Here is a 72089-nt window from a genome sequence, read left to right on the forward strand (position 1 = left end):
TCAGGTAGGGATAAAGTAGGTGACGGGCGGTGAGGTTCTGGCCAGAGTAACAGCTGATCTCAGGTAGACGATGGCTGAGATATACACCATGGGGTGGACGACCTTGTAGTGTAGTGGATACTCTGTGGGTGTGTTCCTGGTACTTTCCTGGTGTTGTGGGCGCGTCCCTGGTGCTGTGGGTGTGTCCCCGGTGCTGTGGGCGTATCCCTGGTGTTGTGGGTGTGTTCCTGGTGTTGTGGGTGTGTTTCTGGTGCTATTTGTAGTGGATACTTTCCCCTACAACCTCACCACATGCCAAGAGAGTAATGTTCTTCCCAACCTGATAATGCCGACCTTGTCTTCTCAGCAGCAGTTCGCGAAATACTGTTGAGAATACTGTGAATATTATCACTGAAATCGTCCCTATATCCAAATAGAGTGTATAGGTTATGACATCATCACTTCACCGCCATGATCATGTAGTGGATTCCTCCCCTACAAACGCTGTTTGTCGCTGAGTAGCCGACCCCGCGAATTCCCCAGTGTATGCCTCGTGGTCTAGGTCAACCAGCGCCGCCTTACATGACGGAGGTCAACTATTATTAAGCCACGCCTACCTCCGCTATATAAGACCTGACATCGTGGTGACCCTCTGACCCTCTCTCACCATGAACGGTTACGAGTTTGATAACGTGGTGTACTGCGCACATCATTGTCATTCCTAAAAACCCCATTTAATTCATATTACGCTATATAACATTCAAATCCACCGCGCTTGTAGAATCTCAGAAAACGGGAAACATTGTTAAAGGATAACTCACCTACTCAGTGTTACTAGACCATGTGTTGTATTGTACCCAGGTACAGTTATATAATATTAATTGTATGTATTCATAGCATTAAGGAGAACTCAAGGTATCCATAAGATGAATGTTAAAGTCCAGTTGAGCCGGACTAGTGTACTGTAGGACTAAGTGTGGATCATGGTTTGAAGGTCATACTATTTACGTCTGTGAACGTGTAGCGAACAAAACTTCCACAGATATATGAAAATACATGAGAACAATGATCTGGAAAAAGGATAAATGTATCAGAACTATGTGAGGTGTTGGACGTGACCCAGAAACTATACTTGAAAGGAAATATCTTGTATGCGTCGGTATGAACTTAATACACCTCGTATCCTCACATGACATATACCCACGACAGGTACAGTGATCAGAGAATCTTAAGTCTGTGTTCAAATAGTGCAATGTGTAAGAGGAGGATCCCTAATTACAGTTTTAAGTGAAGTGGATACACCCCCGCCATGAACATTCGGCCTTTGTTTTAAGACGCATCCTGTACCCGCCTCGAGTGTGCCGTGTTGATATTATAACCCAATGAATTTACCCACGAATTAGCAAACCAGAACCTTACCTTAGTTTGTACTTTAGGGCTAAAATATGTGTTTATAAGGCATGAGTGACAATATGCCGAAAAGTGTTCAGGTGAGAACGTAAGAAATAAAAGTAAAAATTAAAGATTGGAAACTGTAGGCCTACGCGGTGCCGAGCGGCGGGGCACTACACTCAGTACCCTCGGCGGGGCACTACACTCAGTACCCTCCGTTCTCCCGTCACCTCAGTTCAGTGTCCTATCAGGCTATATCCCGCCCTATAATTAAGGCTTATATAGAAGTTATTACAGTTTAAAGCTTTGCCTGATGTATAAGTGTAATACAGGTTGACAATCATTTATCCGAAATCCTTGGGGCCAAAGGCATTTCGGTTTTCAGAATTTTTCGGTTTTCAGAATTTTTTTTTTTTTTTTAATATGTGCATTAGCCCACCCGGGCATAGATCACTGACCCACAATGGGGCCTGGGGGTCGAAAATATAATAAAAATTATAATAATAATAATTCATAGGTCTAGGTCGTGTTTCTCACTTTTGATCTTTTTTTCATTCTTGTATTTCTTTACTGTAGGCTATTATTATTTTATTATTACAGTATTATTGTTATTATTATTATTATTAATTTTATTATTATTATTATTATTATTATTGTAATCATTATTATTTTATTTTGGTGTATTTTTATTAAAATTTTTATTTACTATGAATAATTATTATTATTATAATTATTATTACTATTGCATTTTCGCCCCCCAGGCCCCGATGTGGGTCAGCGATCTATGCCTGGGTGGGCTAATAATCCCTGTTAAAAAAAAAAGAAAAAAAAAGCCCCACAAAAAACTTTCGGTTTTTAGAGCTTTTCGGTTTTCGGAATTTCGGATAAAGGGTTGTCAACCTGTAGTAATGTGTTAGAGGGTGTGATAACCGCCCGTCAGGCATTATTTCTGAGTACCCTCCGTTCTCCCGTCACCTCAAGTCCCATGCGGTCGGTCGGAGTGCCTTGATGCGCGGCAGCCATTATCCCTGTGAGCGTCCCACCAGGTGGTGACTACCAGCTATACTATTCCACTGTGAACCTGTGGATCCCCAGCAGGCCACCCCAAATGAGTAGGAATAAATAAGGAAACTGTGAGAAACTCTGCGGTCGTCACTGGGAGCGACCTATAATACCAGGCGTAGAAATAGTACTGGTATGTCTCTGGGTGAAGCCCTCGTCTTTACCACCGAGGGCGGTGTGCAAACGAGGTGCCTGTTGTGTATACCTAAAAGTTACAAGGAGTCCCATACCTGCAGGGGTGGAGTGTAACATGTGTGTTGAGGTGGTGCTACTATGTATGGTAACCGACGAGCCTATATTCCATACAGGTGGAGCAGTCTGATGTGTTAAGGGCTAGTGTAAGAAGGAATAACCGAGGTAAGGTGGTCACAGATTGTTCTGCAATAACTATGTGGATGACACGCCATTAATGTAAGACGTCTGGTGCCCATCTGGGTAACCAACATTTTCGTTGTTCTTCTGAGGAAGACCAACTCATTTGTATGTTTTTTACCAGTATGCTTTATAAGGAATAAATTAATTAAGACATGTTATGGTTTCAACCTTCTTTCCCCTTATCGATCTGGTCAATGGAAAACCTAATCCAATGCCCAGTCCACTCTGCATGCTACCTAACGAGTTACATACTGTCCAGAGGGGGTCTGGTGGCAGCGACCCTTAGAAATTAAGATTAGAGTTAAGTATTCCCCCTTAGAATTAGTGACCCCAGTCTGGCAGTATAGTGGGGCGGATGTCATGGTCACGTTGACTGCTGATCGATTTAACTAATGATTCTTATTAAACTCCACGACCGCAAAACATGAGTGAGTTAGCGACCCCTGAGAAGACGTGTTTTTCCCCATAGACGCAACACTTGTGTTCCCTCCCAGAGTCCCGCCTTTGTGAAGACAGTTATCAATGCGTTGTTATTCCACTTTCTCCGGGGAAGCTCAATCTTGAATTAGTCTGTGTATATCCACTCAAGTAATTCGCCAGACCTTTGTCAACTGAGGGTCATCTTTGAATGAGTAACAGTTAGTTTGTTTGTGATTATTGTCATTGCATGAGTAGCGATCACTGGCAACTCAGGGATATATACACCCCCGCATCGCAGGACGAGCGTCCCCTGCCGCTGCCCCAACGTTTGTTCCAGGTATGTTTATGTGTAGCCATTCAGTTAATTCAGTCAATTGTAGTGAATATCAGTGTTCATGCTTTAACAGTTGAATTGTCATTCATCCAGTGTAAGAAGTAATATAACGTAAATGCGTCTGTCGTCTAGACAAGAGAGTTGTTTGTGTTGTCATGCTTCCCATTCCGTCCCCTGACACCTCTCCAATGTTTCTCCAGATCCCATTGTGATTCTTGCATCGTTCAACAACTGCCCCGGATGTAGTAGCTACTCAGCAGGGACCATATATGAGACGTTGGCACCGATGCGGCCTGATTAATATGCTCCACTGCCTCGTTGGGCCAGACCCCACTCTCCACGTGTCTGGCTACCACACGCAATAACAACGGTCGTGAGCCCCAGTGCTCTACCCTGGGTTACTCCTTGGAAGTATATGTCAACAGAGAGTGTTGTAAGATGTATGTTAGGGATAATTAGTTGGAAATAATTATCCCATGTTGGGTAGTGGACCCCAGGTATCTGCTGATTTAATTATTAACGAGTATGTTGAGTAAAGTCTTGTAACTGTACTGTAATACCACGTACCACCAGTAGGTGTGAGAAGTAAAGTAATCTACAATGATTGCCATGTACTGTACTATGTATTGTGAGTAGGGCCAAGGAACTGGTCCTGCTATGCCATGTAATGTAACACCAGTAAGGTTGTGTGCATTAAGAGTGTAAGATCTGAATAATTACTGTTGAGTAAAGAAATAAGAAAATAAGTAAATAAGAAAATAAGTAAAGAAGAAAGTACTGAGTCTACAATAAGCCCAGGAGTTGAACCTGGTAGTTATATGATTAATAATATATCTTTTCCCCTTTGATTTCATATTAATAAATTTGTTTTTAGAGTACTTTAGGTGTATTCATTTCTCCCACAGTATTTTACTTTTATTTCCGTCTAAGTGACTTGATACCAGAATTACCATACCAAAAGAATGATCATGCTACCAAAAAAATGACCATGCTACCAAAAGAATGACCATGCTCCCAAATGAATGACCATGCTACCAAAGAATGACCATGCTACCAAAAGAATGTCCATGCAACCAAAAGAATAGGTGACAGAACCAAGTAAGAGTAAGAACTAAGATAAGAGAAGTAAGTAAGATAAGGATGGTGTAGGTAATGGAAAAACACGCGCCCTCACACGGATACGTCCGGATACGCCGACCTGCCCCAAGAAATTAAACCTCCTAGTTTTCAAGAAGTTCTTTGAAACCAATGGGATCATGGGGGTCACCAAGGTGGAACGACTGAAGCTCCATGGTGACATCAAGATCACCTTCGCCGAGAAGGGTATGCCCGTACAGCTCGCGGAGATCCCAGACATCAACGGCATTCCTATAAAAATGATTGCCTACAAGTGGGACAACCTGAAACTGGGAGTAATCTCCCACGCCGAAATTGCCCACGTGGACCAAGCAGAGCTGAGTGAGTTCCTCAAGGGACAACTCCAAGTTGTCAAGAAGCTGTCCGACACCACTGCCCTCATCAGACACTATGCCACCTTACCCAAGGAGGCTCAACTGGCGTGGGTAACTGTGCCAGTCAAGCCCTACTGCAGACCGAAACGCTGTTACAAATGCCAGCACTACGGACATACTGTCAACAAGTGTGAGGTGCAGGAGGACACCTGCTCCCTGTGCGGCAGCCCTGGACACCACTACACTGTCTGCCCCAACACAGTGAAAAAATGAGCTGCCTGTGGCGGCCCACATTCCTACGCCGATCGGACCTGCCCCAAATGGAAGGAGGAATGCAGGATAGCCAAGGCTCGACTCGACAAGAAACTGAGCTACAAAGAGGCCTCCTTGCTGTACGCTCCCAAGACAAGAAAAAACCAGAAGAAAAGAAAAATCAAGAAAAGAAAACTCAAGAAAAGACACACTCCACAAAAAATCAAGAACACCACGAGGCCCGTGGAGCTGAAGCCCACGTGGTCAACCTCACCGTCTCCGACTTCTCCCACACCTATGAAGACCTAAGACATGAGGAAGACGAAGAACAAGCCCCAAACACGAATGAATGGACACTTCAAGAGAGCAAGAGGAGGAGGAGAGTAAGAAGAAAATCAACTTCAAGCTAACAAGAATACCAAGACAGAAGACAGAAGACCAAGACATTTTCTCCAAACAAGAAAACAACACACACAATCAAGCCGACCAAGCACTGAGAAACCATGGCCCAACCCAACACGCACCTGGCGCTTGACCTGATGCTCACCTAACTCTGTCCTGCCGCCTCCTCGCCGCGTCCGGGCGAGTTGCTGCTGCCTCCAACTTAAATTCCCTCACGCAAGCGGTGTTTAGCCACTGCACCTATTCTCTCCTTCTAAAATTCACTTCAATCCTCCCTTTATCCTTTTCCTGAACCTCCTTCCCCCGTCACTAGCATTTTATGTATGTATGTATGTGACCTACCTCTTTCTACCTACAGCCAGTCTTCAAGTAACACCACCTCCTCCGCTCCTGCCAGGCGGCCCTCGCTCCAGCCGGTGAGCATGGCGACCCACAAGCTGGTCCTCCTCTGAGCACCCTCACCAACCAGCTCTCTCAACTCAAAGCTTGTAACCATGCTGCCTTCCCAGCACCAAGCTGCATTGTACATCCAATACAACATGTATACAGAGAGCACATTGTGAGTTTCCTTTCTCCATCCCATCCTGAGTGTGAACCAAACAACCCGTACCCCACAATCACAAGTCGAGGCCTATTGTTATCACATTACTGGCTGGTAGAAATAACTGTAAGTCTCCTAAACAGATATTTGTTATTATAATTCAATGATTAAAATATTATATTGAAGGATATATCTTGTGTACAATGTTATAATATCTATATCCTTCACATTATGTCAATAAAGAAGCTGTATGACTTCTGTGGTTTAAAGTGCCAAATAAAATAATACAAATTAATTATATTTTTAGATGAACCAAGAACTTATTATGCTGTCATCTATACTGTACCTGCATGGTGTACTTGCAGCTGTACTTTTACATAAATTTAAAGAAAAGGCTGAAAATTGGTTCAGGTAGACGAGTGGGTATGAGGGAAGAGTTTCAGGAGAGGGTCGCCCCGGGGCGGTCAAGGTGTTTACTACCTCAGGAGATAGGGTGGGTCGTCATGGTATGGTAACGTTAAGTTGATTACTGGACTTTTTTTACTTTTATCCTCTTCGCCACTGATCAGCTTGTTAGCCGCCCGGGCGATCGGTCACGTCTCTCATTACTTTTCCTTTTCATTTATCTTCTTCACCAAAAGATCGGCTCGCTAGCCGCCCGGGTGATCGGTCATCTCTGTCAAGCACTGTTGGCAAATACTGGGCATGCACCGGCTCCTCAATGTACCTGAACCCGCTCCAGTGTTGGTCAAGTCTTGTCTTGAAAGAGCTCACACTCGGTGCCATCACAACACTCTCTGGTATATTGTTCCAAGAGTTTACAGCCCTCACTCCGAAAAAGTTTGCCCTCACAGTTTTCTGGACTTGCAGCTTCTTCAATCTTGAGCTGTGACCCCTTGTGGGACGAGCGTCCGCCAGCTCCAAGTAAGGACACTCAACTGAGTAGTGCCCTCTGAGATGCTTATACACCTCAACTAGGTCCCCCCTTGCCCGTCTGTAGTATGAGCTAGGCAAGTTCAGACGCTCCAATCTCTCAGGGTAGCTGAGGTGCCGAAGTGCAGGCACCAGTCTGGTGGCCCTCCTTTGAACATTTTCAACCAACTGACAGTCCCTAGCATATCTCGGGGTCCAGATGGGGAAGCACTCCACTCCTGAAGATCGTTACGAGGGACGGACCGTCTAGATATCTGAACGACCTTCTTGTAAGACCCAATAATTTATTTGCCTGATTTACCTTCTTCTCGCAATGGCCCGAGAACTTCGGCTCATTGTCAACATACACACCTAGGTCCTTCTCACATACAGTCTCAACTAGTGCAGTTTCATCATCCCGTTGGGACATATGATACGCCTCCTTACCGTTGGTATGCCCCAGGTGCATCCTCTTACACTTCGTGACATTGAATCTCAGCAGCCATTTCTTTGACCATTCCTGGAGCCCACAGAGGTCCTTCTGCAGCTCTTCACAGTCCGCATGGTTCTTAATTTCCCAAAATAACTTGGCGTCATCGGCAAACATTTGTATGGAGGAGTGTACAACGTCAGGCATGTCATTTATGAAACAAGTATACAACAGCGGGCCCAATACACTGCCCTGTGGTACCCCACTTGTGACAGGTACAGATGACGATTTCGTGCCATTAATCACCACACACTGCTTGTGGTCATGTAGAAAGTCTTCTATCCACGCTAGGACATTTCCCCGAATTCCGTACCCTTCCAGTTTGATTTTCAGCCTTTCGTGGGGTACACTGTCGAAAGCCTTGGCAAAATCTAGGTAAATAATGTCGATATTAACACCCAGTTCTAGAATATGGGTCCAAATATCCAATACCTTGAGCAATTATGTTAAGCAGGAGCGCCCCGGCATAAAATCGTGTTGGCAATCCTTGGCTGTGTTCTTGTGTTAATTTGATCACTGTGATACAATATATTGAATCAGAGGAAGATTGTAAACTATAACGTCCAGGATAATTACAGATTTGAGCCAAATTGAGCATTGGAATGAAATGAAATTCCTAAAAAAAGTTCCACAGCAAAGGAACTTCATTGATGCATTGCAGGAGTGTATGGCATAGCTCCTACCCATATGCCAGTGTAACCAGTGACGTGGTTAGAGGTGGGGGGTGAGAGAAGGCATCTAAGCCTTAGAATGAAGTTTGTCGTAAAAACTGATGTATGATTAAGATCTACTGCCTGTAATGATCCAGCTTACCAACCCTGTGAAGCAGAATGGTATCAAAATCGTCATATGGACAATGAACAGTAATTTTCTAATACAGTACATTATAAGTTATTAGTAATGATATGCTTAATCATCAGCATTGGACAACTCGTACATTTAAGTTCTTTTTGTTTAGTTTATTGCTCCTTATTTTCCTAAATTTGAATAAAGCTCATTTTGTCTTTTCGGATCACCTTTAGATTCCCCCCTCCCTCTAGCTTATTTCACCTAAAGATTAACCAATCTAACCTAGGTAGTGTTAGGGGGGTTAATTTTTAGGCGAGATGAGCTGAGAGAATCTACAGGTGATCCGATTTTTCTTTCTCATTTTCATTTGCACTGAGAGGTATATTTTCAATTATTTCTTATGTTTTCAATATATGGTTGTTGTAGCCATGTTATTTTCATTTGTTTTTATTCCAATATTTTTGGCAGTATAATAGATAATGTTCCTAATTGTTAAGTTCATTTTTTACACTTCATGCATTGTGGGTTTTCCCCAGTGAATCGTTTTTTTTCTTCATTTATTGGCATTATAATTGTTCTGTTTTTTCGATAACACTATTGATGCAGGTGCACTATTATCAAGTATGTGTTCTCAGTTGATTCTTTCTCCTGACTGTAAATTGTTATGCTTCGTGAGATAGATAACTGGTAAACGTGTATATCTGCCATGCCCATTTGTCGGAAAATTTAGATACGGGTATCCCTCCCCACTAAACCGAAAACTGCTCACTAGGCTACCGACTCTAACAAGGTGAGCCCGTTCAGAACGATGGCACAAGTGGTGACCCCAATCAACTTTTAGATGCAACAGCAGTGCAACCGATTAGGCAACTGTATCCCGAGTCAAGAACTGGATTATGATGGACTGGTACATCAATGGCGACTTCATAACCTTAAATTACGGTTAGCATGCACAGTACGTGACCATCATCAATGAACATCTAAGGAAGTTTAAGGTTTCTACAAAATGAGTTCTCCAGAACTTCAGCCCTCAGGATCGACACCAAAGGGTAGCCTCAAATCACGAGCTCCTTGAACTGTACGAACCTGATCTAACCAAATGGTTTTTTTCCTGCCTGGTGACGGCAGATTCAGGACTGTGGTTTCGCGAACCTCAACCTTACAGCCCATGTATGACTCCAAGGGACTATCCTCTGTTCGAAACCTTAAGTCCCGTCTCCAAGGATGAAGAGTTGAAAGAGGTTGCCGAGCCATGTTTGAGTAAAAGACTATGATACGATTTTGAAGGACAAGTGGGGTAGATGGGGGTTAAATTCAGGATAAACTATATTTAAAAAAAAAATTAAAAATGTGTTTCTGCCTTTTTACTACTGCATATACTGTACCCAATTATCAAAACTTTTTGACTGTCCCTTTTTGGAAACTGTTATAAAACAAATTATATAGTGTAGTTACAAAAAATTGTATCCATAGAACACAAAAGTAGTTTAACAAAAAATATACATACTACAATACAGTACAATCCTGTACATGTTAAAAGAAAACACATTTTTCTCCTCTAGGATTGTTGCAAAATTAAGTACTGTACTTGGCAATGGAGTTAATAGATAGATAGAAGGATAGATAGAGACAGACAGACAGATAGATAGATAGAGAGTACTGTACTAGCTTACTTGTGATGAGAGAGCAGTACTAGCTTACTTTTGGAGAGAGAGAGAGCATCAGCTTACTTGTGAAGTCCAAAGTCAAGTAATCTGCTCTTACGACCAAATTCATTGATGACCTCATCGCAATTCAGTTCCATATCTTTGTGGACAAACAATTCGGAAAGAAGTTGCAAAGGAGTAGTAGTGGTGAGAAAAGGGGGGGGGACTATGGCCCAGTGCCCCCCCCCCCCTCCCCATATATGCCACTGCTCTGCCAGTTTTCTTTACTGATCATAGCATCTTATACTTGAGGCTGTGACCTCTTAGTGTGGCGGTCATCTGCAAACGCCAAATACAGTATATAGTCTTCTGAGTTGCTTCTTACCCTTCTTTAGTATAAACTAGGCAATTGAAGGTGTTCTAGCCTTCCTTGGTACGACCTATTATCCATGGTCAAGCGAAAAACAAGTTATTCTTTACAGCTGTAGCAGACTGAGTTATCTGATCACATAGAACTCCTAATGGTATCAAATAACACAAGAGTGGGTTTCTATATTATTAACCATTAAATTTTGAATGGTTGAAGTAACCCGCCAGCCTCAGATAGTCTAAGTGCAATGTAATGCTTGTTGAAATTATAAAAAAATTATTGTTACTTCTGTATAATATATTATTAGTCTGATTAGAGACCAAGCTAAAGCAAAGCAACAGTGTTTTTAGTCCTTGAAGCAAAGGACTCTCCTAGAAATAAGCATCTGTTGTTTACCTGCACTGTCCAGGTACACAGAAAACTGTATACAGTAGTGTATTCCCAAAGCCTACATGCTTTATATACCGTACTTTTTTTTTTACAGGGAATAGCCCACCTGGGTACAGGTCATCGACTCACAACGGGGCCTAGGGGGTGAAAAGAAAAGAGTAAAAAGAAATTAAAAATAGAAAAGAAAAAGATTATATTAATCTACACCACGAAGATGCCAGAAAACCAGCTTTTTAAAGTGAGACAGATTGTATGCATATGGAAATACAGAAGGCAGAGCATCCCATAGTTTGGCTGTGTGAGGAAAGAAGGATGTACTATAACAGGTTATTCTAGTGTGACCGACATCCACACAGAAATGGTGGGCACAGCAAGCAAAATGAGTGTTACAAGCCCATGGCCTTGCCGGCGGTACACAGGATGCCAAATCCACAGCACAATGACCGTTAAAGTACCTGTAAAAGATAGAGAGTGAAGCAACATTGCAGTGAAGAGAAAGGGAAGAAAGATTATCAACTAAAGGAGGAGAGTCAACAAGAGGAAATGCCTTTGATTCCATCCTATCTAACAGTTGGACAGAAGAAATCACCCCAAATATGAGAGCAGTACTCTAAGTTAGGACGAATGAATCCCTTATAAATTTGAAGCAACTGGTCAGGAGTGAAGTAGCTACGGCATCTGTATAGCATTCCCATCTTTCGGGAGGCAGCTTTAGCAATGTTGTGGATGTGTGACTTCCATGACATATTAGAGGAAATGGTGAGACCTAGCATATCTATTTTAGAACTTGGCAGAATGATTGTATCCTGAAATGTGATTGGTGGGAGATCATCTAATTTGGAAAGTGTAATTGGTAAATACTAAGTTTTATGACTATTGAATTTAATAAGTTTTCTACCTCCCCATTCCGAAATGCTGCACAGATCCACATTGATAGATGAAATGATATCAGCTCTAGAAACAGATCTAGTTTGAGAATTAAGGAGAAAGGAAAAATGTGAAGAAGAGAGAAGAGTAGAATCATCAGCATAAGAATGGATAGAATTTGTCGTAGTGTGAAGTAAATCATTGATAAACAGAAGGAAGAGAGTAGGTGAAAGAACAGAACTCTGTGGGAAACCACTATTGGTAGAGAAAGAGCAAGAGGTCAATCCCTCGACAACAAATGCCATGGATTGGTTTTCAAGGAAGCTAGAAATTAGAGAACAAAGTGGGGGAGAGAAACCATAAGAGGGTAGTTTAGAAAGCAAAAACTTGTGCCATACCCTGTCAAATGCTTTGGAGATGTCGAGGGCCACGGTGAAAGTTTCCCCAAAATACCCAAGAGAGGATGAACAAAGATGGGTGTAGTAGGAGAGCAGATCACCAGTAGATCTCGCCTGGCGAAAGCCATACTGGTGATCTGACAAAAGAGAAAAGCTTTCAAGGTGACGGAGAAAATTGGAGTTTTAGATAGATAGTTTCCAAAATCTTAGAGGGATGAAGTTAGGGCAATGGGGCGATAGTTAGAGAGATTGGAATGGTCACTCTTCTCCGGGATGGGCAGAACCGAGGCACGCTTCCAAGAAAAAGGAAAAGTTTGGGTTTTGAGGCAAAGGCAAAAGAGGCAAGCAAGCACAGGGGCTAGAATTTCAGCAAACTCCCTCAAAACACGAGGGGGTATTCCGTCCGGTCCATGCGCCTTACTCACATCTAACCTGGACAACACACCAGCAACCCTGCGAGTGGAGTTTATAGGAAAGTGCATAGGTTCAGTCGGAGGAGCAGGAGTAGGAGGGATAGAGTTGGAATCATCTAAGGTGGAGTTAGAGGAGACTAAGGTGCTAAAGAGATTGGCTTTATCATGAGGAGATTTGGCTACAGATTAGGTTAGATTAGATTACCATTAGCATGGTACCAGCATGTCACAGAATTGACCAAACTCTCTCTATCTACGGCTCTGGACCAGTAAATTTATCGCCAGAGAAAGTAAAAGTGAACCAAACAAAACCTATCTAATGTTACAAGTAATACCATGAACATCACCAACCTTCCCGTTATTATTATTGCGAGTCAAAAATTTATAATAAAAAATAATTTAAATTTCCCATCATGGTTCGGTGTATCAGTGAAGTAGGTAGAGTGAAAACTATATTTGGGTGTTGGTGACTAATCGACCTAAGAAAATATGATGCCTTCTTTCATTTTAATAAACCTTATTTAGCGTTATTACTTGTTGATTTCATCTTATTTGTCAACAATAATGAATTTAAAATGGGTTACAATTTTTTTTTTTTTTTACGGGAATTAGCCCACCCGGGCACAGGTCAAACGACCCACAACGGAACCGGGGGGCCGAAAAAAAAAACGGAAAGAAATTGTAAATACAGAAAAAAAGGTTATACTGTATTAATCTGCAACACGAAGATGCCGGAAAACCAGCTTTTTAAAGTGAGACAGATTGTAAGAGCAGCATTCTGTCATAAGTGAATGTTTTGACGATAAAGGAGATGAAGAGATGCTTATTTTATGTCATCTAATTGTATAATAAAACTCATTTATTGTTTCATTATTTTTTTTAATAACTTACTTGATGTTGTATTTGTTCATCTTCATTTTCATTATCATTATTTGCATTACTATTACAGTAAAATAATAAGATGTTGGTAAATACTCCAAAACAGTATCACATGTTACTCGATTTCCTCCTCCTCTTCCGGGCAACACTGTGAATGACAGAGATACGAACTGTTATTATACAGTATCTATCTATCTATCTCTCTCTCTATATATCTACCTCTCTCTCTTTATCTATCTATCTATCTATCTACTCATTTATCATTATTAAATCAATCAGGCTCACTGCTGCAACAAATGTGTTCGACTATGGTATTAATCTTGGTTTAGCACCAATATTTCAACAGTTTTAGCGCATTATGTAAACAAAAGAACGACATACATACTTAACATTTAAGAAAATTTATCTATGGTGAGCGCTAAACAATAAACACTCACTACTCAGGAACCAACACTATTTCTCTAAGCTTAACAAAAAATGCTGAAACCCAAAAACTTACAAAAAACTCCACAAAGCAGATGTGATTATCCTCCATCTTAACCATAAACTGAAGACAGAGAATACCCCGTTCGTCTGTACGTAGCAAGACCTTCTGGGCTATAGTCAGAGGCTTAATTGATGGCCGTAATAGTGCCAGCTTATATCGTTGTCTCATGGTTTTTGTGCAGGAAAACGTCTCGATCATGTCGCTGTCTTTGGGTATGTCTGTCTGGGTAAGACAAAATGGAACTTGATATCTGCTGTAAATTATTTTTAAAAAGTTGTAAAACACATAAGTAATATCTCCGTTAGCTCGGAATTTTTCAGAAAAAAATCTCAATTCTGGGTTTGGGAACAAATTCTGAAGTTGAAAATCAGGTGCATTTTCTTACTAATTAATAAATAAAGAATAAACAATATTTTGTCAAGTTACAATAAGAATGAGAGGCAGGAGGGGGTGAATGGTCAGTTTCTAGCACTAAAGGTCTCCATCCCTCCTCCACCACCAGTCTATGTACAGAACTAAACAAAGAATTTATTTTAAATACACTGTAACATTCAATGCCATCATATCCTGACCGCTGGAACTAGTTATGCAGACTTTTCCCTGTGAAAAAACCATAATTTTAAGCAACATATTACTGTATGTACTCACTTTGTACTCAAATGTACGAAGCTAAAGGACTAAACTTTTCATTTCTTGTGCAAACTATGAGATATTTATACTCAAAGTAATCGCTATCTTGCAAGGATTCCAGCAATGCAAGTTATATTCTGCTAAGTCAAGTCTGTGACATTTTATAAGAGAAAAACTTTAAGCCTAAAATCACCTTCATCCTATTAATCATTATCACCCACCACCATCTGCCTCCCCTGCTGGCTGGGGGGAGGGGGAAGTGGGAGGTGGGGTGTTGACAGCCAGGAACCGAGTGTAGTTATCAGTGGAGGGGTCAGGAAGGACTCGGGATTATAAAAGAAAAGGAGTTTAAGTTTTTCCCTTATAAAATGTCACCGACGTGACTTAGCAGAATATAACTTGTATTGCTGGAATTTTTTAAGATGGCAATTAATTTGAGTATAAACATCCCATAGTTTGCACTAGGCATAAATATTTCTAGTAATTAACTTAGTACATTTGAGTACAGGTTGTGGTTGCAGGTGAGAAGCTTCGTGACATCACTAATAATGAGTCTCCATATGCTCTGGTTTATTCACTTATCAGTTGTATTAAGTACAAAAGTAACCAAATCAAGCCATCATGTTTAAATTAATTTTAAAATAGAAATTATAAAATCAAATGTTATAAGACAATCGTTTAGTAGTGCTGTTAATGTGTGTGCTGTGTAAGTGTCTTGCCATGTCACCTCAGTCTCCCACCCACACACCAACCATGTGCAATCTTTCATAACGCTGGGAACCTTTGTCCCCAGTGTATGCCCAGTATTTGCCAACAGTGCATAACAGAGATGTAACCGATCACCCAAGCGGCTAAAGAGACGATCAGTGGTGAAAAGGATAAAGTCCACCCGGCATATAAAAAATCTGGGGACAAAGGTCTCTTCAAGAATTACCGTCCCATATCAGTCCTCCCAGCCTTGAGTAAGATACTGGAAAAGCTAGCATGTAATAGACTAAATTCCTTCTGCAATGCCAATAACATCTTTACAGACTCCTAGTTTGGTTTTAGAGCTAGAAGGTCGACCGAGAGTGGTCTGCTATCCTTTACTAATGACATCTTAAATTCCTTTGATGACAGTCAGTTCACAGTCGGTATATTCTTGGACCTCTCTAAAGCCTTCGATACTGTCGACCATACCATCCTCCTTTCAAAGCTTGAACATTACAGCATTAGGGCCTGTCCCACAATTGGTTTACCTCATATCTGTCCAACAGGATGCAGTATGTCTGCTATAATAACCACCAAACTGACTCCTCGCCAATCTAGTATGGAGTCCCCCAAGGTTCCATTCTCGGTCCAGTACTGTTTTTGTTGTACATGAACGACTTAGTCCACGCCAGCTCACTCATAAAATACAACTTATTTGCAGATGATAGTAATCTCTATGCCAGCAACTCAGACCTCCATTCCTTGATGAGAACTATGAACACCGAATTAACTAAAGTCGGGCCCTGGGTAATACGTAATAAACTGACCTTAAACCTTGAGAAAACCCACTACACGATCTTTCACAGAAGGAAAAACTTACCCCCAAACTTGGACCCCCTGTACCTTGGTAATACAGTCCTCAAACGCGAACAAATTACTAAATTCCTCGACTTTATTGTAGATGAGAAACTTAACTGGAGGATCACATCCAAGCCATTCACAGTAAAATCAATAAACAGTGCAGTATCATGTATCACACTCGACAGTCACTCACTCTCACAGCAATGAAAGAAATCTATCATGATCTTGTTTATCAACACCTGATACACTGTCACACACTATGGGGGACCTCTGGCTCTTCAAAAACACAATCTCTGGTTACTGCACAAAAGAGAGTTGTACGGAAAATGACCTACTTGAAAAAAAAACAGATCACACAATCGAAAAATTTGCTATATTGAAATTTTTAAAATTCGAGGATATTAACACTTACTGCTGTCCCCTCTTTGTTTACAAATCTATCAATAACTTGCTTGACAATAATTATTTCCAGTTCCGGAATAATCAGAGATACAACTTAAGGCACCCAGAGCTACTAAGACCACCCCCCATGAGCTCCTCTCAGTCCCAGATCTCCATAAAATATCATGGTGCGAAGGTGTGGAACAACTTACCCCCACACATCCGAGCAAAGACTACACTCCCTTCCTTTAAATCATCTCTTAAAAAATATCTATTGTCGAAGTATTAATATTTCTTGTAACACTTACTATATTTACAGTACCTGTTTTTATTGTACCATCAAAACCGTTTTATCGGAAATTATCATGTAAATAAATGAGAAATTACCATTGCAATAAACATAATTGCCAACTAGACATAATCCTGACAGCTCTGTCCTCTTGTTCAACCTTATTACTGTGCAACCCAGGTTGTACTGCTCCCCCATTATACTTAAGTTTTTCAATTCCACTGTAATTTATGTGTACAGTCGGCCCTTAACATACGCGGGGGTTAGGTAACAGAGATACCCGTGAATGTTAAAAATCCGTGTATTTTTGCTGCCCCCCCCCTAAAAAACCCCTGGCCCCCCCATGTCCTTATTTACTGTATATACCTGTGTGTAGTTCGAGTTTTTAAGACCAAATTATTTGGCAAAAAATTGGGGGTCAACAACTAAACGGGTAATAGTTTCGTTAGGTTGAAAAATATTTACCAGTAACTACCAGTAAACAATGGAAACGACGCACCAACACACCACCAGCTGTGAGTGTCGGTACAGTTGCCAGGGCAGATCTCTTGCGTCATCATAGCAAGCCCAAAGTAGCCAAATGCATGGTATGGTATGCACAGGACGATGTAAAACAAAGTATTCATTTTTTAAAGTATAGTTATAGATACTGTACATAAATTTTTGTTCATTACATTTGAAACATCAATCTTTGTTAATTAAATTTGAAACAAAAGAAAACTACGATACCGTATTTTCATTAAAATATTTCATCACAAGTATATTTTACCTTAACTGTGACTGAATGAATATATTCTCAGAAATAAATATGGAAATGTAATATTTTGGCTGAATTGACGTACACATTTCAGTGGAAAGTGGGATAAAATCATGACGAAAACAATGACTTTCGCTTTCTTTCGTTGTTCAAAGGATTTTACCGTAATCGCTTTTCGAATGGTTTTCAGTTAAAAAACTGCTGTACCGTACTGTATTACAATAATATTCTATCCTATCATTAGACTCATAATCCCACAACTGAAAACCATTCGAAAAGCGATTACGGTAACATCTTTTGAACGAAATAAAGCAAAAGTCATTGCTTTCGTCACAATTTTATCCCACTTTCCACTGTAATACGCACGTCATTTCAGCAAAAATATTACATTTCCATATTCTCAGAAATAAATAGTAGTTTTGTTGAAACGTAATGTACAGTATTTAATATTAAAATGCAAAAAGAGCTATAAAAACAATTAATACTGTACACCCGTAATGTACTGGCTGGCATCTCCACTCGTCCCTTCTCTCGCCAGTCACCACTCCTTCCCACTCTATCCCTCCGCCTCCTCCACATCGTCACTACTGTTGTATTACAATAATATTCTATCCTAATTCACTTGAATAAATACTACGATACCATATTTCTGAATATTTTCATTAAAATCCATCAAAATCATTTTCCTTGTTATCGTCTTCAGCACCAAACAGCTCCTCCCAGTCTTCTCCTTGAACAGGGCTAGAGGGTACGTGTTTTTTTAATCGTTTTCAGTTAAAAAAATGTTTCATCACATGTATATTTTACCTAAACTGCACCTGAATGAATATATTCTCAGAAATAAATAGTAGTTTTGCTGAAACGCGGTGCATTTCAATGTAAAATAGGATAAAATTCATGACGAAAACAAAAGACTTTACCTAACTTTCCGATGTTCAAGAGATGTTACTCGTTTTTTTAACAGTTTTCGGTTAAAAAAATGTTATATTACAATGATATTCTATTCATACTGTGCTTGATATACTACATTCACGGAAATGTAATATTTTTGCTGAAATGACGTACGTATTACAGTGGAAAGTGAGATAAAATCGGTACGAAAACAATGACTTTCGCTCTCTTTCGTTCAAAAGATGCTACCGTAATCGCTTTTCGAATGGTTTTCAGTTAAAAAAAACTGTTGCATCACAAGTGAATTAGGATAGAATATTATTGTAATACAACAGTTTTTTACCTGAAAACCATTCGAAAAGCGATTACGGTAACATCTTTTGAACGAAAGAAAGCGAAAGTCATATCTTTCGTCACTTTCCGCTGTAATATGTATGTCATTTCAGCAAAAATATTTCATTTCCATATTCTCGTAAATAAATACTAGTTTTGCTGAAACGTAATGTATTTCAATGTAAATTAGGATAAACTACATAAAAACAAAAGACTTTACCTAACCTTCCGATGTTCAAGATATGTTACTCGTTTTTTTAATAGTTTTCAGTTAAAATACTGTTATATTAGTGATATTCTATTCATACTGTGCTTGATATAATACATTCACGGAAATGTAATATTTTTGCAACTACAATGCTGATGTCAACACAAGCGTGGTTACAGCGAGTCTGACTGAGTGAGCTATGCGTGTGTGTGTGTGTGAGGTAGCGGGAGCGGGCGGTGTTTCCAAGCAAATTATTGGTCATTTTGAAATATATTTTACATATTGACGATATATAGCGCAGTGCAGTGTTATTTTAAAGAAAATATTCTTTATTTACAACAAGTTTAACTTTGAAAAGCACGTGTTGACATTGTTTGAATCCAGCATGGGGCCTAAGAGATCAAGAAAAGCAATTTCAATCCAAACCAAGCAGGAAATCATAAAAAAAACATGAACAAGGCATTAGAACAAATGCGCTATGCAAAAGAATATGGCATGTCAACATCAAATGTGTCGACAATTCTTGCACAGAAAGAAATTTAAAAAAGTGAAAGTGAGAGACAAATCTACAAGAGTGTTTAAAAGTAGATCCCTAATTGCAGAAACTGAGAGGTTACTTCTCATCTGGATTAGGGAAAAACAGATGAAAGGTGATTCAGTTTCTACTGAATTCATTTGTGAAAGAGCCAGGGAGATTTACGAACATTTAAAGACAGATCAACCTGGTTCTTCAGGCACAGAATTTGAAGATTTTCGGGCCGGCAAAGGCTCGTTCAAAAATTTAAAAAAGAAGTGACATTTTCAGTGTTGTTAGGCATGGTGAAGCTTCTAGTGCTGATAAGGAAGGGGCAGCAAAGTTTCTAGTTGAATTTAAAGAACTGGTGGAAGAAGAAAATTATCTTCCACAGCAAGTGTTCAATGTGGACGAAACTGGGATGTTCTGGAAAAAGATGCCCAAAAGAACATTCATCACCAAAGAAGAAGCCTCTTTACCTGGGCATAAACCCATGAAAGACTGTCTCACTCTTTTGCTTGGTGCCAATGCTTCGGGGGATTTCCGACTGAAGCCTATGCTTGTCTACCACTCTGAAAACCCCAGGGTATTCAAGCAACAAAAAGTGGTAAGAACAAAGCTTGGAGTTTATTGAATATCCAACCGTAAGGCATGGGTGACAAGACAGCTCTTTAATGTATGGGCTGTTGATGTGTTTTGCCCTTATGTCAAGAGCTACCTAACCACCAATAAACTCCCTTTAAAGGTTCTTCCTTTCATGGATAATGCTCCTGGTCATGACCCTGGCCTTGCCAGAAATTTGGAGTATCAATTTGACTGTGAAAGTGATCAATCATACAGCCAATGGACCAGAATGTGATCAGCAACTTCAAGAAGTTGTACATGAAGAAAATGTTTAGGTGTCATCAGGCAACTTCCAATGATCCTGAACTAACACTGAAACATTTCTGGAAGACACAATTCAACATCCTGGAGGCTTTAAAATTGATTGTGTCATCATAGCAAGAAGTCTCCGCTAGATCCCTCAATTCTTCATGGAAAGCACTGTGGCCATCAGTAGTCCATGATTTTGAGGGATTTGAGGAAGAAATAGAGTTGGACCAGGAGATTGTGTCCATTGGTCAGTCATTGGGCCTTGAAGTGGAGGAGGAGGATGTGGAAGAGCTTGTGATGTCTCATGAGGAGGAACTTACCCCTGATGACTTGAAGCAACTGGATGAGATGTTACAGGTAGAGGCTGACAGTGGTGAGGAGGAAATTGAAAGTGATGACCATATGTCAGCTAAACAGTTGAAAGATGTGATTTACTACTGGGAGAAGTTCAGGGAACTGGCTTCAAAGCACCCAGAAGTGGAAAAAACTGAACTAGCTTTGTGTCATGTTGAGGACTCAGTGGTCTCCTTCTTTAAACATAAGTTAATGGTGAGGAGGACAGATGCCCCACAGACCACAATTGACACTTTCTTCAGTAAAAGGCAGAGGGAACAAGATGCTATCCCTCAGCCTTCCACTTCAAGAAGGAGAGAGGATGTTCATGGTGGAGAATCTGACAGTCCAGAGGTTCCTGACATTTTCATGGAAGGTGACTCAACTTCCAAGAAGCAGTAAAATGCTTCTCCTCCACCTCCACTTCCTTCTCTTCTCCCTTCTCCTCCTCCACCTCCCACTTCAAATTCACATCATCATCATCATCCAGGAGCCTTCTACATACACACCTCAAAGTAAGTGAACTTTTCTACCTTTTTCATTGAATTTAGGCAATTTTCGGTGAGCTGGAACCAATTACCCAAAAACCCATTGAAACAATGGTTTCGGTTAACGAGCAACATGCTGGAACAGATTGTGCTCGTTAACCGAGGGACCACTGTGTGTTAAGTGAAAGTTCAGCTCTGGCGAGGCACCGCGTATATGATAAAACACGTTAAGTGAAACCGCGTTAGGCGGGGTAAAATATATATATATATATATATATATATATATCCTGCGTGTTTTATCTTATACAGTGCCTGCGCCAAGCTTGAACTTTCACCTTGCAGATTTTCCCACACTTACTGCAGTGAGTGTCCCGTGTCGGCTTTCGAGCACTATTTTAAATTGCCCCACCGCCACCCTGCCTGACTGCCTGTTTTAGCTCATAAAATTCATACAAGTACCCGGCCAGAATATAATTTACATTGCTGGAATTCTTATAATTTGATGATCATTTTGAATATAAGCATCATAGATTTTGCATTAGACATACAAATTTTAGATCTAATGCAAGTATTTTGTTTACTCAGAGCAAATATGTTATCTTTTGTGTAAAATATATGAAGCGTATATTCAAAACATTCCAGGTCTTGCAAGGAATCCAACAATGTCAATTATATTATCCTAACTTTAGTCTGAGGTATTATTTATTACTAAAAAGGTAAATATTCTGGTTTCTCCCACACATTTCTCTGGTAGGGAGGGTTGGTGGGGTGGGGGGGGGAGGGAGGGACCGACCATCTGTTACCCTGTGAAGAATATTTTTATTTTTTTATTAACTGTAGATTTTTATTTTAGCTCATAAAATTCATACAAATTACCCAGCTAGAATATAATTTGCATTGCTGGAATTCTTACAATTTGGTGATCATTTTGAATATAAACATCATATATTTTGCATTAGACATAAAATTTTTAGATAAAATGTTTAATCTGAGTAAGTATATTATCTTTTTTGCAAAATATATGACGTTTATATTCAAAATATTCCTGGTCTTACAAGGAATCCAGCAATGTCAATTATATTATCCTAACTTTAATCTGAGGTATTATTTAATACAAAATGTTAAAATCTAAATGTTTCACCCAACATCTCTTGAAGGGATGATTGGTGGGGGGTGGGGGGGAGGGTTGGGACTGACCGCGTGGTTGGAAGAGGGGGGGAGGCAAGGTGGGGTACTTTGATTGACAGATAGTGTCGTGAAGAATATTTTTTTTTTTTTATTAACTGAAGATATTTGTTTTAGCTCATAAAATTCATACAAATTACCCCGGTCAGAATATATAATTTACATTGCTGGAATTCTTATAATTTGGTGATCATTTGAATATAAACATCTATATTTTGCATTAAACATAAAATTTTGAATAAAAATTTTTCTCTAGTGGCCTAATATTTACTCTTTTGTGCAAAATATATGACATTTGTATTCAAAATATTCCTGGTCTTACAAGGAATCCAGCAATGTCAATTATATTATCCTAACCTTAGTTTGAGGTATTATTTATTACTATACCTGGTTTTCCCCCCAAAATTTCTCAGAGAGGGAAGAGCCAGCGAGTGTAGTGTGAGAAGTGGGGGAGGGAGTTGAGTCCATTATTTGAATGGACATTAACTTGGCGACTGTATTTCTCTATTTCTCTTAAGTATTAATTGTGTGCATGTGCCATCATAAAATTAAGATGTTATTTTTACTAGAACAGGTATGTGCCTTCAAAAAGTGGAGTTTGGGGGTCGGGCCGGTTTCTATTGGAATTAATCCCATATGTTCTGTTGTACAACTGTATATATATATATATATATATATATATATATATATATATATATATATATATATATATATATATATATATATATATATATATATATATATATATATATATATATATATATATATATATACTGTATATACCATATCCAACAATTTTAGAAGCAAATTGTCTTGTTTTTGTTTACTGTACTGGTGTACTTTGAAGTCTGGGGGTAATTTCATTTTACTCAAAAAATTTTTGGGTAATACCCAAAAACGTTCCCCAACCCTTGCTCTACAGTGTTTAAATTATGTTTGGTTATGGTAAAGTTTGGTTTGGTAAGGTTAGAAAAGATTTAGTTAAAGTTAGGATAGGTTAGGTTAGATTAGATTATGGTAAAGTTGGAAAAGGTTTAATTAAGGTTAGGATAGGTAAAGTTAAGGTCAGGTCAGGTAAGGAAAGGTTAAGTTTGTATAAGTAGGTAAAGTTAGGATAGGATAAGTTAGGATAGATATGATTAGGGTAGGGTAGGTTACCACTTCAGGGGATCCATAAATGCTAAAAACAAATAACATCATTCATGGTTTCAACTACATCTAATTAACCCCGAAACAACTTTTCTCTCCAGGAACTGCAAAAAAACACAAAAAACACACTTACATCACTCGTGCTCATGTTACTGATGGTAGAGAGGCGGAAATAGGGAGGGTCCGGTGATGTGAGAATCTCTAATACAGGTACTCCACAACAGTTGTAATCAAACTCGGAAAAGATGTCCCTCAAACACTCCGACCGCATTACTATTTTGTTCACAACACCTGCAAGTCAAGATTTAAGTGTACTGTATTATGTAATGTAGCTAAACTTAACTTAGCCTAATCTGATTTATACTTACTTGACACTAAGCTAACGTTACTTAACAATAACCTAACATAACCTAACCTGACTTAACACTAACCTAACCTAAGCTAACTCGACCACATCACTACTCTGTTCAACACACTGCAAGTAAATATTCCGGTGTACAGTATTATGTAATGTAACTTAATTTAACTTAACCTAATTTGATTTAACCTGACTTAACACTAACCTAACCTAATGCACATGATACTGTATTTATCAAAGATAGTAAAGAGACATTATAAAAACTCATAAACAGATTAGTGAAAAAGGTGACAAATATTATTCAAGAATTAACGGTGTAAAGACTAAAGTAATGTTTTTCCTGGAGTTATAATGAAAATATAATAAATTTATCCTGTCTTTTACTACCAATACAGTATATACTAACTTAACCTAATCTAATCTAACCTAACTATCTCACCACAGGTCTAGGGGGCACAGCTGAACCATCAGCAGCACAGCTGGACCATCAGAGGCACAGCTGGACCATCAGCAGCACAGCTGGACCACCAGCAGCACAGTTGGACCATCAGCGGCACACCTGGACCATCAGCGGCACAGCTGGACCATCAGTGTAGGAATTTTTTTTGTCGATAATACATGTGTGTTTGGAGACTGGCTGGGAACATTTCCCATCGTACTCCATGTTATAATGCTCCTTATCTATGTTATTTCACTTAGCGATGGGTGTTTCAGGAAACTATCCCCTCTTGTTTATCAACGATTACCTGTACACACAAGTACAGACACACATATATATATACACACAAATAGAGACACACACATACACACAAGTAGACACACACACACATACACACAAGTAGACCCAAACACATAGACACAAGTACAGACAAAACACACCTAATACAGACACACACACACGTACAGACAAAACACAGAGACACAACACAGACTAAGACAAAATAAAGCCTTTACTTGTATTGCAAAAGTTGAACTCGAGAGTATCGTCGGCTTCCTGCGTGCGGATGTTGCAGTCCGTCAACACACTCGCTTCCTCCAGCCTGTAAAAACACTCATTATCAGATATCTTCACTTAAAACTACTGTACATCATTATGGTGTTTGATACATGATTGAATTATGGAGAATGAAACCTCCATCTAATGAACTATATAGAGGAAAGTCCGTTTTATAGAGGGTCCATTGTATGTGAAACCTCCATCTAACAAACTATATCGGCATGAAAGTCCATTACATCGAGGGTCTGTTAGGTGTGAAACCTCCATCTAACAAACTATATCGGCATGAAAGTTCATTACATCGAGGGTCTGTTAGGTGTGAAACCTCCATCTAACGAACTATATCGGCATGAAAGTTCATTACATCGAGGGTCTGTTAGGTGTGAAACCTCCATCTAACGAACTATACGGAGAGAGAAGTCCATTATATGGAGGTTTTACTGTAGTTGGTAGATTTTATGAATCACATTGAAGATTAACCAACTTAATGTTAACCTAACATTAACAACTATTCCTTACCTTGCCAGCTTAACCTAGCATTAACAACTTAACCTAACATTAATAACTTAACCTAATATTAATAACTTAACCTAATATTAACAACTTAACCTAACATTTCCTACTTAACCTAACATTACCAACTTAAACTAACTTTAACATCTTAACCAAACATTAACATCTTTACCTAACATAATGTAACTACATTTTTACTTTACTTTTATCCACAGGTACTAAATAGCCCGGAGCCTTAGAGTGCACCTAGTATAGAACAATTAGCTTAATAAGTCATACTTGCAAAGTTTTATTAAACTAATTTTATGTGTTTGGGAAGTTAGCATTGACTGTGATGTTAGATGTGTGAAAGAAATCAAAATTAAAACAGGTCAAGCAAAAACAATATTTAATAACCTAAAAGACCTAATGAAAAGGGACAACTTCAATTTGAGAAAAAGGCCGTTGAAAGGCTATATATGGCAAAGACTGATGAATGGGTGAGAAACATGGACACTTTCAGTAGACACCAGAAAAAGGTTGGAGGCTTTTGAAATGCTAAGAATATTTATAATAGACAGTGAGTTCAGTGAGTTATCTGAAGAGCAAAATGGATTTAGAAAGAGAAAGGGAACTAGAGAAGTTATACAGTGGTCCCTCGGTTAACGAGCACAATCCGTTCTAGAAGGTTGCTCGTTAACAGAAAAACTCGTTAAACGAAACCATTGTTTCAATGGGTTTTGGGTAATTGGTTCTAGCTCACCGAAAATTGCCTAAATTCAACAAAAAAGATAGAAGAGTACACTTACTTTGAGGTGTGTATGTAGAAGGCTCCTGGATGATGATGATGATGATGATGGGAATTACAATGGGGGTGGAGGAGAAGGGAATAGAGAAGGAATTGGGGTGGAAGAGAAGTCACCCCATGGCGCCATTTCATCCATAAAATTTTAGTTCTCTTGGTGTAATTCAAGATTATTTTCTTTAAATCAACACTGCACTGCATTATATAGTGTCAATATGTAAAATAAATTTCAAAATGACCAATAATTTGCTTGCAAACACAAAAAAAGCGTTTAGTTGAAGAGAGTCTCAAGCAAGATGTTACCTCCACTGAAAAGACAGAGACACTGGCACCTGTTTGGTGTGTTGAGAGGCTGGATGACACGCATAAAACTAGTATCCTTACCTTCAATTATGTTTAATAATTGTTAAAATGACTAAAAAATTTAAAATTAAACTTTTAAAATTATTGAATAGTATAAACTTCTTGATATTTACTAAAATGGTAAGGAATTTAAGCCCTAGAACCGATTACTGTATTGGCGGACAAATATTACAGCTGGTGGACCGCCAAATGCAAGCAAAAACATGTTGAGGTCAGCTCGTAAGAAACTTGTTAATCGAGGGATTGCTCGTTAACCAAAGTTAAGAATCTTATGGAAGGTAACTCGTTAACCGAAATCTCGTTAACTGAGGGACCACTGTATTTGCTTTGAGAAGTTTGAATGAAAGAAATGAAGAGGACCAAAGAATTTTGCATATCTGCTTTGTTGATTTTTAAAAAGCTTTTGATAAGGTAAAACACAACAGACTTACAGAAATCTTGAAAAAAAATAGGCATTAATGAAGATCATGTACAATGATTTTACTGAAAAATATCTCTCTCTATCTCTTTATATCTATCTATCTATGTATCTCTATCTCTTTATATCTATCTATCTATGTATCTCTATCTCTTTATATCTATCTATCTCTCTATCTCTATCTCTTTATATCTATCTATCTCTCTATCTCTTTATATCTATCTATCTCTATCTCTTTATATCTATCTATCTATCTCTCTATCTCTTTATATCTATCTATCTATCTATCTCTATCTTTTTATATCTATCTATCTCTCTATCTCTATCTCTTTATATCTATCTATCTCTCTATCTCTTTATATCTATCTATCTATCTATCTCTATCTTTTTATATCTATCTATCTCTCTATCTCTATCTCTTTATATCTATCTATCTCTCTATCTCTTTATCCATCCATCGCAGTTACAAAACATCAATAATATGTTCCCCCACACTACAGATACAAAAACACCACTACACATACACCAGACTGAGAGGTGAGCCATAACCCCCATAACACATCTTGAGAGATGGAGCAACCCCGGGCAAAGAACTCCCACCGAAGATATTGAGACACTCGACCAGCACGTTGAGGTTGATCTTAAATGTGACCACATCATCCTGACTGTGATACTCCTGAAAATGGACATAATTATTAGTCAAATTGAATATCAATAATTATCACATTAAATAAAATAGGATTACCTATATATACTTTTACTAATGATATACTGTAGGTCGAATAATATATAAATAAAACAAATACGAGTTAACAGGAATCCTCCAAGTTACGGAATTTCTGGTCACGGAATTTCACTCTTACAGAATTTAAATTTTAGAACAAAATTTTGGGTTACGGAAAACAAAAATGCTCCCTTACGGATTTAAAAAAAATATTCAAAAAAAAAATACCCCGTATATATCATTTTTTTTACAAAAATAGTAAAAAATATTGTGTGAATGCATCTGTGGTGGCTACAAAGCAGTTGCAAGGCTGCTCACCTCCCCAGTTGCCAGCATTCACCAGTCTGCCAAACTCCTGGGTGTAACTATAGACCACAAACTGGACTGGAAGGCCCATGTAAACAACACAATTAAGGCTGCCTCGTACTGACTCTACATGCTACGACGACTCAGGTCACTTGGGGTACCCACGTCAGAGCTGAGGACTATCTACAATGCATTTATTCTCCCCAAATTAATGTATGCGTCACCAGCCTGGTCGTCTTCTCTCAACTCTACCCAATGTCACCTTGAGAAGGTACAGAAGAAGGCCTGCAGAATCATGCTCGGCGCAGATTACTCGGGCTACAACAACGCTCTCTCCATCCTGGAAATGCCATCCCTCAGTGACCTCCACCACCACGCACTCGCAGGGTTTGGCAGTGGACTACTGCACCATCCTCGTTATCGCCACCTACTGCCAACGGCAGTCCCCCGCCCACCTCACGCAGTCCGCCACTACAACAAAATTCAGCCCATAAGAGCCCGCATTGATAGATATAAAAACAGTACCATCCCATCTATTGTTAAAATAATAAACAGCTCCTCATTTATGTACTGTACAGCCCTGTAATTGTATTGGATGTATATTATTATGTCTAAATCACATGTAAGTTTGTATATTTTCAGGCACCGGCTGCAACTCTATTAATAAACCGTTTATTATTATTATTATTATTATTATTATCACACACACACACACACACACACACACACACGCACACACACACACACCCACCCACCCCAACATCACACCCCAACATCTCACACACACACACACACACCCCAACATCTCTCTCACACACACACACACACATACACGCACGCACGCACGCACGCACGCACGCCCACACACACCTGGCGCTGCTCAGCAGCAGCCACGTCAACTGTTATGTTGGCCCATACCAGCTCCCTCCCCTGAACCCTCCTCCCCACCGGAATACCAACAAGTTCTCGCCAGAAGTTACTATTTCATTTGGGAAAAGAATGGAACCAGTGCTGAATAGTGGTGAACAGTGCTTAAGTCAGTGAAAAACAACTCGGCAGTTGAGTCTGAGCCTAGCTAACCTTCACACAGTGAGGTCCCAGGTACCCAGTGATAATTCCCCTGAGACTTCCCGATAGAGAGGCCTGGGACCACACCTCACCCATTTGAGTGAGTGAATTCCTGGGACAACGGGCCATGTGGTGTCCCCATTATGCACGAAACTGCATAGTGAATGAGTTGCGACAGCATCATGTGAAGTTCCTCATAACACCTGCGAGGGAATTACTACACCACGTGATGCCCCTCATAACACCATCCGTGAGGGAATTACTACGCCATGTGATGCCCCTTATAACACCATCTGTGAGGGAATTACTACACCACATCAGGCTCCTCATAACACCATCTGTGAGGGAATTACTACACCACATCAGGCCCCTCATAACACCATCTGTGAGGGAATTACTACACCACATCAGGCTCCTCATAACACCATCTGTGAGGGAATTACTACACCACATCAGGCCCCTCATAACACCATCTGTGAGGGAACTACTACATCATCAGGCCCTTCGTAACACCATCTGTGAGGGAATTACTACACCACGTCAAGCCCCTCATAACACCTCCTGTGAGGGAACTAGTACTCCATGTGATGCCTTCATAACGCCATCTGTGAGGGAGTTACTACACTACGTGTCTGCTGTTCAACACCTCAGCTCTCATGATCTATGTGTGTAAACATTAATCTGTATATTCACTGTATATGTTCCTTCACCTTTCTCTAATGAAGGCTTTTGTTAAACCACCAATGCATGTAATAAGTCATTTATGTCCAATGTATATTTTCAGCCTTCGGGCTGCAAACTTTTTCAATAAACCGTTCATTATTATTATTATTATTATTATTATTATTATTATTATCACACACACACACACACACACACACACACACACACCCCAACATCACACACACACACCCCAACATCTCTCACACACACACACACACACACACACACCTGGCGCTGCTCAGCAGTAGCCACGTCAACTGTTATGTTGGCCCATACCAACTCCCTCCCCTGAACCCTCCTCCCCACCGGAATACCAACAAGTTCTCGCCAGAAGTTACTATTTCATTTGGGAAAGGAATGGAACCAGTGTTGAATAGTGGTGAACAGTGGTGAACAGTGCTTAAGTCAGTGAAAAACAACTCGGCAGTTGAGTCTGAGCCTAGCTAACCTTCACACAGTGAGGTCCCAGGTACCCAGTGATAATTTCCCTGAGACTCCACGATAAAGAGGCCTGGGACCACACCTCACCCATTTGAGTGAGTGAATTCCTGTGACAACGGACCACGTGGTGTCCCCATTATGCACGACACCGCATAGTGAATGAGTTGCGACAGCATCATGTGAAGTTCCTCATAACACCTGCGAGGGAATTACTACACCACGTGATGCCCCTCATAACACCATCCGTGAGGGAATTACTACGCCATGTGATGCCCCTTATAACACCATCTGTGAGGGAATTACTACACCACATCAGGCCCCTCATAACACCATCCGTGAGGGAATTACTACACCACATCAGGCCCCTCATAACACCATCCGTGAGGGAATTACTACACCACATCAGGCCCCTTATAACACCATCTGTGATTGAAGTACTACACCACATCAGGTCCCTCATAACACCATCTGTGAGGGAATTACTACATCATCAGGCCCGTCATACACCAACTATGAGGGAACTACTACATCATCAGGCCCTTCGTAACACCATCTGCGAGGGAATTACTACACCACGTCAAGCCCCTCATAACACCACCTGTGAGGGAACTAGTACTCCACGTGATGCCCCTCATAACGCCATCTGTGAGGGAGTTACTACACTACGTGTCTGCTGTTCAACACCTCAGCTCTCATGATCTATGTGTGTAAACATTAATCTTTATATTCACTGTATATGTTCCTTCACCTTTCTCTAATGAAGGCTTTTGTTAAACCACCAATGTATGTAATAAGTCATTTATGTCCAATGTATATTTTCAGCCTTCGGGCTGCAAACTTTTTCAATAAACCGTTCATTATTATTATTATTATTATTATTAACACACACACACACACACACACACACACACACCCCCCCCAACCTGTACACCCCAACATCACACACACACACCCCAACATCACACACACACACCCCAACATCACACACACACACCCCAACATCACACACACACACACACCCCAACATCACACACACACACACACCCCAACATCACACACACATACTCCAACATCACACACACACACCCCAACATCACACACACATACTCCAACATCACACACACACACCCCAACATCACACACACACACACACCCCAACATCACACACACATACTCCAACATCACACACACACACCCCCACCACAAGAATTAAGACAGCAAGCATCGGGAGTGATGATCTTATTGTATGACAAATTTGCATGTGTGTGACTACGTGGTGGAGAGTTAAATATCAGCTGTTGAGGAGCGCATGTTACCATTACTTCCCACTCCATAATTTTAACTTACCTCCTTTCAATTTTAATACAGCTTGTGGTATCCAAAAGTCGTCTTAAAGGTCGAAGAATCAGGACTATATTTCATTGCAAATGACTGCAGGGAACCCTTAGCCTTTCATATATCAGACACTGTTTCCTAAGCAACGTCATATTCTCTACAGCATCTCGCTACAGACCGACCAATCTCTAACTTCTGAAACAACTCCAGCTTTTGAGCTACAGCAAGCTGCATGCACATCCTTTTGGGTGCCATCACTATACAACAATCACAAGAAACAAGAAATCAGACACAAAAACAGTCACAGGGCACAAAATGCACGACGAACAACAAAAGGGAACAATTGAAAGGTAACGAAATGGTGTGTACACACCGAGAGTCCAAGCGAGACAGAGGAGGGACGCGCACTGTAACTAGTGGCAAGAGATGCGGACTGGATCTATTTTTGCAGTGGGGGAGTAAACACAGCATTAGGACTGAGAGAGACTGGATAGGAATTTGCCACATCCAGACGTCGACCGGACCAACTGAGGGTTTACTGTAGTCGGAACAATTGGTACTGAAAGTTCCATGTTTGAGAGATTTCGGAAAAAAATCACACATTTACTGAACCTTTCCAGGCATTGGTGAATGGTTCCAAGTCTAAAGTACTTGTATGGCACAGAGCACCATTGCTACAGAGGCTTAACTGCAGTCAGAGAGGTACAGTATATTGAAAATAAACAAAATATATTACTGTATACACTATTCATGCTGTATTTTGTGATGCAGACAGGCCAGATGATGATATGATGATACAGGGTGGCCTGCCTTTGTCCTGTAACAGGTGTTGTTAACTGTCACTCTCCTCACCCTCCAGGAAGGAGACTGTACACATACTGGTACATGTACACTGTACATACACCTCTATACACTAGCCTACACTGTCTGCTCCCCTATGTACAGGAGCTACTATACATATAATACTTTCACACTTACTGAATGTACAGTATATTTAATAACTGAAGTTAGCTTAGAATACATTAAGTTAGGTCAGATTAAGATAAGTTAGCGTTTAATATAGGTTAGGTTAGGTTATGGTAAGATAGGTTAGAGTTTAATATAGGTTCGGTTAGGTAAGGTATATCAGATTCGTAGGTTAGGTTAGGTTAGGTTAGGTAAGATAAGATTAGGTTCTGTTAGGTAAGATTAGGTTAGGTTAGGTTAGGTAAGGTAAGACAGGTTAGGTTAGCTAAGGTAAGACAGGTTAGGTTAAGTAAAATTAGGTAAGCTTAGGTTAGGTTAGGTTAGCTTCCTCTCACCTGGAACATCTGCGACTGAAGGAAGGCACTGGCTTGTATACACTTGCCCTCCTCCACCACAACCCTCAATCCTTCAGGGCTGCCGATGACGGTGGCCATCTGTAAGACAACAACACAGATAAACATCGCAACCCATGACTCACTACACACCTGGACACTCTGGGATATTGACTTAGTGTCACCTGAAAATTAACCCAAGTTAATTTCACCTGAGGATTAAATAACCTAACTTAACCTTAACCTAGCTTGACCCTAATTTGACCTATCCTATTTAACCTTAATCTAGCATGACCCTAACTTAACCTTAAGGTCAATTTATAGTGGTGCACCGTTCTTTTGGTCTGTTTATATTAATGCACCGTTCTATCTCTCAGTGTAAGAAATATGTTTTTCTGAATGTTTAGACAATTCTAAGAAACTTTTCTTCTATGATATTTCTAATACCGAAAGAAATATACCCTAACTTAACCTACACCTTTTCTGTGTAAAAGACATAGAAAATCACCGAAACCCAACCAAATCTAACCTAACCTAACCTCAATTTCCGACAAAAATATCATAGAAGAAAAATGTCTTAGAATTGTCTGAACATTCGGAAAAACATATTTCTTACACCGAGAGATAGAACGGTGCATTAATATAAAAAGACCAACCTTAACCTAGCTTGACCCTAATTTAACCTTATATAATCTGGTAAAGGTTTACGAAACTGTTATTACCCGAAGTAATTATGCGATTTGGTTTAAAATTTTTGTACACACTATTAGCATGACATTAAAAACAGAAATGGAAACGACAATGCATAGAACCTAATAGAACATGACCTAACAGCCCAGGGTTTGTTAGGTCAAGTTCTATTAAGTTCTATGCATTATCGTTTCCATTTCTGTGTTTTATATAATGCTAATAGAAAATCGTAAGCAACATACCTTAATATTGATTTAATTAAACCATGGTCACAAATAAGAGATAACAAATGAAAATCATCAAGAACTAGGCCTGATAATTCGCGATGAGAATAATCACAACAACGCAGGTCAAACATAACAAGACGATCTAACATGTAATCATCACGTGATGTACAAACTATAGAAGATATAGAGAGAACAGAGATTGCATTTAATAAACAAAAAAGTGGAATATACCTTGTACATAATTCTAAACTAATAAAGATGCATAATTATTTTATTAAAAGGATCAGGAATAATGGAACACAATTTATACAATTGGAGAGGAAGGAATGGTGGCGGTAGGGAATTAGATGACTTACGGTAAGAAAATGATTGTGGCGTTTGAAATGCACCTAGAGTTGTAATTTTAATGCCATAACATCAGTGTTCGCCATGTTTATACCCCGTAATTTCCCTCGTCTTTCATGCCCAGCCCACTAACAAGGAATTTAAGATCGTGGGATAGATTAATTTAAAAAAAAATCCTAATAAATAAAAAATATAATATAAAGTTGTCGTTTCCTTTAATGAACTTAAAATCATGAAAACAATAAGTGTAGCAAAAATAAAGAAAATCAACAAACAACTTCTAATGATAACAGTTTCGGGTAATTATATAGAACTAACCAGCGGGCGAAATTGATTGAAAACAATTACTGTGTACAAACGCAGGATTTTCATTGTTATACTGTATTATAGTGGATACTGTTGTAGTTTGTGGAAATATGTTAAAAAACGATATTTTTAAAATAAACGCTACTTAACATTTGTGGTTATGAAGAACAGACCTAAACAACCAAACCAAACAAACCTACCTTACCTTACCTAACTTCCGAGGTATATTAAACAGAAAGAACTTACTATGATATGATGACACTTGAGGCACTTTTGGAAGTGAGATAATACGGCTGCATCGGCGCTATGCAGCCCGGCGGGTTAGTCCTATATATTAACCCAGTTTCGTAAACATTTACCTATAATACAATCTAACACACAATCCTAACTCAACTTTAACCTTACCTGACCTAACCTATCTTAATATTAACTTAAAATAATGTAAACTAAGATTAAAAATAGTTTTTAAAATGTTTAGGTTCTTAAAATACACGTATCTCTCTCTGTCGCACACAATCTCTCTCTCTATAATACGCAACTATAACCTCCATCTCACCTCCCTTCCATCTCACCTATCTCTCCCTTCTCCCTCATTCACTCTCTAACCCACCCTCTCACATCACTCCCTCTCTACAACCAACACCCTTCACCTCTCTCACCCCTCCCTTCCTTCCCTCCCTCATCTCTCACCTACCTCACTGAAGTTAATAGCTCTCAATAACTGCAAAACAGTGTTGGCGTTCTCAGTCTTGATCACCAGAGGATAATCCTCATTATTATCGTCATGGTGAGACAGCTGAGACATCTCTTATTTACAAACATTGGCACTCAAAGGGTTATGTGCCTAAATGTTGATCTCTTTACCACGGGTTTATTTTCTATATTTAGGTTTATATAGATATATATGTATTACCATATAAATAGTCAAATATATACATAAATAAATTTGTTAGTTGTTTTATATAAATATTAATATTGGGTTGCTAAAGGTTACGAACCTACTTATTAATCTCTACCACGAACAAGAAAACGGATGTATTGTTTTTACTTAGATGTTGATATATATATATATATATATATATATATATATATGCTGATAACCACAAGCGAAAAGAAAACACGTGTTTTCTTTTTGCTTGTGGTAATCAGCAAATGACATGCCGGGAGCTACTGTATACACTCTTCCATACAAATGCTTGCGGACGAAGCCAATTATTCAGGGAAATTAAGAAGCAAACAGACTGTGAAGAGCTGCAGAAAGATCTCTGTGAACTTCAAAGTGGTCTTTGGTGCTCAAGTGGCCCGCTTCATCTCCCTAGCACGTGTTAAGAGGACGAATAATAAATTATAACCTAATCTAGCTGTGCTGTCAGCTGACGCTTTGAGATGATGTTACAGGTACGTTATGTGTATTTTTCAAGAGATATCGAGTTATAAATAGCCTTTAAAAACATTCTGAGGATGTGTACAGACTTGTCACTCCTGGTTGACTGCTCAACTACTTGTTTTTTGATGACAAAATAAGTTTGTGATATAAGTGGATTAATTTATTTGAGTATCCACTTAACGGAGAGTTGTAACAGTATGTGTAAGTAAATATTGGATGTCTGTAGTAGACTGAGGCCCAAGAACCTATTCGGGAAGTTTCGTTCACCCCGGGAGATATAAAGATACAACTTTAATTTTTACATTGTCCTGGACTGCAATAGACTCTTCCAGGCCGGTTGTAGATTTCTAAGTTTGCATAGCTTCATCACAACATATATTTTTGAAACTTAATTATGACGGAATTGGGGATATTCTCAGTCATGAAAATATTTCATAACGCACACATACAATATGTTATTGTAGACAACTAAATATCACACCGAAATGTTATAAACAATGCGATTGATAACAAACTCAAGTCATTCTGAAAAGGGAATCAGTCATAATGGACTTATAATACTACAAAATCAAAATTAAAAAAAAATCATTTTTTTAAAGTCATACAGTAATTGTTGCAATATTCATATCCATCTTGCATTCAGGTACAATACATATGTATCAAAATGTTCAATGGTCAGACACCAAAGCAGTACATAAATTAAGTGTCGAGTATCAGTGTTAACAGAGAGAGTTGTAGTGGATTCCTCCCCTACAAACGCTGTTTGTCGCTGAGTAGCCGACCCCACCAATTCCCCAGTGTATGCCTCGTGGTCGAGGTCAACCAGTGCCGCCATACATCACGGAGCGGGGGTCAACTGCTAAGCCACGCCTACCCCCGCTATTTAAGACCTGACCTCGTGGTGATCTCCCTCTTTTCTACCTACACCAACCAGCCAGCAACACCTCCTCCGCCTGCCTGGTGGTCCTCGCTCCCGCCGGCGAGCATGGCGACCCGCAAGCTGGTCCCCCTCTGAGCATCCTCACCAACCAGCTCTCTCTACATCACGCTTGTAACCATGCTGCCTTCCCAGCACCAAGCTGCATTGTACATCCAATACAACATGTATATAGAGAGCACATTGTGAGTTTCCTTTCTCCATTCCATCCTGAGTGTGAACCAAATATCTCATACCCCACAGAGTCTTGGAAGAATCTGCACTTCATAATTTCTAGACTCTAGTCTAGAGTATCGCGGGCAGCTATCAATATTCACCGAAACAGTTTCTCGATTAATTTAGCTTGTCATAAATTCATAAAATCTTTATGACACCTTACAGTGTAACAAGCCGAATTTTCTCTTTTCATAATTTACCATCCAGATTGTCTTTTCTGTTATGATTCTTCAATTCTTTACTTATAAGTATTTTTTAGATTCTTATAAAGTAATTCTCTTCTCAGTTATGTATGTTCTTTATCTTAAACTTTCATGATGTATATATTTAATAATTTCTATGCGGTGTCGTTAGTTCCACAATGTATATACTTGTCTTATCTTTCTCTTCTTGTACTTTCCAAGTCTTTCATTTCATTCATATATATTATATTCTCAGTTTCAATGTTCTTACCTTTCGGGAGTTAACTTTGTTTTATGTCTATTCTTATACATGGGTTAGTCTGGGGAACCATGTTACTCTTAGTACAACTCTTTTTATACTTACACAGGGTAACTGCCACCACCTAGACTTTTCATTATATAACATAACTCATGGAAGGGTTTTGGGTAGTGTGGTAGATGTATAAGCACGTGAGTAAGTATTATTTTCTGGGAACCAATGTTTAGAATGAGTAGAGTGGTGATACTCGTAGATTACTAATTCAATATTTATTAACACAGTGAGTGGAGAAGATGCATCTTAGATTCACTCAGACAAAACCGAACCGCAATTAACTTATTAAGTCATCAAACACTTCAAGAACTTATTACCTCATTAAACACCTCCAAATACTTATTACTTCATTAGACAATTGTGGTATTATTACCTTGACAAATGAGATTCCGTAACTATTATTCACAGGATATCACTGGACCCTCAGGTCTTACTTTAACAAGTAACAAATTACCTCTTCAATTCTTGGTTAGAACATTATACTCTCAAGTTATTCTTTCATGGTTACTACAGACGAATACATAACACACTGGACAACTCCACAATTATAGGAACCTACAATACCTCCTGTTAGTTCGCAAGGAACAACTTGGTACCTTTAACTCTCATTCAGTGGTTCAATACTTAACCTGGGATGACTATATTTCAGCTAGCCATCCCCAAGCATGGATATTAATACGGCTCCATACATATAACCAAGAACGGTAGATAGACCATGATCATACGACGGAGTCAGTGGGCCAAAGTTGTTACAGGCTCGTTCGCTAGCTCGGAGCACCTGGCCCGGGAAAGGTTGACTCGTGGCGTCTGCCAAGGAATCTCGCCCTGGGATTCTAATCTCGCCACCTTAAAGACATCCTTCGAGAGACATCGTGCCTTTTCATCAGCCACTGTTTCACCCACTTCCTTTTCCTTCTCTTTGGTTTCTCTATTTCTGCTGCAGAGTAAACCGCAGCAGCAGCTCCTAGCGCTAAGATTGGCTCCTGGAAAGCGCTGTTCAGTTGCACAGACAGGACCGGATTGCACTGCTGTCTGGATCCCAGTACATAAACGACCATCTTATCCATGCCGCCCATGTGCAGAGTTGTGACTAGAGACTCCCGACAGTCATCTCTGCTTGTCCCCGTCGCCACTCGTTTGTCGCCAAAAGACTTTTGAGGGTTTAGGGGTTTTGATGATGATGAAAAGTATAATGAACACACACACACACACACACACACACACATATATATATATATATATATATATATATATATATATATATATATATATATATATATATATATATATATATATATATATATATATATATTATAAGGTTCTAACTGGGAAAAAGTGGAAGTGGGTCCCATATTCAAGTGAGGGGCACTGCGAATCACTCAGTCAAATGCGCCATTGTCATGTCTGAGGGTTAGTGACCACAGCCCCCAGTCTAAATGTTTTCAGGCTGTTACCAGTCCTTCTAGAGTTTGCATGTCTCTGGACGCTCACCTTTTAATTTTACTCATCCATCCCAGTCTCTTCTTTCCTCTGGCCTTCCTATCCTCATTTTTGGCCATTACTATTTCTACCTTTATCCCCAAATTCCTGTTATAATGCTGAAGTATCTATGAATTTACAATGTTAATATCCCTTTTTAGCGGGTGTCCATGATCACTACATACTGCTTTTACTTAACCCATTCTCATTTTGTTCTATATCACGTCTACCATTACAATAACAATACTTCCTAAATACACAAAATATTGATTTTTTTTAAGTTTCCTGTTAGCTACCATACAGTATTTTTTTGGGAATTAAGAATTTATGGTTTATTTAGGAACATTATTTATTTTTTAAACTTTTACAGTATTCCTTCGTTGCTACTTCCATCTTCTCTTGTTAGAATTTCTCTTGTTAGCACTGCTGCTTCCGGTTGCCAGTACACATCACTTTTAATTCTGATATCTCCTTCATTAACAACTATTTTCCCAAGACCTCTGTAAAATTATTGTGCTTTACCCTATCAATTTCGATGGAACTCTAAGGCCCTTCCGCTCAAAATTCTTTCGCCAAATACAGTTTCACTAGTTCATCTTCCCCTTCTAAATAAATTTGATCTTCACATTATTCATTTTCTATTCTATTTATTTTCCTAAGATTATATTTAATAAAACTTTTCAAGAGTAACTGGTCAGGGTAATTATTCTAAACTGGGCGCATTCTGAGGCGACTGACACACTGAATACTAAGCATAGGGTAGAACAGGAGGCACTGTACCTGTAACTACACCTCACAGCATTCACTTTTCTAACGGGAAAGCTTTAGGTACACATTCACAGCTGGGATGCTCCAGGCTTGAACGAGCGCTCGTTAGGATAGGTGAGTGGTACATCCATTCGACCACCTCACCTCTTTGGTTGGTAATCTGTTGAAAACATCGGTTCCAACCAGTATGTCTTTTAGCGAACACTATGGGCGTTTAAAGTTATACGTACAGTCACTGTCAAAAATCCTGTCGCTTCTCCTGTTGCTCCACTAACCGCGAGAACATAAATGCGAAGCGTTAATGGGCAGAATAATACATCAGTGTCTACTGTTTTTTTAGGTTCACGAGTATCTCGGGGTATTCTCAAAGGTTTGTTTTGTTTTCCCCTTAGCGAAAGAATTAAAACCGTGTTTAACTGGTTCTTTCAAGCTATAGTACAAACCACAAGTGATCGCGGGCACATTCGTGCCCTTGTGAGAGTTTGAACGCTCGCGACAGCGTACAGCGAATGGGGGTGCGCCAAGTCCGTAGACTTGCATCGTTTTCCATCGTAAATAAAATCGTTAACTAATGCCTTCCTAAAGAAACCATCGACATGGGACCAGGTTTGTTTCACTCAACGAATTTTTTGTGATTTTTCCACCAAGTTTGGTGAAAAACGATTGTGCCGTTTCGGCTGCCCAAAACAGACACACAAACAGACAAACAGACACACGCCTAGTCCTATAGTATATTAGATATCCAAAAGTAACGTTAAACATTTCTCTAAGACTAGTGTAAAGACTGTACAGCTGTAACCTTTGTTTAGTGGCCAATATGACTAGGGGTATTAAATCCCATCAGATTTCACAGTTGTAACGAGCATTATTTATACAGTGTAAAACGAAGTAGAAATATTAATGAATATGGTGAGTATTCTTAATATAAATACATACAGTTACTTGGTGTTTAGAGTACCGTCCTCATATCTGAGGGATGGGGACCACAGTCCTCCACTGTAAACGTTCTCGGGCAGTTTCAACCAATCCTCCAATGTAAATTATAGATATAAACAAAGAGTTAGATTACCACCAATTCTTAATTCCTCAAATGTGAAAAAATTAGATTAACGTATGGCTCTTTAACACTTTCAGACCCTGTTATGTCTTCCTCCTCCCTAAACCGGTTCCCTATTTCCCTGTGGAATTCTTGTTACTGGGACTAGACTCTCACGCTATCATCCTGCCAATGTTGTCTTTGTACTGGTTCGTCCATAAGAGTATTTCCGACTGCACCTTGTGTGTATTTTCTTATTGTGTGTGTGTGTGTGTGTGTGTGTGTGTGTCTTCATCGGTAAACCCAGTTGACAAAGTCACGTTGGGTAGGAAATAAAATCCCAAGATAATCGTTCAAACTGGAGGGAGAGCTCCGACAACCTCTCTCTTATCTCCCTCCCTTTCACCACCAGGGATTTCCATATATCATTTTCTCACTTACATCAAACTTTTACTTTAAAACATCATATACTTGAATTATTTTAATTCTCTCATGAATGCATCGCCATTTGTAGAAAATACGTAACCGAACGATTGTATAATTCTTTATGGAATTAGGTTGAGGCAAAATTATTAGTAACATTAAGAATAAACCCTGGATAATTAATTACTTAACATTTCCTCATTCACAGTGCCAATTTTTATTTAAAAAGTATATTAATTTAGGTTGTTCATGAAAGCAAAATATATACGTCTAACCTGAAGCCAAACTAAGAGTATCGGACAAAATGATGACCACATCCATCGTCTACTTATAAACTAATCTGGCACCTGACGGCAGTTGCCGAGCAGCACCCATAGAGGTCTGTAGTCTAACACACATTCTCCAGCATGCGTCTTCTGTTTCTTTTAGTGTTGATGGTTGCCGCCTGTAATTCTCACTACTCTAAACCACCTGCATTACCCACAGGAACTCAGCAGGTATCACCTGTAGGTCCACCCCCTGAACAACTCCCAGGATCCCATTATTCAGCACCTGGCCAGCACCCCGAACCCTCATCAGAACGCCTCACAGGATCAGTTTCTAGCCACCACAGAAGTGTACGCAGTACGTGGAACGGCTCCAAGCGTAAGTCATACACTCTACTTCCTTACATTAATCTTCATTTAATTCACCGATAAGTTCAATTTGCACTTAATCTCCGTCAGTGGTCATACATCAAACGGCCCAGCGCAGTTTTCATACAAGTCCACCATGAAACGCTGAGGTTGGTAGTTGAATATGAGACTCAAATTTCCTTCTATGTAAAGTAAGCCAAAGATGCACTGACCCCACCCTGGGTCTTGTATTCGTAATTTTACCTGGCAATACTTGGTAAAGTAAGGCTGTATGTAAAGGTGATTGTGATTGGTGGATCTATTTTCGGCTGTATCACTGTCAGGATAAATATTAAACAAACCAAAGGTAACATTTTTATAATAATAAACTATTCGTCATTATTTTAGATCATGAGAAGTTCCAAATTTTCGTATATTTGCTAAAATAATGAAGAAAATTTGATGTGAGAATCTTGTGGCACCAACGGTTGTAGTTGATTTGCCAATTCATTAATATAATTATCCTGAAATGGATAGAGAACGGACGTCTCTATTGGGGGACTCAAACGTTCCACATTTTGCGGGCGCTGTAGCACAATATGAATAATAACGTGTTGAACGGACTATCTGCACAAAAGTGACTATGACAGTATTGCTAGGTAAAATTGCGAATACGAGACCTAGGGTGGGGTCAGTGCATCTTTGGCTTACTGTACCTTAAAAAAGAAAGTGTCACTATTTTTTCTATTTTAGTACTTTTCTTTTAATTTAATTTAAATTGTTGAAGCGCCAGAAGTCCCTACACAGTAGAAATATTGGATCACGTGAAAGTTAGCCCCAGCTTATTAAACCTGTTGATTAAATATCCTAACACTACCAGGAGTGGTTAGTGTTAGGGTGTTTAATTATCAGGTGAATCTGAAATAATATCTAATGGTGCTCTCGTGTGTTCCAACAGAGTCGTGCCTCTCGTGTAGTGATGACTTAGGTCACCACGGAAAGGGGATCTGTTGTCGCTGGTGGGGCTTGTGCTGCAGGAGTACCTCGGGTTAGCTCGCAGGTCGACTTTCTCCCTCTCCCCGCAGCACAGTGACCCGGGGGACCTGCTAAGTAACAACTATGTGTCCCAGACCAAATCAGAGGACAACGATGATGATAGACCCTGACACCCTGAACAGCTCACCGAGTCCTGGATATTATTTTTCTGTGAATGAAGGGTGACTTACCTATAAGCGCATTTTTTCCCAGCTGAGAAAAGATGCCCCGCCCCCTCCTCAAAAGTTACAGCTGATTGGCTGTTGCAAACCTGTCCGATTTTGTCCTGAATAAGGATGTGTTTCTAAATGAGTTTATTCATAATCGTTGGGATGACCGTTTCTGATGAGAAAGATACTTCGCTAAAATATATAAAGATACATACTGTACCTTCATTATTTCAAGCATAAGCACGTTGGAAGTTTATCAGAAGAATTATACGTGAATTAACTGATAAACTCGGATAACAAATTCACGCTTTCGGAGGATGCATTTAATATATACTTATTATTTTTACCCCCATTTACATTTATAAAAAATAAGAAGAAACAGTCTGTGCTTTGAAGTTTGAGCTCGACATCACCCACTATCAAGTGAACATAATTTTGTAGACTATAGGAGAGAGATCTCAAAAAGAGACATATACCATTGGATAGAGGAGAAAAAATTCTATGGATTAACGTTGGTTTCGTTATAAAAGTCTATGCGGGGGTGTTGTATAGAATTACCCTTAGTATGAATAACCACGAATTCTTTTAAAAATTAATGTGGCTAAAAATTACATGTACCATAGCAATTTTTTTGTGTCTAAAGATATTTATTAAATCAAATTCTTTATCCTTTTCATTAACCAATAACATGAATGATAAACTTGTTTCTTGCCAATATTCTCTCAGAATGCATCATTGTTTACATATTAGTGTTAACAATGTAAATGGCGAATATACTGCAGTGATATTAAATTTTACTATCTGTATAATGACTACCATGACCTCTTCTTGCACTGAGGAATATTATATACTAATATAATTAATAAATACTATCACTATCAGCAATTGCGTTTTCAATACCCTGTATACCCCCAGAAGACCTAACACCGTAACGTACAAAAACAGATCGCCCTGAGCTTGTGTTTCATGTTTTCCCTTTTACTTTTTTCTTTTATCCTCTTCACCAAATGATCGACTCGTTAGCCGTTTGGGCGATCGGTCACGTCTCTGTTACGCACTGTTGGCAAGCACTGGGCATGCACCGGCTTCTGAATGCACCTGAACCTGCTCCAGTGTTGGTCAAGTCTGGTCTTGAAAGAGCTCACACTCGGTGCTGTCACATTACTTTCTGGTAGATTGTTCCAACAGTTCACAAATCTCACTCCGAAAAAGTTCTTGAAGTTAATTTGTTCAAGCCATGATACAACCATAAAAGTATACAGCAGAAAAAAAAGTATATATGACAAAGGGTCTTAAAGTGTTGTGCACAACTGACGCAGGCTTAGAATATTTACAACCTCACTTTCATGAAGCTGACACATGTGTGTGTGATGTTGCAAGGAAAAATCTACTAAAATTCTCATTCATACCATGCACACATGTTGTTATTCTGGCAATTACCTATGCAGAAAATAACTTGATGTCAGTGAATTGTAGGTAGCTTTTGGCAAAGAACACAACTTTAAGTATCTGGCAATTCATGAAAAAGCATCTACCCTTGAACTCCATCTTTTCACACCTTTACAGGTTGTGATAGTGTTGCATTTTTCAGGTATTGGCAGAAAAAACAGCATGGCAGATATTTATTTTTTTTCTTGAAGTGGCCAATTTACACACAATTTAAAACAAATGGTTTAAACCATTTGGTTTATACCCAACAAAACACATTGTTTTTCATCTAAGCTTTTTTGTTGGCTTTTATTATTTACAGGTGGTTTTAAAGATTTATACAGTGGTCCCTCGGTTAACGAGCACAATTTGTTCCAAAAGGTTGCTCGTTAACCGAAACCATTGTTTCAATGGATTTTTGGGTAATTGGTTCCAGCTCACCGAAAATTACATACAAACTAAAAATAAATGCAGTAAAGTACACTTACTTTGAGGTGTGCATGTAGAAGGCTCCTGGTTGATGATGATGATGATGGGAATTAGAATGGGGGTGGAGAAGGGAGAAGAGAAGGCATTGGGGTGGAAGAGAAGCCACCCCATGTCGCCATTTCACCTATAAAATTTTAGTTCACTTGGTGTAATTCAAGATTATTTTCTTTAAATCAACACTGCACTGCATTATATATTGTCAATATGTAAAATATATTTCAAAATGACCAATAATTTGACTGGAAACACAGAAAAAAAGCATTTACCGGTATGTTGGAGAGTCTGAAGCAAGATGTTACCTCCACTGAAAAGACACAGAGACTGACGCCTGTGTGGTGTGTTGATAGGCTGTTTGGAGAGCTTAAAACTAGTTTCCCTGTTCTTAAATTATTTTAAATAATTGTTAAAATGACAAAAAAATTTAATATAAGACTTTTAAAATTATTGAATAGTACAAACTTCTTGATATTTACTAAAATAGTAAGGAATTTAAGCCCTAGAACCGTTTACTGCATTGGCGGACTAATACGACAGCTAGTGTGCAAGCGAAAACATGTTGAGGGGCGCTCGTAAGGAATTCGTTAATCGAGGGAATGCTCGTTAACCGAAGTTAACCGAGGGATCACAGTCTTCTGTTTTTCTTCTCTTTTTTTTTCACTTCGGCAATGTGTTGGTATCTATGTGCTATCTCTATGTACACTGCATTTTGCTATGAATAACGGATTACATACGCCCACTCAGTCCTTTAGAAGTGCAGAAAAATAAAATAAATCTTTGGGGCGGTAATAGAATGCCTTTTACGATAGCCAAGCTTGCTGATTTTATTTCTTATTAACTATTATTTCCTTATACTTTCCTTTCCAGCTCTCATCAACGACTATATAGTATCTCTTTATGCTATAACTGTGTACACTGTATCTACCTGTGAATGGTGTATTGTAAGCACGGTTTCAATCCCTGAGATAGCACACAAACAAAATAAAAAATAAAATAAAAATAAAAGTCTTTGTGGCACCTATAATAAGACTTGGTTTCTGCTGGCACTGGTGCCTCACCAGCTCGCTTGCCAATTTGTTCTTCACTTTAAGTTATTTACAACCTTTTCCGCAGTCACTGATGACACTATGAACTGATTTACCTAAAGGCACAGTACTACACTCCCTAGTTGGCCTTTATCACAGCTGTGACCACAACTCCGTAAAAAAAAATTAAATAAAAGTTTTGTCATATGGCAATGATTTTGTGGTTGCAGGCCTTTTGACCTGGGCTGTACCTCCAACTCGGTGGAGATTGAGTTTTCAAATATATAATCGCATCTAGCATTAAAAATCCTACATCGATTTACACTCACATCACTAAGACGATCTTGATGATCTCATGTAATCACTGTCCAATTTCTGCCGCTCAACGAAGGCCCAAATGCCGAACACACTTTGTTACAGACACAACACGACCCGACCCGCCACGACTTCTGTATGTATGTTCTCCTCAGTGCTATGTATGTTTAGTGCTAGCAAGAGTATGAGTTAAGCCACTTGTTCTTTGCGAATTGTAACCACGGTAGCTACAGAAATTTAGTTGTGGGGCTACTGCAGAGTCCTATTAGGCTACTATTTACAAGCTACATTTTCAGGTAACCTGTTCGGTGGATGCTCCAGTGTACTATAGGTGTGACACAGTATTGGGTGGTTTTGTGAAAGGTACATCATTTTGTTTGTATACTGGATGTTGTATTGTACCTTATTGTGAAGTACCATGGGTGGAGCCATGAAAGTGATCCGTGCAGTTAGTATACAGGAAGTGTATTGTTTGGTACTCCAGTGTATGAGGTATCAGAGGAGTTTGGTGTCTTGTTCAAAAGATACACCAAGTTATGGTGATTGTGAGAGATGTACTGTACCTTGTTGAGAAGTACATGAGTGTTACTCATAGTAGTTGTGTGTACTGGAAGTAGTTAGAAATCTAGCATTTTTGTAATAAACCATTTTTATTATATGTTAGGGGTATTATTTTCCTAGTGACCACCTGTATTTTCTTCCCCATATCTTGGTACTCTGTACCATTATTACAGTTCCACGGGTCCTCCATGGGTCTTACCCTTGAGCCATGCTACCACAGGTCAGAGTTAAGACAGGGAGAGTACAGTAGGGTATGCTATAACGAATCTAATTGGTTCCAGAACCTCGTTCGCTATAGCATTCGTTTGTTATAGGATTAATCCGTTCCAGGCCCCCAAATACAACCACATAACACTGAAAAAATTCTGTGGAAAATGTAAAAAATACGGTATTTTATCTTACCTTAGTGTTGTTCAGCATGCAGGACAGGAGACAGAGGGGGAGGGGGGAGGAGAGAATTATGGAGAAGAGGTGGAAGGAGAGGAGTCATCCTTCCTAGCCCTCTTTGGTGACTGTCCCACAGGCACTTTGTCTGTAGGTTCTTTTGTTACCTTTGTAAAGAAGGAATCCAGGGTTGGCTGCTTCAACCTTGATTTCTGGACCTTCCAAAAGTAGTTCATAACATTGTCATTAAACACACTCATGGCCTTTTGCACAGAACCAACATCAGGATGATAATCCTCAGCAAGTTTGGACAGTTTGCTCCAGCAAAAGAATGCATCCTTGAGATCTTTGGCTGGAATGATGCGGCTTTCCTCCTTGTCCTCCTCCTCCCCTGACTCCTCAGAAGTTAAGCTCCGCTTCAGTGTTTCATTTTCCTCTTTGTGAAGCTCAAGCAGCTCCTCAGTGGACAGTTCCTTACTGTGCTCTTCCACCAACCCCTCAACATCATCATCATCCACTTCCAGACCCATGGAATTGCCCAGAGACACAATTTCATGAACAACAGCCTCTTCTTCTAACTCTTCGAAGCCTTCAAAGTCTCTTTGAAGGACACATTCAGGCCACAATGGCCTCCAAGCAGCAAAAAGACACCTCACAGTAACCTCTTTCCAGGCTGAGGTAATTAAAAAAACAGCGTCTGCTATATTGAAGTGACTCTTCCAAAATTCCTTCAAGCTAACATCACTGGAAGTGGACGCAAAACATTTTCTAAACAATGCCTTTGTGTACAGCTTCTTAAAGTTAGAAATTACCTGTTGATCCATGGGCTGGATGAGAGGTGTTGTGTTGGGTGGCAAGAAGTGCACAGTGATGAAGTTGAACTCCTCTGGCAATTCAACCATCAAATTAGGAGGGTGGGCTGGTGCATTGTCCATCACCAACAAAGCTTTCAGTGGAAGATTATTCTCCCTGAGGTATTCCCGAACACTGGGTCCAAACACCTCAATCACCCACTCAGAGAATAAATTCCTGGTCACCCAAGCCTTTGGGTTTGACCGCCACATAACACCAAGGCGGGTCTTCCTAATTTTTTTGAAAGCTCTTGGGTTTTCTGCGTGGTCCACAAGGAGTGGCTTTATTTTGCAGTCACCAGAAGCATTAGCACAAAGGAGGGTAAGCCTGTCTTTGATTGGCTTATGGCCAGGGACAGAAGTTTCCTCCTTGGTAATATATGTACGGCGAGGCATTTTTTTCCAAAAAAGTCCAGTTTCATCACAGTTGAATACCTGCTCAGAAACAAAGCCTCCCTCTTTAATAATATTCAAAAAAATGTCATGGTGTTCCTTAGCTGCTTCCTTATCTGCACTAGCAGCATCACCATGTCTCACAACACTATGTATTTTATTTCTCCTTCTGAAACCAGGAAACCACCCCTTGGTACCCCTAAACACTGGCACATCACTATCACTTGCACTGGGAGTCTTGGCTTTAAGGTCCTCAAACAATTGTCTGGCCTTCTCACAAATTATAGCTTCACTAATGTTATCACCTGCCATTTCTTTCTCCCTTATCCATACTCAGAGTAAATTTTCCATCTCCTCAATCACATTACACCTTGCTTTGCTAAGTCTAGAGATTCCCTTAGCCACTTGCACTGTTTTCAACTCTTTATTCTTTAAAATCGTACATATAGTCGATTTAGCCATCCCATACTCATCACTAAGTTTCGCAATGCTTGTTCCATCCTCACGTTTCTTTATGATTTCTTTCTTAGTTTCAAGAGTTATGAGCTTTCTCACTTGCTTTGGATGATTCATTGTCACAATTGTACACTTGTATAACAAAATATTTATACAAATAACTCTATTTCCACATCAAAAGACGAAATTTCAACAATAACATTGGTGCACTGGCTACACAATGAGACAAAGATGGCGCTTGACGCTCTTGTTGTGGGTCACGGTACAACAATATTCATGTGCCAGGCGAAATAGTCCCGTATTCATCCGTGTTCGTTGTAGGAGTTCCGTTCGTTATAGCATTCTCAATTTTATAGGTAAAACCGTTCGTTATAGGAATATTCGTAGTAGGATCCGTTCGTTATAGCATACCTCACTTTTAAGGGGTTTTCCCACTGTTACACCACAACATTCTCTGGCTGGTTATGATAATTCATTACTCTTACTCCTAAGTTGAATGAGATTTCTATACTGAAAACTCCAGATATGAACATTTGACTTGAGTAACGTAGTGCTCTTTGATGTGCTTATGAACTACTAAATCGTCCCTTGCCCTTAGTATAAACAAGAGTTTTATACGTTCTAATCGCTCTTGATACATGTATATTTTTCAAATGAGCGTCTCGTATGCGTCACGTTGAGTAAATGCAATACGTATTGTATTTTCACAGGCAGTAGTCTGGGCTGAGGCCCTGAGGGTCGAACCTCCAAGGCTCAAAGGAGGTAGTGTAATCTTGCTCTACTGTGCTAATGCAGTACGAGGTCAGATAGCTGTTCTTAGGACTGGCAATACTCACACGGCCAATATTTTACAAATGCACAATACCAGTGCTAAACGGAGAACCAAATCTTCTCCAGTTACTTTTTCTTGGCACAGAAACTTTTGCCACTCAAACTATAGGTTGTTTCTTTTCCACGTGGTTGAGATGTTTTAACAATATTTTAAAACTAAGTTGAATTTCTATGGCAGAATTTTATGAAAGATGTTTTGAATGTTTGTACTGTACAGTATGCCAAATACCATTCACAGGGCATCAAAACACTAATTTTACTTTTAACTTATTACTGTACATGTTATTACCACAATCAATCAATTATTACTGTACTGTGAGTGTTATATATTAAGTCAGGCTTTTGTGGATTACATAAAAATGCAAAGCTTTAATCAGACTTTTATTAATTTGTACTAATGACAGGCATGTTTTGTACTACACTTGCAATTTCAATGTACATTCCATATTCAACAAAATAAAAGGCAATCCCTTACAGTAGATACATTAAGTAGTTTACCAGATATTAAAAGTAAAAATAAGATACTTTTATTTCCTGTGTCATGGTTCATTGTATCAAGTGCTGCTATCATTTAAATTGCTTCCTTTGTAATGCTAGCAGCACTGGATACAATGAACCTCTCTGTACCCTTGGCTTTTATATAAACTGCATCCTCCTCAATAATAGCAACATTGGTGTTAAGGTAACCTAGTACTTTAAGAATTTTTTAAATTTCGTAAAACTAGTCAAGTGAATCAAATATTAAGCAGTAGTGAAGATCAATGAAAACTACAATGGTCAGCATTTCTGTAGCTTTAAGTGAATGGGAACGCAAGCATCCACTTTAGTAACTTCCATCCTCGCTTCGCAGCACGATTTTAACAATATACTGTATTAACATTAGAATTAATAACGACCCACTGATCATATAAACACGAAAGAAATCAGTTTAAAAGCTATTTAAACTGGGTAATGTAAAAGTGGTAACTCATGCATGCTATTTTACTAAAGTTTTTAGGGTTTAGTTCAGAGGTTCAAAATTAGTTTATAGTACATACGCCAAAACGTTGTGTAAAATTGGGCTTAAAAATAAGTGGCATGCCAAATTTAAACACTTGAATGTAAATATAAAGCACCATTCTGGTGATATTTGTCTATCAAAAAGCACCTAACTTTTGTACTTAAATAAATTGGCATGACTTAATTTTTTAGCCCCTAGACACACTATGAACGTCTACTTTACACAGGTTCCAAAAACAATATTTTGTCAACCTTCAACTCCTTATATGACCACTTAACCATAAAGTTAGCCAAATACCTATAGCACAAACAGTTCCATAACAAATATTCTGTTCCACATGTTTAATCAGCATTATAGATACGACTGATTGTAATGAGATGCAACTTGAATACAGTTAGCTGCTATCTTAACCCATTTCTGTACATGTCGAAAAGGTCCGTTTGTTTTATTTATCTTCTTTTTCGTAAATAAGTTTGGAATATATGTGATGCTTTTTAGGATTGTATAAACTTTCCATCACATTTTCAAGTACTTTCATGAATTAATGACTTCAACCAAAAATACTTCAGTCTACTCTTTGAGTTACCTCATACTGTACAGCCGAAAGAAAATCTACAAATCCCAAAAATGTTAAAAATGGAATTTTAATAAAAAAAAGTTAAAACAGGTCTCCTCATATACATTAAAGCATGCACTTTAAAAGCACATCAAGCTGCTTATCCAAATAACTGCTGGGATGTTTAGGAAACACATTTATCCACAAGAGTTCTTAAAAACTGAAGTGTTACAAACCTGCTAATAAATATGAGTCCTTTTAATATAAAATCTAAATTATCAATTAGTAAAAAAGTACCAGTGTTTTTATGGTCCTCCATACCAATGATACAAGTGGAAGACCAATGACACAATCATTTTAAGAGTCCACAGTAAGGAAATGGTGTCATCTTTACCTCCAAATCACCAATAGCTGCTGTAGGTATCTCAGTTCATGGGTATTGCATGTACTACAACCTTCCCGAGACCCAAAAGTGTCACTTTCAGCTAATTTCATTGTCATCATGGGTGGACAAGCTGTGGTGATATCTAAGCTGCTCCCAGTGTCTTCAGCACACTCCTAAGGTGTTAAATTCAATAGGTTCCCCTGTCGTTATCCTTATCAAACTCCCAATATGTCATGATCAGAATATGGTTAGTCATCATCTTTGTCTTCATTTTATCAGAAAATAAATAAGAATAGTCAGACGTCACCTTCATAAGTCACACGATGTGTTATCAACCTCACCATCTTTGTCTTCATAAGATAAAAGTACAGTAGTCAGATGTCACCATCTTTGTCTTAATTTTCATCAGAAGTTAAAGAAGAGTAGCCAAATATGTTGTCATCATGTTAGACTTCATCATCAGAAGATGAAGAATCGCCATAAGTATTACCATATGAGTCATCATCAGAAGATGAAGAAATGCCACATGTATCACCAGAAGAGTCATCAGAAGCTGAAGAAACGTTATGTGCATCACCTTCATAAGAGTCATATGTCTTATAAGCATCATCTTTGTCATCATCAGATGAAGAAGAATCGTCATATGTATCACCTTCATAAGAGTCGTCATATGTGTTATCAACCTCATCTTTGTCATCATCATCAGATGAAGAAATATCAATTGCATCACCATAAGAGTCATCATCATCAGATGAAGAAGAATCGTCATATGTATCACCTTCATAAGAGTCGTCATATGTGTTATCAACCTCATCTTTGTCATCATCATCAGATGAAGAAATATCAATTGCATCACCATAAGAGTCATCATCATCAGATGAAGAAGAATCGTCATATGTATCACTTTCATAAGAGTCATCATCATCAGATGAAGAAGAATCATCATATGTATCACTTTCATAAGAGTCATCATATGTGTTATCAGCATCATCATCTTTGTCACCATCAGAAGATAAAGAGTAGTCAGAATTGTCATCTTCATCAGACCTCGGTGTGACATCCTTCCGCTGTAATTCATCTTCCCCAGCTATATTTTCTTCAGCAGGTTCAATGGTGCTATCTTTGGTACTTTCAGCAAGATCTTCAGATCTGTAATTGTGAAAAAATGGTACATACAGTACACACATGGAGAACTTGGTATGGTAATTTAAACGTGGTATACAAACATTAATTTTCCCATTTTCAATTATTTTCCTACCCAAATTATGTGGCTGGAATCCAAACACACACACATTCTTTTTTCATTTGTTGTCATTCCTTATGCTTACTGATGAATGAAAAGTATTCTGGTTTGTTATTCCCCTTTCACAACAGAGCACTTAAAATCTGTCTGGTTTACCTGTCTGAACTAGCAGCAGCTTCATCCATAGGCAAGGAGCAACCTAATTGAGGTGTATAAGCATCTCAAGGGGCACTACTATGTCGAGTGTCCTTACTTGGAGCTGGCGGATGCTCGCCCCACAAGGGGTCACAGCTCAAGATTGAAGAAGCCGCAAGTCCAGAAAACTGTGAGGGCAAACTTTTTTGGAGTGAGAGTTGTGAACTCTTGGAACAATCTGCCAGAAACTGTTGTGACGGCACCGAGTGAGAGTTCTTTCAAGACCAGACTTGACCAACACTGGAGCAGGTTCAGGTACATTCAGGAGCTAGTGCATGCCCAGTACCTGCCAACAGTGCATAACAGAGCCTGTACATGACTAGTACTTGCCAACAGTGCATGACAGAGACGTGACCGATCGCCCAAGCGGCTAACGAGCCGATAAATGGTGAAGAGGATAAAAGTAAAAGGTGAAAGTCCATATGCAAAAATCAAGCGACACTATTCCACTATTCATGTTCATCGCTGCTTACTGGTTCTTCAATATATGAAAATCAATGAATCCCCAACCAATATGTAGTTAACGAACAAGATAGCATCATATTTGTTTAGAATCAGTTAGACAAGATTTTTTTTAAGCTTAGGTTTGGTTTGGTTGTCAAATTTAGCTTTGTTAAATTAAATCGGGCTAGATCAGGTTATATTCAATTATATTACATTGTAATTGGTTTGATTAGGTTAAGTAAGATTTGTTTTGTTCAGGCTAGGTTAGGTTGGGCCAGAATTGGCTAATTCTGGTTTGGGTAACTTAGGTAAAGTAAATATTGGTTTGGTGTAGGTCAGGTTAGGCTTAACTTACATTAGGCTTTCTTAGGTTGGATTTGGTTGTCCAGAGTAGTTCCTTGTTAAATTATATTTGGTGTAAAAACAAAGAAAAGAAAAAAGTCACATAAGAATCTCACCATACACAAACACCACCAAGTCACAGTAGGTTCTCACCATACACAAACACCAGTCACAGTATAGCAGTTTCTTACCATACACAAACACTATAGTGACTAATTCAACAGCGTACAAAAAACAGCATTAAGTAACTACAGGTATTCCTGTGCGCACACACGCATTCCAACTTGATACTATTGACTACAGTACCGCACTTTTCTCCACATTGCACCTACCTTGAAATTATTTATTGTCCGAAACGCAGTATCTCCGACAAAACCCTTAAAAATAGATAATATTCTTCCTGTAAAAGTGTCATACAGGTTTACAATTAGATAGGCATGTATATAAACTATGCAGGTACATAGGTATATAGTTCAGCAAATAGACAATGTAGGTACAGTATACGGTGCACATAAGGCGTGTGAGCATAAGTTTCTTATGTGATCCTTGATGAAATAAATCCACGTAAAGAAGGGTTGATAAGTCCATTTTTATCCCAAGTAATAGTTTCGACCAAATGTTCCATTGTAAATGGATGTAACTTGTTTTTGCTTAATTTACAATGCATATCAGCGACCAAATTTCCTTCGACACCAGTGTAACTGTTGCCATGCTTGTGTGAATTAGCCATAATTATCTGATGGTAGCTCACTCGTCACTAATTTTCCACAAGCTCTCCTCTTGTCATTTTTGGCCTATTCCTAGATCTCTTTCCACATTCACTCATCCATATCTTGACCCAATCACCGTCTTCCATTCTCTCCATATGCCCGAACCATCTCAGCCTACCTCTCCGCAAAATCTCACAAATTCCCGAAATATCTAGCTACCTTCTTACATTACCTACTTAATCCTTTTCGCGACAGATCATCTCCATCCGGTCAATTCTCGGTTATGCACTGTTGGTAAGCATTGGGCATACACGTACACTTGAACATACAGTACTGTACCTGCATTCACACTCGGTGCCGTCACTGCTTTCTATTGCGGGTTATTCCAAGGGTTCACAATTCTTGCTCAACTAAGAGGTTAGATCGGATAATTTACTGTACCTGTGACTTTTTTAACTTTAGGCTGTGACCTCTTGTAGCTCAGGCAGTTGAGGTGCATATAAACTTGTTAAATAATTCTTGCCCGTGTTAAAATATAAACTATGCAGTTGAAGGCGTTCTAACTACTCTTGGTATGAGGTCTTAATTGCACACACCAATTTGGTGGCCCTTTTTTGGGTAGTAGGCAGCTATCAAACAGGGAGGTACTACCGCCTGGGAAGATATTGGAAACATAATGTATTGTCTAATGGTAGGCCCTGCTGCCATATGGCACCATAAAATTTTTTGACCGTATCCCAGGTTGTTGATCTGACTTTCTGCCTCATTTACACACAACTGCAGGGTTTCAATTGTTTCTCTTACTTTCAAAACACAACATACTGTACATATATCGTGTCTCACTTTTTTTTGTATCTTTTATGGTCCTTTAGTATTATTATATTTTTAATATTCTTATTAACTATTATTATTATTATATTTTCGCTCCCCAGGCCCTTATGTGGGTCATTGACTTGTGACCTGGTGAGAAAAAATAAAATAAAAAATGCCTGTACAAATTGATTAAGTTTAGAACTTAAGGATATCAAGAAGCAAGTACAGTACAGTATATAAATTGGCCAACCGCCTTGCTTCAAAATCTGTAACCTACGAAAATGAACCAGACAAACTTTGATGTCTAAGAGCAATTACTCATATCCAATAACAAGCACTACTGTATGATATACAGTATAAAAAAAAAAAAAAAAAAAAAAAAAAAAAAAAAAAAAAAAAAAAAAAAAAAAAAAAATACTGTACTATGTGCACACACAAAAGAAGTTGGTTGCTTACCCGGGAATTCCCGGCAGGGTAGACTGGAAACTATGTCACCGAGATGTTAAGTTTGGTTGAAAAAGTTATATATTCTGATATACGAGTCATTTGGTTTGGCCGTGTTGGCTATTCTTACATTTCACAATTACCAACGTAACCTACTGTAACTATTCTAAAACAAGTTACTTAGTAGTAACGTGCAACATTAGAAAACTTTTTAATAGAGGAATTCTTCAGTTTCTCAGGAACAGCCCATAAATGATGGGAGGATTTTTTTTTACCAAACCTAACGTAACCAAAAAGGAAAAACCAAAAGAACTTAAGAAACTAAATCTAACGACTCTCACAAATCAAGATAAATGACTTTTCCAACCTAGCTTAACACCCTAGCTATTTAGCCTCCAATCTACCCAGCTGGGAATTTCTGTTTACATAGTCACTTCCAAATAAAAAATAAAAAGGTCTGCATTTCAGGACTGGGACTGGTGGCTTCCAGTGCTAATATAACACGATTTATTTATGTTTAACCGCTATATCCATGCTAGTCGAATTTATGAGTTGAGTTGACCGGGGTTCAGTTGCTAGGGGGTGGAACTGATATAAAACCGTAAGAAATTACCTCAGCAATATGCACGAGACTGGACTCCATGGAGTGCTGCCAATAGTTTAATCATAGCTAACCCACGCAGTGTGGTAAAGTGCCATATATCGGTGGTGATTACCCTGTACAAATTTAACTAAAATACTGTACGTGAAAATTCTTACAAAGTTCACTTGGCACACTTTCATACAAATAGTTTCGCATTAAGCAACCTAGTATTATGCACAGGTAAGCATCCAACAATTGGGTAACTATCTGTACTAAGAAAAATACGGTCCACCTTGACTCTATACTGTGCTGTACAGTACAGAATATTGTATATGCAAATAGAGGTGAAATATTGTGAAGGATTTCCTAACTAAGGACTCACCTTTTGTATGATCCTAAGTTTTTCTGGAGGGTTTTGGCTACCCCCAGTATATCTTTATCCACAGTTTCAACTGACAAATTTTTTAGATCCATGGGGTTAGTCAAACCATCCACCTGGGTGTCCCCCACCAATAAGCAACTCACAGCCACCAAGAACAGCACCCTGGAAGAAAGAAAAATATATTAAATTAACAAAAAATCTTTTGTTAACCTTTCACTTTTAACAATAAATTTGATCAATCTAAGAAAATTTTATCTTGTCAGTGATTCTGAATAGTACAATATTCAAAGCCGTCAAGTAGGAGTAAGAACACACATGCGGTTAATCATGGACTGCATTGTTAAAGCCAAGTGATTATAATAAAATAGTCGAGCATTATTGGTTAAGATTCGTTTTAACATCCCCACCAGTTACTATTAAGTTAATATTTTGCTATTTGGACTTTAAATATAGGTTAGGTTACCTTTCCACATTCTTGGAGTCATTAATTTGGAATTACTGTAATGTCGAAAGGTGAATTACTGTATTAACGTGCCCACTCGGGCACAGGTCACTGGCCTATATCAGGGCCTGGGGGGCGAAAATATTATTATTATTATTATTATTATTATTATTATTATTATTATTATTATTATTATTATTATAAAATAATAATAATAAAAATAATAATTATTATAAAAAATTAAATTAAATACAATAATAATAATTATAATAATAATAATAATGATAAAGAACCATAAAAAATTTCAAGAGTAAGAAACGATAATATGTATGTTGTGATATTAAAGTTAGAGAAAAATTGAGCCTTGCAATTGTGTAAATGGGCCAGAAAGTCAGATCTGCTAACAGAAAAAATAATTAGCCAGTGAAAAATATATATATATATAAAAATGAAATAAAATAACCAAACTTTCTATATTTAAAGTTGGATGCCCCAAAAATGTGGGGCCCCTGCTCGGCCGCACACATTGAATCATGCTCTCTGAAGTACAGTACTCCAATGACATGAAAAATTCTTGAACACTCGACGCTTTTTCACGCTGTGGTTTATAAGTACAGGCATGGGGGTGAGCATCTACGCCTGAATTTTCCAGCTCACATTCCCATTGAACTTCATTGATTTCTAAACTGTGCGGGAAACCGCTTGTGTGAAGCGGGCCTAAATTTTGTACAGTACTGGCCATCGGTAAACTTTACAAGGCCGCCTTACATCAGAAGTTAGGCGAGCCACACTACACACGCTATACTATACGTGGTGTGATGATTCACATGAGAAAATTCTACTGCTGACACTGGGACTATCCAGGAAAAATAAATGGGTACACAAAACAAATACGCCAAGACAAAAATTTGGTGAGCACCTTCACCTAGTACAGCTTTCCCTCGAGGAGGGCAAATTCAAATAATACTTGACAAAAATTCGTTCTTTATCCAGAGAAAAAAAACGAATATTAACCGGGAGACCTAACCTAACGTAAGCTACTATTGTCATAGATGAAAATCGATTTGTAACTAAAAAAGAATCCTAGAGATGATAAAAAAATAAAAAAATAAAAATAAATAAATAAATAAAAATCCCAAATACCTATTAGGATAAAAACGAATATTAACCAAATATTTTAATGATCCCACGCTCCATTCAAAGACGTTTTGTTATTAACTGGAAATTACGGCAAGGAAAACGATACATTACTGTTAAAGGAAATTCATATCACCTCAGGAAATGTTGGTCATTTACCTACGGTAAGTAAAAACCGAACATACACTGGTATGGAAACCTTATTAAATCTAGACTGATGTTTGTTTATTCATTACGAAAATAATTTAGTAATTCTTAACTAAACATAAGTGTAAGAAACGTTCGTATACCCTGATTTATTTTCATTGTGGAAATAATTCTCTGTACATTTCACAACATAACATAATTATGTTAGGCCTTTGCGCATTTTAATTGGAACAAGTTTTCACGAATCATTCACTAAACCATATACCTAATTTACATATATTCACTGATATGGCAATATTATTTAACCTAAATTGGCATTGAAGCGCGACACAACCCTCTTCCACCTGCCACAAAGTGGGAGTAGACACGTTCTACTGAGCAAGCTCTTTTTTTACTTTTTACTTTTATCCTGCTGTTCTAGAGTCTAGAACAGCGGTTCTTAACCGGGGGAGCACGCCCCTCTAAGGAGGCCTGGGTAATTTCCAGGGGGGGGAGGGACCTAGAGCAAAAATAAGGAATGGCTTTAACAGGTGTGTGTACGATATGTTCTTATTTGAATTTTCATGGGGGGGGAGGGGTCTCGCTCCCCACTGATACTTCAAAATGTCGTAAATGGTAACTACGTCTAGTGGTAGCCAGAATAGAATGGTAAGTGCGTGAAACGCGGCGAAAGGGTTAATCGAGATAGGTTTTTAGAAAATCGAAAAAAAATGTTTTATCGATGTTTTTGACGTGTTTTGAAAGAATCTGACCATTTCTACCGCTAATTACTCCAAACTTAACCTTACCTATGTACAATTAGCATTGCGGTTATCCAGCGATTTTTACGATTTTAAGTTTTGGAATCAGTAGTGCTTAACGTAATTAGACTCGGATGACTGAGTTGGGGTCATCGGGGTCGTCCTAAAAATGTTCCTTTATACTAAAGTGTGACATTTACAATTACACTTCAATTTTTTCGACTTCCGGACGGCAATTCTCCTTCCACAGTACCAAAGGCGTTTGTCAGCTTGTTAGCTAGAGCTGGTTACAGTTCGTGCATTTAACCTCAATTGGCAGCACACCGTGTTCCTGGAGAAATTTCAAGGCCTCACCGTCCCTACCGTATTACTCAACGTGAAATCTTGCGATTGCTTGGAAGTAATCGACATCACAGCCATTGCACAAGGAAATAAATTCAAGGGGGTCGCGGCGAGGGACCTATACCGTGCCGATTGGTTTATCCAAAATCATACCCACCAATGAATGTGTCAGAAACGTGCAAAGAACAAATGCGCATTTTTCAGCTTAGCGCATGAGTAATTCAGCGCAATTCCCAACAGACGAACACAAGAGCTCTCAGTGATGTTAACATCAACCATAACTAAACAAATTCGTCGATTTTCCAAAAATGTAGTGCGATTTTCTCAAAGTATAGAAGATTCCAAGAGCATTGTTAAGTGTAATTATTGTTGTACATAAAAATCGTTCCAAGGTAAGTCGAGTCCATTTATCACAATAAAACATAAAAGCACTAACATTGTCAAGTAGAGGTATTTGCCTTGACATATTCTGCGAAACAAATGATCTATTGGTCAATGTGCACATTTAAGGTGACCAAAATGTGTAAATCGGCACTTACTTCATATTGATGAGTTGCAAACCTCAGGATAAATGAAGAAAAGATAGAATGCTTTAAGACGCCGGCCCCTCAAGCTCTCTCCTTGCCTGAAATGTGCGCCAACCGCCAAACCAGACAGTCAAATGAAAATCTTCGTCTACGTTAAAAATAAATAAATTCATCTCTGGCCATAATTAGATATTTGACAGATTTTTTTTAATAGTTGAATTCTATAAGGCTTTTTTTTTTTTTTTACTATACATGAAACTAATAGGCACAAATTCTTAATTGACAAGACTCCTTCATATTGGCCGTCAACATCACTCAAATTCAAAACTTTTATTGATAAATACATCAAAAGGAGCTGGATTCTCTAATTACTCTCAGCATGTAGGCCAGAGTTGAGTTTTTCTCTTCATAACTCTGTTTTATTGATGTCCTCAGTAGCGGGATCAGCCTTTCCAGGCGAACTTTAGCGAGGCTGCTATCCTGAGTGTTCCTTCCGGAATGTTGACCTCCCGGTCTTACTAGCAATCTAGAGTTATGTTGGGATGGACCTTGCATCCTTAATATGGGTTATATGAGAACCATTCAGGGTGGAATTCTCAACCCAATACATATTGCTAGAGTAATAGTGAACGATGTTGCCAATGAAGCGCTATGGTAGCAGCTCAGCACCGTCAACCCTGTCGGGTGATGATGCTCAGTCAGGCATCTTCGCTCAAGCTAATTAATTGAGGCGATAATGTCTGTGCCACTGATTGGCAACAAATAGAGAACTTGATGATCCCTCAAAATAAAAATGCTCTAAATGAAGTTAGTTTGATTAAGAAATAAAAGTTCATTGAGCTGAGGGATACTTGAGATAAGAGAGGGGAGAGGGGGTACGACATAGTGAGTTAATTGTTTATGATTGTCAAAGTCAAACTGGTGACTTATATAACAATAAGAGATCTTAATGAATTAACTTTCTAAAATATAAGTTACGAGTCATATTGTTTAAGGTTTGGGAGAAAATGTAATCTCCCTTATATTATTATAATGATACAATGTGACTCAGTGTTCCTCCTAGTTTAGATGAGTGATGTGCAACTGGAGGATGAAGGACAGTTGTCTGGACTGATGGATGATGGAAGAGACTATGGAACTGTACCTGGGGAACAAGTGTTGAGTGATGAGCTACAAGGACTAGAAAGTTCAACTAGGGTGGCCATTTCCAAATTTCCAAAAAGGAGGAAATTTTTTTCTATTGTTTTCGCGACAACTATATTTTAACCTAAATTAAGCATGTTTAATGATGAGTTGAAAATATATAAAAAGTTGTATAGAATATACAAAATATACTTAGAAGAATTGTTGATTTGTCAAATATCACTAGTATAATGTGATGAATGCTATTTTGTGGTAATTTTTCTTAAATTTCATTTTTTGGGGGAATCCACTGTATATATTACATACATGCATTCACACAGTATGAATAAATAATTGAAAGAAATGAATATTAATTTTTACTCCACCTGAAACAGCAAGAACAAAAAAGTCAACCACTATCCACTGCGGCCTGGGGCAGATTGACCATCTCGGACGTGCGTGTTGACAACTTGACTCGTACTGTCGTACACTGCGGCTCCTCAGCAGTGTTGACAACGGCAACTACATATAATAAAAATACGTTAACAGTTATTATGGCCTTCGGTTCCCGCTGTTTTAAGTATACCTAAGGTAATTTATATAATTCTTTTTAGTCAGACAACAAAAAGGAGGACAAATTAACGTCCGGCTCGAGGTAGCGTCCGACGGAGGACAGTGCTCAAAAGCCGGACGTCTGGCCACCCTACGTGACTACATACAAGGAATTGTCCGTCAGTAGAGAATGTGAATTCAGTAGTAGTAGTTTCACCCAGGATCCAAGGGGACCATACTACTTGTAATTATCAAGGATGTAGAGCCACTTGGATTACCAAGATAGATCCTCATTTGGCTTGCATAATTCATGGCAGCTGTGTCTCAGACAACCTGTTTTCACCAATGGATTGTGCAGTTTGTTATGATCATATTTTTCAATTTAATCAAGCTGCAGGAGATAAGGAAGAATTATTGCGGATCCAAATTAATAATAGGTGGAATTGTAGTGGATTCCTCCCCTACAAAAGCCGTTTGTCGCTGACTAGCCGACCCTCGAATTCCCCAGTGTATGCCTCATGGTCTAAGTCAGCAACCAGCGCCGCCTTACATGACTGAGGTCAACTATTAAGCCACGCCTACCTCCGCTATAAAAGACCTCACCTCGTGGTGACCTATCTGAGGGGCGCTTGTGGTAGGAGCGGTACCACTCTTGCCTCGCAAGCAAGATGTCACGGGTTCGATTCCCGGGCAAGCGGAAGTTGTTTGGGCACTCTTCCTAGCCCCCTTGGTCCCTGTTCACCTAGCAGTAAAGTAGGTACCTGTTGTAAATCGAAAGGTTGCGAATTCGTATTCAGGGAAAGTTGTTGGAGCTTCTAAACTTGAACTGACACAATCCGGAGGAGTGGTGACCCGAGGATCATACACCCTACAGACAAAAAACCAAATACGTGCGCTATGCGCTAACCAAATAAACGCAGTCGTGTAAAGCCACGGCACTATCTCTCCCACTACAATTCCCTTCCTAACCTCCTGCTCCTTCCTGTCATCTTCCCCGCTCTGCCTTTCGCTACCAACAACTTTTGGAGCTTCGAAACTTGAAACTGGAACTGACCTATCTCCTTCTACCTACAGCCACCAGCAAGCAACACCTCCTCTGCTCCTGCCTGGTGGCTCTCGCTCTAGCCGGCGACTATGGCGCCCCACAAACTGCATGTCCTCCTCTGAGCATGCTCCCCAACCAGCTCTCTCTACACCATGCTGCCACTTTCCAGCACCAAGCTGCATTGTATATCTAATACAATATATGTACAGAGAGCGCATTGTGAGTTTCCTTTCTCCATCCCATCCTGAGTGTGAACCATTATCACGTACCCCACAAATGGTGACCCCTGGAGATTCGCACTCAGACAGGATGTAGGAGAAATATCTCATAACCCTACAAAATAAGGCCTTGAAGAGTCAATTTTCTAAATGTAAAAGAATGGAAAGATCCCAAGTTAGCAGAAAGTTTAGATTTATTGGTGTTAGGTACGAGACTTAATCCTCAATTAGACAAGCCTGCTTCTGTTAAGAAAAGTAGGTTATTGGATTTTCTAGATAATGAGGCAGTAGGAAGACTACAAAAACCTCTACCTAGTCAGTCTGCTTTCAGTGGATTCTAGGATCAGGATGAGGAGGCTGGCTCCAATCATAGTGGTCAGTCTCTTGAGCAGGGAGAACCTGTTGAGACTGACTTCATCCTGTCCCCAATTTGGCAACCTCTTCCACCTGGGGCAAAAGTGTTGGTGTAAGGGGCGGACTTTCCTTACTTAATACTATTTCATACTTAATCTTTTTTTTAAATATATTTATATTCTTATTTACTTAATTTCTTGCTCATATTTATCTTTTATATTAATCTTTTCTGGTGTACTGTATATAATTAATAATTGCATATGCTGTGTCTTTATTTCTACAGTCTAAGTATATATCTTATATTTCTCTGCTTATATTTTACAAGTCAATATTCTTTTTTTTAATTCATTTCTTTTCATATATATTATAGTATTTTCTGAATTTCTATGTCCTTACCTTTCTGAAGTATCTTTCCAGGCGGTAGTACCTCCCTGTTTTTGATAGCGTGTGTATATGGACTGTTGATATATATATATATATATATATATATATATATATATATATATATATATATATATATATATATATATATATATATATATATATATATATATATACATATATATATATATATACACACTTGTGTATAGTTCGAGTTTTTAAGACCAAATTTTTAGGCAAAAAATTGGGGGTCGACCAATACATGGGTAATAGTTTTGTTAGGTTGAATCCGTGCATGATGGGAATGGCTAGGAACAACTTTTAGCTTTAGACATGAAAAATATTTACCAGTTACTGCCAGTAAACAATGGAAACGTAAAATATGTACCAATTAGTAATGAAAAGATGTGCAGTGCCTTCAGCAGATGAAGCTCACCAACTTACAATAGGCTAACTTACCTTACAACGTGCTTTCAGTAGTCTATGTTGAAGTTCTTAGCACAGGTTAATTTATCATATCATATACACATTACCCATAGATCTACAAAAAATACCGGTAATAAAAACCTTTTCAATATTTCTCACTTAATATAATAATCCACCTCAACCTCATATTGTTTACAAAGATGCATGATGCACCACCAGCTGTTGAGTGTTGGCACAGTTGCCAAACACTCTTCTGTACTTTAAAAATGAATACTTGTAAATTAAAAGTGCCGTAACATTGTATTATTTACAAACTTGTCATATTTCTGGAAAATAAGAAGCAAGGCAATAAAAATATAAATGCAATTTCAACGTATGGTAATATTAAAGGCTGCTTAGAAGGGACAGATGCAAAGGCAAAGCCTCCGCGACCAGGGCTCTGCCGTATTAGCTAGACGGTAAGTGTTTTTTTAATCGTTTTCAGTTATAAAAGTGTTACATCACAAGTATATTTTACCTTAACCGTACCTGAATGAATATATTCTCAGGAATAAATAGTAGTTTTGCTGAAACGTGGTGCATTTCAATGTAAAATAGGATAAAATACATGATGAAAACAAAAGACTTCACCTAACCTTCCGATGTTCAAGAGATGTTACTCGTTTTTTTAATAGTTTTCGGTTAAAATACTGTTATATTACAATGATATTCTATTCATACTGTGCTTGATATAATACATTCACGGAAATGTAATATTTTTGCTGAAATGACGTACGTATTACAGTGGAAAGTGGGATAAAATCATGACGAAAACAATCGACTTTCGCTTTCTTTCGTTGTTCAAAAGATATTACCGTAATCGCTTTTCGAATGGTTTCAGTTCAAAAAACTGTTGTATTACAATAATATTCTATCCTAATTGACTTGAATAAATACTTGAATGGAAATATACAATATTTTTGCTGAAACTACCCATGTTTCCGTGTAAAATGCCGTAATAATAAATGGTAAGCAATTTGCCTTCGGCGCTTGGTGTTTCAGGCACAGCGACCCTCAGTTTATAGGACGTAGTGTGTTTTTAGTGAAGGTTTTCTGAAACGAGTTTTATATGCCATAAAATATGGTGCTTTATTACCCTAATTTGTTCCATTACCCTCAAAAACTTGGGTCGACCTATACACGAGGCATATAAAAAAATTAATGATTTCTTGGTCAAAAATCAAGGTCGACCTATGAACTCTTACACTTCTGGCAAATGTGGCTGGCCTCTGTACGTTGGGAAACACTGCTGTACAATTAAAATTTACTTTTGCATGAAAGTTTGATAAATAAATATTCAGTATTATAATGTACAGTACCTGCATTTGAATCACATTATGAACTAGTAAACATTGACCCTGGAAGTCTGCTAGACATTTTATCGAGGACAATAATACGATTCCACAAAATTGGAGAACAAGCACTGCCACAAGTGAATCTGGCTGTTTAATTGTGTGTAAAGTGATTTTTTTTTTTTCAAATGTACAGTACACTGTACTGTAATGGTTTTCTGAGACTCCCATATATGATAACCGATTTCCAAGGTTCTAGATTTTACTAAAACATATAATAAGAATGAGTGGAAAAAAATCATGAATGCATGTTTCTGTCAGGCAGTGACTAAAATAAAAAAAAATACATTTATTTTCATTATTTTCACCAGAACCACTGCTGCAACTGAAACCGAGACATACTTAAGAACTCATTTTGTTAGCTAAAACATAGTATTTGGGACTAGAATTACTTAAAAAAAGAGGCTTCTCTCTATTCACTTTCTTTGAAAAAGATCACATACTAGTTTCATTTTATTCCTTAACTTTTTATCCCATTTTGGGGAATTTGGTAAAATAGTGATGATTGGGATGAAGGAGCCATGGAGGAGGAGGAGTTTGTTTGGATGTTGTTGTAGTGAAGATATGTAATGGTGGAACTAAGAAAATTACAGAAATTTTTTTGGCAAAGCACCCGGGAATTTTGTTGATTGTTTGGAATTTGGACAGTATTTTTTATTTTACTAATGATGCAGTTACATTGATTATAGTACAGTATTTTTGTACTATGATATTTGCCCTACTAGTGTCTCTGTTTCAATTACCTTATGTTTCCAATGATTGATGTTAATTTAATCACGTTGTTTAGCTTTTCTTACATGACTGAAAAACAGTGTGTATTTTGTCAATTTTACTATAAATAACAATGATTTATTTACAATTTCATACAGAAAAACGAATATAATTAAGGTAAAAAAACTAGTTGTATGGCAATGTTATTTGTGGTTAGTATCACACACACAATGGTGTGGGTTGTCCAAGAAACTGCACCTGAAATAGTTAAGATTTGTTACATAATCTGCATTTTATTGAAATTGAGGAACTTTATAATAATTTATGACTGCATTCCTATTATGGTATTCCATTTAGCAAAATACATCATCATTGTGTTTACTTATAGTGTGTATGCAACACAAAGCTATGGATAAGCATTAAAAATTACTTGTCTAGAATGTTAGATTCACTTTTTTGAGCATGGCTGTAAAGGTACAAATTTCTGTTATGAATCTTAAATTTTTTATATGGTTTTAACAATATCCTCATTACATAATAAGAATGGTGCTGGGGGGACTGGATGTAATGAAGGTAAAAGAAGAAATAGAAACAGCCTTCTGGATAATTAAGGAATTAATGACCATTGTATGTACAGTCAGCAAAAAATGTATCTGTACCTTTCTAGTGTTATACTGTACTGAACAATATGACACACCGGACCAAGAAGTCTGACAAACGCTCTGAGTCTTTTGTCATATAATGACTGAAACTGTTCCTGTTCCATTTTAAACGGATTCATTATACTGTATATTATTCCATTTTGGCAACACATACTGTCTGGTGAAATTCATTGCTACACTGTGCTCAACAACATTGTAAATGTATTTGTTTTATGATTATGACTTAAAGTTAATCCCAATTTAATTCATTTCTTACCATGTGGTATAATAAAGAGGTTTTGTAAGCTTGTTTCATAAAGCATTTAATTTTTTACAGCTACTCAACCCTTGATGTGAAATATTGTGTAGCTTACAAAATATAGTACAGTCACCTCTCGATTTACACAGATTTAATTTGCACTTTTTTTTATATAACACCAGTATTAATTTAAAGCTTATTTTTAAAATAACACAAAGTTTTTTAAATAGCACGGTTTTGAAAAGAGCGCCATTGCGCCAGACAGCGTAGTTCAGTATCTCATTGCTTTCCTACTTTATGAAAAAAGAAAAAGTAACATCACCTGAACCTCAGCCATCGACATCTGACATCACAAAAGCTCCCACTTTTCCTCCCCCATCACCTGCCCTGTCATCTGATTCAGATGACTCCCTCCCCCAGTACCCCCCCATCTCTCCTCCACCACCACTATTTCCCGCACGCCATCCCAGCCACCATTCAACGTAAATGTTAGCACAATTTTTCATTTAAAATCTATTTTCTTACTACTGTATTATTAGCTTTGCTTCTATTATTGTATTATTGTTATTATACAGTACTACTATAAATAAGACATATTAAAGGAAATTGATAAACAAATTACAGTTTTTAGGGAGCATTTCCCTTAACCCCTGCCATTTCCTTTATTTCTTATGGGATAATTAAGTTTGATTTACATGTTTTTGGTTTACACAGCCATTCTCAAGAATGTAACTACAGTACCGTGTAAATCGAGAGATGGCTGTACTGTAATTTATATTGCTTTTCTTCTTGGATGAGGTCATATATTTCATCCAATAATGTTACTTAAAGTTAAATATAAGTTATGATACTGAGGGGTTACAGGAACGTTGCTTCATGTCATAATACTTGAACAGGTATATAAGATCCTATACGGCAACTCATTTCCTATGGTGGAAGACATTTCTTATGTGGGTAATGCAACATAGTATAAAATAATAGCATCTGTTTTTCATTAAGGTCTTCCATGTATTCCTGTTAATTTCTTTACTTTAACTATACAGTCTCATGTAGATCCACAATGGAAACGTGGACAAGATAAATCTGGATAAAATCACACAGGAAAAGGGAAACAATGGAGCACCTTAGCTTTCGTCTTTATTCAAGACATCTTCAGAGGCAACAGTTGCCTCTGAAGATGTCTTGAATAAAGACATGGGTGTACATGGGTTATATCCAGGGGGAGGGTAGTGGAAGCAAGATTGCCAGCACAGAGCCAGAGGGCAGTGGTACACCCTCATCCCACTCTACCTCTCACCCAGGAGGAGGCACCAGCTTTAACTTCCACCCAGTAGGAGGTGAGTGCCATGTAAACAATGACATTTCTACCCACACCCTGCAAAATACAGTGTTTTTTAGCAAATGCTGTAACTGCTGAGAATGGAGGGAAGCCGGAGTTACTACCAAGAGCAGAGACGTTACCGAGAACAAATTCCGACTTGAATGTCATGTACAGTAGAACGTCGATTTAAAGCAATTCAATTTAAGATTATTGATTTAAAGCGACACCCACAATTAAGGACAATGTTTTAATTTTAAGCGAATCTTTCCTATTTTGCGTGAGTCAAGCTGGCGCATCATATTTTAAAATTCGCGCCCAATGTTTCTCTGGGCACGCTACACCCTCCTAAGGGCAAAGCTGTACTGTACATGTACTAAAGGATTACTAAGATTTTTGTCTTGTGCAAACTATAGCATGATTATATTCAAATTAATCACTATCTTATAATAATTCCAGCAAGCGAATTCATGTCAAACTCAAAGGCGTTTTATCGCTATGCAAAGTCAAAATTAAAAATGCAGGTAGGAGTATCAGACCTGAGGCTTGAACCTGACCAGGACAAAGCTGAGGCATTGAACAGTTTCTTTTCGTTGATGTTCACAACAGAGGATGCAATCAATCTTCCTGCATTTGAGGACAGACGGTTCGACACAGCACTGACCGACATTGTGTTCACAGAAGAGGTTATAAGATATAAGCTGTCAAAGCTAAAGGTTCAGAAGAGTCCCGGCCCTGACAGGTGCATCCCAAAGTGCTCAGAGAGTTGTGCAACGAGCTTGCTGATCCCCTAAAGATCTTGTTCTGTAAGTGCCTGGATGAGCAAAATGTCCCCAGTGATTGGAAAATGGCTTATGTGAATCCTATCTTCAAGAAGGGCGATCGTCACTCTACGAATAACTATATAACTATAGACCGGTGAGCCTGACCAGCATAGTATGTAAAGTATTTGAGAGCATTATAAGAGATACCACGATAGAACATCTACTACGAAACAACCTTGTATTGGATTGCCAACACGGTTTTATGCCGGGGCGCTCCTGCTTAACACAATTGCTCAAGGTACTGGAAGTTTGGACCCATATTCTGGAACAGGGTGGTAATATCGACACTATATACCTAGATTTTGCCAAGGCTTTCGACTGCTTACCCCATGAAAGGCCGAAAATTAAACTGGAAGAGTACGGGATTCGGGGAAATGTCCTAGTGTGGATCGGAGACTTTCTCCATGACCGCAAGCAGTGTGTGGTGACTAATGGCACAAAATCATCATCTGTACCTGTCACAAGTGGGGTACGATAAGGCAGTGTATTGGGCCCGCTGTTGTTTGTTTGCGTCATAAATGACATGTCTGACGCTGTACATTCCTCCATACAAATGTTTGTGGATGATGCCAAGTTATTTTGGGAAATTAAGAACCAAGCAGACAGGGAAGAGCTGCAGAAGGATATCTTTGAGCTTCAAGAATAGTCGAAGAAATGGCTGCTAAGATTCAATGTCAGGAAGTGTAAGAGGCTGCACCTGGGACATACCAACGTTAAGGAGGCGTATCATAAGTCCCAACGGGACGAAAAAAACTGCTTTAATTGATACTGAATGTGAAAAGGACCTAGGTGTGTATGTTGACAATGAGTTGAAGTTCTCGGGCCATTGCGAGAAGAAGTTGAATCAAGCAACGAAGCTAGTATGTCTTATAAGAAAGTCATTTAGATATCTGGATGGTTTGTTGCTCGTCACAATCTTCAAGAGTGAGGTGTTTCCCCAACTGGTCCCCCAGATATGCTAGAGACTGCCAAATGGTTGAAAATGTCCAAAGAAGGGCCACCAGACTGGTGCCTGCTCTACGAAACCTCAGCTACCCAGAGAACACCTGCAACTGCCTAGCTTATACTACAGACCAGCAAGGGGGTCTCTCATCGAAGTGTACAAATATCTCAGAGGGCACTACTCTGTGGAATATACAGTCGCTCAAAATGGTATCTGAAAAGTGGGGTTCGATGGATGTCAAAACGAACAATACAACTCCTGTTGTTTGGGCACTGTTGCCTGGTCCTCTACCATTTCCCCAAAACATACATCTGATGTGTCATATTGACAAGAACAATATTTTTCAGATATTTTTTTGAGCGACTGTACATACCTGGAGCTGGCGGACACCCACCCCACAAGGGGTCACAGCTCAAGGTTGAAGAAGTCACGAATCCAGAAAACTGTGAGGGCAAACTTTTTCGGAGTGAAAATTGTGAACTCTTCGAACAATCTGCCAGTGTTGTGGCGGCACCGAGTGTTAGCTGTTTCAAGGCCAGACTTAACCAACACTGGAGCAGGTTCTGATATATTCAAGATCCAGTTCATGCTCAGTACTTCCCAACAGTGTGTAACAGAGATGTGACCGACCGCCCAAGCGGCTAACGAGCAGATAAGTGCTTCAGATTCATGTGTTTCATGGTTAGTTAGGTAATTATTAATTGGAATGAGAAACAATATTTATAGATTTTATTTCCATCAATATGTGATGTCGGCATAACCTGCTTCGATGACACTATTTAGCCCCCGAGACATGGACGCCACCAGCCCGGCCAACCGGGCCTCGTAATTAAGGTGGATCTATACCAAAGCAACAATGTTGGTAATGTGTTGGCAACTGTGTCATCAATAATGTGAAAATTACATGAAAATGTTTGCAACATTAGTGTTGGGAACACTAATCCACTAGTGTGGACTATGTAATTTTTTTCACCTGTCTTTCCAACAATGTTGACATCTTTTATCCAACTTGTTGAAATGTTGGTACAGTATTGTTATGTTGGTGTGGATCCACCATTAGTTGTTCTCATGACAACATTGTATTTCAATCAAGCCTCTCATAATAATTATCTTATATTCCTATATGGCAACTCATCCCCTGAGGTGGAAATAATTTATAATGTGAGTAAAACAATCAAGTAAATTCTATTGTTTTTGTTTAAAAAAAAAGTTCATATATCTATTCCTATCTATTTGCTTTATTAAAAAAAAACCAAGTGTTATACGTACTAAAGACATACAGTATCATAATCATGAAGAAATGTATCTTGCAATCATATAAATGTAGAGAAAACCCACCCTACTGAAACAACAGGAATCAGTGTTCATTTCAAAACTCATCAGATCCAGAGGTGAAGATAGCTTTTTGTTGACTGTACGTACATGTAATCTGTATTAAAGGCCGAGCAAAGAGCAAAATACAGTAATGGGAACCAAATCAGTTCCTTATGCAAGAAATTTCTTAGAATACATATAAGTGTACGTATAGTATATTATTTAACCATTAAATGGCGGTTAAGGATTTCCTAATGTGCTCCCATATGCCCAAAAGCTGGAATGCAATAATCAAGAAATATGCATTGATGTTGGCCACTATCCCTGCAACTAACATCTACTGATGATGGCTATTGTTTAAGGATTAAAAGTGGTTTCAAAATTTTTGCTGAAAAAACTAAATTACTTATTATCAGTCATTAAAATACAGTGCAGCGTGTGTAATTGTGAGTAACTTGTAAAAATGTTAATACAAACCTGCTGTTGTAACTGAAAGGGGTTGTACAAGACTGGTATCGTCATCTTTAGACAGGAATTTGAA

At 38.6% G+C, this 72089-nt stretch overlaps 3 protein-coding genes and 1 long non-coding RNA gene across 5 annotated transcripts in view; 1 reads left to right on the forward strand and 3 right to left on the reverse strand.

The window, feature by feature from the left end:
* Positions 1-13353: 13353 nt before the first annotated feature.
* On the reverse strand, positions 13354-35152 carry LOC121868766 (cell cycle checkpoint protein RAD1-like). Of its 2 annotated transcripts, none has more exons than XM_042369652.1 (7): positions 35022-35152; positions 32763-32861; positions 27389-27540; positions 24744-24829; positions 23565-23722; positions 13862-14071; positions 13354-13510 (listed from the first exon to the last, which is right to left on the reverse strand). In XM_042369652.1, exons 1-7 carry the CDS (start codon positions 35130-35132, stop codon positions 13478-13480), a joined length of 849 nt encoding a protein of 282 aa, XP_042225586.1. In that variant the 5' UTR covers positions 35133-35152; the 3' UTR covers positions 13354-13477. The 2 variants fall into 2 exon arrangements, with proteins under 2 accessions (XP_042225586.1, XP_042225587.1); XM_042369653.1 differs by having other exon boundaries at positions 35018-35141.
* Positions 35153-41423: 6271 nt separating this feature from the next.
* Positions 41424-43768, forward strand: LOC121868767. The gene is made up of 2 exons (XR_006089444.1): positions 41424-41713; positions 42641-43768. It is a non-coding gene; the product is annotated as an uncharacterized LOC121868767 (long non-coding RNA).
* An 8236-nt stretch (positions 43769-52004) lies between these two features.
* On the reverse strand, positions 52005-59245 carry LOC121868649 (dentin sialophosphoprotein-like). Its single transcript, XM_042369485.1, has 3 exons — positions 59229-59245; positions 56715-56876; positions 52005-52707 (listed from the first exon to the last, which is right to left on the reverse strand). The coding sequence occupies exons 1-3, from the start codon at positions 59243-59245 to the stop codon at positions 52005-52007; spliced, it is 882 nt and encodes a 293-aa protein (XP_042225419.1).
* Positions 59246-65044: 5799 nt separating this feature from the next.
* The window catches only part of LOC121868768 (suppressor of lurcher protein 1-like), a 76382-nt gene continuing 69337 nt past the window's right edge, over positions 65045-72089 (reverse strand). The window contains exons 8-9 of the mRNA XM_042369654.1: positions 72026-72089; positions 65045-66507 (exon numbers count right to left, since the gene is read on the reverse strand). The exon at positions 72026-72089 is cut by the window's right edge and continues 81 nt beyond it. Of these exons, the coding sequence (XP_042225588.1) occupies positions 66422-66507; positions 72026-72089 (150 nt within the window). The 3' untranslated portion in view covers positions 65045-66421. The remainder of the gene's footprint in view (positions 66508-72025) is intronic.

The sequence above is a fragment of the Homarus americanus genome, unplaced genomic scaffold (assembly GCF_018991925.1).
Source record: "Homarus americanus isolate GMGI-L3 unplaced genomic scaffold, GMGI_Hamer_2.0 scaffold30535, whole genome shotgun sequence".
Taxonomy (NCBI): Eukaryota; Metazoa; Arthropoda; class Malacostraca; order Decapoda; family Nephropidae; genus Homarus; species Homarus americanus.

Coding starts and splice junctions, on each gene's coding strand:
- LOC121868766 (XM_042369652.1), bottom strand. CDS start 35,132: ATGTCTCAGCTGTCTCACCATGACGATAATAATGAGGATTATCCTCTG. Junction 24,830..27,388: donor GGCTCACCTCTCAGTCTGGT/GTATGTGTAGTG, acceptor GTGTTTTTACAG/GCTGGAGGAAGCGAGTGTGT. Junction 13,511..13,861: donor TCTGCTTTGTGGAGTTTTTT/GTAAGTTTTTGG, acceptor TGTCATTCACAG/TGTTGCCCGGAAGAGGAGGA.
- LOC121868649 (XM_042369485.1), bottom strand. Junction 52,708..56,714: donor AACTTAGGATCATACAAAAG/GTGAGTCCTTAG, acceptor TCACAATTACAG/ATCTGAAGATCTTGCTGAAA.